This window comes from Lycium ferocissimum, chromosome 9 (genome assembly GCF_029784015.1).
Source record: "Lycium ferocissimum isolate CSIRO_LF1 chromosome 9, AGI_CSIRO_Lferr_CH_V1, whole genome shotgun sequence".
NCBI lineage: Eukaryota > Viridiplantae > Streptophyta > Magnoliopsida > Solanales > Solanaceae > Lycium > Lycium ferocissimum.
Genome location: NC_081350.1, coordinates 46,467,315 through 46,539,403, shown reverse-complemented (window position 1 = coordinate 46,539,403; position 72,089 = coordinate 46,467,315). Strand labels below are relative to the sequence as shown.

Sequence of the window (72,089 nt, the reverse complement as noted above, 5' to 3'; positions counted from 1 at the left end):
TTTCAATGTTTGATCAGATCAGACTATCCTTCATGTCATCAATTTATCTCAAAACATGTCCACTTTCTGAGCATCTTTCAGATAGATCTTCTTTCTCTCAAACACGCCAATTTCTCGACAGCTCCCAGATAAGTGGCTAAGGATGTGATTGGATTCATATTTAATGTCAGTAGACCATTTGTGTCTAGTGCTATCAAAGGCGAAAAGCGTAGAAAAGCGCCAAGATATGTTTCTTTTAATGCAAAGCATAGTTAAGGTACCTTAAAGCCCATGCTTCAGTGAAGAAAGGCACAAATACAGAGAAAATATGCTTACAAAATATCAGTGCATGCCCAGATTATTTGTGCAGATATATCAGTGGGTTTCGGTCTAGAGCACACTAAATGCATTTAGTCAATTTTTTTCTCCCCTTTAACAATTCTTGACCTTTTTGAAATGCAGCTTAAAACCACAAATGACTCCATTTCCCCGCCAAAATTCAACATTTAACACTGCAGCACAGATACCAAACAACTGAAACTTGCAGGTGCGCATGTGCTAAATCATTTCTTCGTGCTTCCGTCACATGGTCGAGATAACGATTCCGGAATAACCAAAAAAAGGCAACACGCCAAAGCAGTTTATATCTGTACTACGCCCTTTCAACACCATTTACTTTGTCAGCTCAGCTATTTAGATTTCGGTGCCCAACAACCAATAGTTCAATACCAACACTATACTAAACAACTACTACTACTACTATGTTGGCTATATGAATAATCAGCCTCTGTTCCGTTAACGGGCATATTTTCAACCAATACTACATAATTGTGATTGTACTATGCCCTTCAACACCATTTACCATACCAGCTCAGCTATTCAGATTTCAGTCCCCAACAATCAATACCAACAATAAGACTAAACAACAACTACTATTAGTCTGTCATTACCATATTGGCTATATGGATATAATTAATATCCGTTCCGCTTTACTGGGCATATTTTCAACCAATAGTGCAAAATTGTGATTGTACTATGCCCTTCAACACCATTTACTATGCCAGCTCAGCTATTTAGATTTCAGTCCCCAACAATCAATACCAACACTATAGTCTATACTAAACAACAACTACTATTACTACTATGTTGGCTATATGAATCCATTATTTTCTTTGCACCCATAGAGCCCTCAATTGTATAAAGATTGGGTGGAGGTTGTGAAGGAATTACTTTTTGTAGATTTCTTTACCTTTAGTATACCCTTGTATAGCGCCAGTTTTTGGCCATGTTTATGAATGAAAATATGTTTACCTGATCCAAAAGAAAAAAATGAATCCAATTAATATCCGTTCAGCTTTACTGGGCACATTTTCAACCAATACTAAAAAATTGTGATTGTATTATTCCCTTCAACATCATATAATTATTCCCTTCAACATCATATACTTTGTCAGCTCAGGTATTTAGATGTTTAGTACAGCACAGCTACTATGTTAGTAGGGCGCAAAATGGTTAAGAAAAATAAGTAACCATCCAATCCAACCCATTAAATATGGGTTGGATAACTGAAAATTTTAAAAATGGATCAAATATGGATATTATCCGTATTATCCACTAAAATATGGATATCCATATTATCAATACCTATTTGTCTGCTTGTTATTTTTCATGTTCTTGTTTTCTAGGAGTCCGCTTATTTGGCTTTTCGCTTGTGTTCTTTCCTGACTATTCTTGAAACCAAGGGAATCCATATTATTTGTTGGTTAACCCATTTTTATCCGTGTTAGATATGGGTGGGTCGGATATTTTATCCATTTTTATTTAACACGTTTTCGACCTGCCGGTTTGCCACTTCTAGATTGTACTATGCCCTTCAACACCATGTACTTTGTCAGCTCTATTTAGATTTCAGTGCCTAACAATCAATACCAACACTACACTAAACAACAACTATTACTACCATGTTAGCTATGAATTCAGCTTTACTATGCAATTTTTCAATCAATACTACACAAAATTCCATAAATAACTGCTATTAAGAAACAAACATTAAATTAAATAAACCTTGTCAAGAGGAAATTAGGATTAGAGTTGGCTGGTAGTGAGATAATGAGAACAACAGGGAAAATCACTCTTGATATGAAGATGAGTAACTATACACATATAGAAAAAAACTATGTCCACAAGCTGTTAAAAAAGCATCCCTTATGATCTGCATACATATAGGCACAATTATCCCTGTCTAATAGCCATATGAATAATTACTGTCCGTTCCGCTTTACTGGGCACATTTTCAACCAATACTACAAAATTGTGATTTAATACTATGCCCTTTAACACCATGTATTTTGTCAGCTCTGTTATTTAGATTTCGGTGCCCAACAATCAATGCCAGCATTGGGGGTGTTCATGGTTCGGTTTGGATTGGTTTGCCTTTAACAAGAAACCAAACCAATTAAATCGGTTTTTCAAATGTTGGAATTAAACCAAACCAATTAAGTCGGTTACTCATCCCTTCGGTAATTGTCGGTTTTTCAGTTGTTTTGGTTTTGTCGGCTTTTTCTAAATATATGACAATATACTTCCAAGCGCATATTAGATTGACTATATGTCAGCACAAAACTACTACTACTATGTTAGCTATATGATGAATAATTAATATCCATTCAGCTTTGCTGGGCACAGTCGCAATATAATACTACAAAAAGTTCCATAAATAAGTGTAAGAAACAACACTAAATTAAAACAAACCTTATCAAGGAGAAAATTGGGATAGAGTTGGCTAGTAGTGAGATAATGAGAACAACAGGGACAATCACTCTTGTTATGAAGATGAATAACTATACACATATAGCAAAAACTATGCCCACAAGCTGTTAAAGTGCATCCTTTATAATCTGCATACATATGGACACAATAACTCCCCATCCAATTCCCATTCTATCCTTGTCCCAACAGCCTCTTCTTCATCCTTTACTACACTACTCATCACTTCACCCTCACTAAGGGCATTACCCCTCCTATCAAATTTTCCACATAGCAAATTGGATATTTTGTGGAATCAACTACGCGTCCATTCCATTGTGTGTAACGACTGATTTGGTGTGATCGCTTCGTTACCTTTTCTTTTTCCTTCTCATTTTGTCTTTACTTATTATCTAATAATCCTATTTTATCCTCTATCCTATCTTTTTATAGTAGTTCTACTCCGTACCTTACTTTTCTTGTAAATTTATCCTTCAAATTGTTGATGTGTGACAGTATGTAACAAACGAGAAACCGTACAATTTATACAAAGTAGTATTCATCAAAACAATACGATGCATTTACAATACAACACAATACAATATAAATACGATACATTATGAAACAATATGTAACAACCATCCAAACAGAGTATAAATTAAACAAACCTTGTCAAGGAGAAATTGGGATAGAGTTGGCTGGTAGTGAGATAATGAGAACAACATGGGCAATCACTCTTGTTATGAATATGAGTAACTATACAGCAAAAACTATGCCCACAAGCTGTGCATCCTTTATAATCTGCATACATATAGGACACAATAATTCCTATCCAATTCCCATTCTATCCTTGTCCCAACAGCTTCTTCATCATCCCTTACACTACTCATCACTTCACCCTTCACTAAGGGCACTACCCACCAATTGAACTTTCCACCATAGCAAATTGGGTATTTTACGGAATCAACTACGCCTCCATCCCATTGTGTGCAATGACCGATTTGGATCGCGTCGTTACCTTTTTCTTTTTTTCCTTCTCGTTTTGTCTTTACTTATTATCTAATAATCCTATTTATCCTTTATCCGATCTTTTTATAGTAATTCTACTCCTTACCCTACTTTTCTTGTAAATTACCCTACTTTTCTTGTAAATTTCTCCCTGCTGATGTTCGACATTATGAAACGACAAGAAACAGTACAATCTATCCAAACATTGTATTAATCAAAACAATACATTACGATACAATACAATATAATACGATACATTATGAAACAATATGTAACAACCATCCAAACAAAGTGCAAGAAACAACATTAAATGAAAACAAACCTTGTCAAGGAGGAAATTGGGATAGAGCTGACTAGTAGTGAGATAATGAGAACAACAGGGACAATCACTCTTGTTATGAAGATGAGTAACAATACACATATAGCAAAAACTATGTCCACAAGCTGTTAAAAATGCATCCTTTATAATCTGCATACATATAGGACACAATAATTCCCTGTCCAATTCCCATTCTATCCTTGTCCCAACACCTTCTTCTTCATCCCTTACTACACCACTACTCATCCCTTCACCCTTCACCAAAGGCACCACCCCTCCAATTGAACTTTCCACCATAGCAAATTCAGTGGAAAATTCAAGAACTGAAATGGGGTTTTGTTCTTCTTTTTTTTTTTTGATTTTGGGATTTTCCAAACAAGTTCTTGTTATTTTCTTGCTAGTCAATGAAGTATGACTAGGATCTTGAACTAGTAGTGGAAATGGAAGTTTAAATCAGTTAATTGAATAGAAAATTCAAGAACTGAAATGGGGTTTTGTTCTTCTTTTTTTTTTTTTTTTCTTTTCTTGATTTTGGGATTTGTGGTGTAAGAGGAGCAAATTGGATATATTTAGCAAATTGGGTATTTTGGAAAATCAACTATGCCTCAAAGTCCAAACAGATTGCCAAAGGAACAAGTGAAGCAGTCTCAACGAAAAATGAACTGCTTGATAAATTTTCTTTCTAGTTAATGAATTGTGACTTTGATGTTAAACTAGCAGTGGAAGTGGAACTTTTAATTCAAGAACTGAAATGGGGTTTTTTTTTTTTTTTTTTTTTTTTTATTTTTAAATAATTTTTGGGATTTTTGTGGTGGAGGAAGAGCAAAGGGGAAAAGGGGTTAAGGTCCCCCCACAAAAGGAAAGATTTTGTTTTGGAGAAGATAAGGTAACCACGTTTTCTGCTCTCTTTATTAATTTGTTGTTGTTGTGTTTCATAAACTGTTTTGAGGAAATTTAGATTGTGTATTTGTTGACTGCTAGGAGTGTTCCTAACTGCCAGTGAGCAATACTTTGTTTGATGATGATGAGATTTAAATATAGAACATTCAAGCTCTGTATTTATCTTAAGAAATTTATTAAATGTGTATAAATTGTTAATTTAAATTTCATTAACGTAAAAGGACAAGAATCCCGAATGGCTAAATTTTAAATACTAGTTTCGCCTCTACAAGTAGCTTATAAAGTAACATGTAAGAGGGTATTTACCTAAGCTTATAAGTTGGGCAAACTGGATTGTACATACTTTTTAGTTTATGTACACGTTTAGTAAATATGCAAAATACTCATAAATCAAGTGCTTATAAAGGACTTGTGGTTTGGCCAATTTTTTTTTTTTTTTCTAATTCTCACAGTACCTTTCACAAAATAAAATATTCAAATTGTTATTAATATGAATTGTGGATATCGATTTATTATTTTAGTAGTTTCTTTAAAAAAAATTATAAGTAGCTTACAAATAATTCGCAAGTAGCTTTGTGATCACCTTTAAGAAGCTTACAAGTTGCTTTACAAGCAACTCTCTAAATTAGCTACAAGTAGCTTAGCATGTACGAAGATGTTTAACTAAGTTTATAAACCGATGAAATGAACTTATAAGACTTTTTAACTTATCTACGATTCAAAATGCTTATAAGCCAAGTTACTTTTGATTTTATGTACTTTTAATTTGATTATTTTTTTTTGCAAAAGTTATAGATGGGCCTGAACTCACGATTTTCATTTAGATCCCTTAACCGAAACGTTGACCATCTAGACCTCGAACATAAGATAAAATGTGTGTTTAACCCTCGTGCCGCTAGGCACACGCGTACGAATCCACTTAGCGTGACATGGAAAAATAGACCAAAGGACATGGAATGTATCCGACCAATAAAAATAAATCGTGTCAACAAAAAAAAATTAATTTAAGAAAAATTAATTTTAAAATCTATTTAAATAATTTTAAAAAATACGAAAAAACCCATCCTCTCGGAGTAGCCCACTTCACCGCCACGCCGTTTTCCTCCACCGCCCCCACCGCCGCCGCCGCTTCAAAATCTATTTAAATAATTAAAAAAATGGTGCCGTTTTTTTTGTTGGAAATTTGTTTAAATAGATTTTGAAGGGGGGGGGGCTACGGTGGTATAAAGCCGGGCAATGGCAGCGTGAAGTGAGCTATCATATCGTGAGGATGGGTTGGGTTTTTTAATTTTTTTTTTTAAATTATTTAAATATATTTTAAAATAGAGTTTTTGTTAAAATTAATTTTTAATGATTAAAAATTTTTAAAAAAGAAAAAATTTGGTAACTCACGCTCTGTTTAAAGCAGTGCAGTTCACGCGTGTGCCCAGCTGGCACGAGGGGTTCAAATGACATATTTTATCTTATGTTCGAGGTCAGTATGGTCAACGTTTCGCCATGGTCTAAATGAAAAATCGGGACAAGTTCGAGGGTCCATCTATGATTTCGCCTCTTTTTTTTACTATTTTATTCTTGATATTTTTTTCCAAGTCACAAAACAAAACTCCTAACTTCTTTGCACATTGTATCTATCATTCATACCTAGGTTAATAAAATGTGAGAAGAGTGATGACATTGTATTAAAATATTCAACAAGAGTTAATAAAATCAGTTGAAATAAATATTGTTAATTAATAAGCCATAAAAAAATGGCCATAATCTAAAAATACTAAGTCATGTTAAAATAAGTACGGCTAATAAGTATTAATTACATGACAAGAAAAAAAACTTAAGTTATGTATTTTCACTCTCTAAACCAATTATGCAAAACTAAAGAATATATATTCAACATTATTGTCATTCCTAGTAATAAATTGAAATTCTTTTGTTAGTATTAGCATTGAGTTGGTTTTGGCTTGGACTTTATATGAGCTACTAATATCCATAGGATATAAAACTTATTAACATTTAAAATCCTAAGTTCAAGCTTAAATAATATGATAATAGATAAAAAACTACGAAAAAATTTAAGAAATATTTATAACTTATATTACAAATAAATATTTTTATGTATAAAAAATTTTAAAATTGAATACATGTAATGTCCGGTTGGTTTGGTTCGATTTGACTTTTTTTAGCTAAACCAAACCAAACCAAACCAATTATGGTCGGGTTTTTTTTTTCAACACCAAACCAAATCAAACCAAACCACTAGTCGGGTTTTTTTTTCTCGATTTGACTCGGTTTAACGGTTTGGTGCGGTTTGTCGATTTACTTTACACCCCTACTCCCTAAACTTGCTTAAAATGAGGGGAATTCGTTATACTTTGCTAAACGGAAAGGGCCAAATATACCCTTATACTATGAGAAAAGGTTTAAATATACCCTTCGTTATACTTTGAATCTAAATATACCCCTAGCGTTATGTTATAGGTTCAAACATACCCTCCTCCGTTAAAGTTGTCCAAGGTGGACATTCAGTCCTATGTGCACTAACATTTGGTGAGGTGGATCCCACGTGGCATGCTACCTCAACACACCTAACCCATCTTACCCCTTCTCTCTATTTGTTCTTCCACTACTAAAATTTGCTTCACCTCCACCACTAAATCCAATTTGAGTACCTCTGCGGATAAGACCTCTACCGTAAAACTGAAGAGACTTCAGCAAGTGATTGAGTTAGATAGTTCCTCATATAAAATTATTGACTCTAGAGCTAGCAATCGTCGATATACTCATATTGGTGACGTTATTGTTGCTGTGATCAAAGAAGCGGTACCAAATATGCCCCTAGAAAGATCAGAAATAGTCAGAGCTATAATTGTGCGAGGTTGAACATTTTTTTAATCCGGTCTTGAATGCAAAGGGCGAAGAAAAAAAAAAGAAATATTTTTGTCCAAAAAAAAAAAAAGAAACATGTGGTTTTGTTTCAACAGGCATCTAATATACTGAATTTACCTGATAGTCCCCATTTTGGGAATGTCCAAAGTACCAAAGTCATTGAATGGGTAAGTCGCCAATCCCTGAACTATGTAATGTACTTTCACTTCGATATTTCGGTTAAAGCCGATTTTTGGAATATATAAGTCGTTTTGTGTTTCACTTCGATTTGAAGTTTTTAAGAATTTTAAAATCATTTCGTGTTTCACTTTGATCTAAATGGGTGACAGTAATAATTTTGTGTTTTACTTCGATTTGAATCTGGTTATAGCTTTTTTTTTTCTTTTTGGAATTTATAGATCGTTAGGTGTTTCACTTTGATTTGAATCTGGTTTCATTTTTTCTTTTCCTTTTTTAGGAATTTATAGACCGTGATTAATATTTTTGAGCTCCGAGTTAAATTAATTGAAGTGCTTAAAGATGGCTTCATCATTGATAAATTTGACCTACTGTAGGTTTCCGAAAACTTCAACGCAATTGATGTTTGGTCCCTCATAAGCTTATATTCCGTTATGCTGGTCTTTTTAGTTTCATTCTTGGTACACAATTAAATAAACTGAAAAAGTGGTGGTAATTGCGGTGAAAGGGAAGGAAATTTTAGTGGTGGAAGAATAAATATAGGGAAGGGGTAAGATGGGTCAGGTGTGCTGAGATGGCATACCACGTGGCATCCACCTCACCAAATGTCAGTGCCACATAGGACTGGATGTCCACCTTGGACAACTTTAGCGGAGGAGGGGTATATTTAGACCCAAAATATGACGAAGGGTATATTTAAACCTTTTCTCATTGTACAAGAGTATGTTTGGCCCTTTTCCATTTGCTAAAACTAGGTATGGTGCATTGCATGTGACCTGTAAATCGCATATCAGGAATTCGATTAACAGTAAAGAAAGGCATTCTATTGAAAATTGAAATCCAGCCTATTAAAAATGTTGGAGGTACAAACACCGTATTTGTCTGCCGTATAAATGGAAAAAGGATAAGAACACAATCCACTTCTGGGTGTATTTGGTTTTCCGGAAAATGTTTTCCTATTTTTCTCTTATTTGGTTGCACTTAAATTTTGAAAAATATTTTCCAGAACAAATATTATCCGGATTAATAAAAACACATTAATACACTTCCCAACCCCCGCACCCCACCCCACGGTATGCCCCACCCCCACTCCCAACTCCACCCTAAACCACCCATACCCCCACCGTACTACAAAATTTTTTAATTTAGTTTATTTAAAAGGTTTTTTGGTTTTTTATACCCCACGCAGCCTACCTCACCTCTCAACCGTACTCCCCACCACCAAAAGTTGCACTCCTAATTCAAAAACTCCATAGTTGTTTTGGATTGAGTAAAATGACATTTTCCAATTTACGTACCAAACACTGAAAAATGAGTAGGAAAATCACTTACTTTCGGAGAAAAATATTTTTTCGTGAAAAACATTTTCCGTCATACCAAACACACCGATAGTGCATAAAAGAAAAAACAAGATGACAAGTAATCTTCTTTCTTAACGAGTAGATCTTCAGTACTGGAAATTTTTGGCATTTAAAACCTCCTTTGCTAGGGAGCTCTTTGTCTCTCAATATAGGACTTTCCGACGCGAATCTGAATTTAGTTGAGCCTCAATATAAAGACCGAACACCGAGTGAGAAACGAAAAAAATCAAAAGAATAAGAACGAGAGAGAAGTGATACCCGGGAAATGAAGTCTCATTTAATATGGAGCATTAAAATCTTCATAATGAACTTTTTATGATAGGAATCTGAATTAATCTGGTTAAAAGGAAACACCCTTGAAGAGAAGGGCAAGACGAAGAGGCATAAAGAAGAAGAAGTACTTCATATGAACTTATGAGTTTCTTTTTGAGGCAATGAACTGTCCTCTTGTACACCATATATATTTACATAGAAGAAAACCTGGTGGCGATTCTCTAGCTAGCTACGAGAAAAACTATGCTTCACATGGAATAGTTGAATTAGATATTAATTTTGAAATTACACTTCTTTAAATGTTTTTTTTTTTTTTTAATTCGCAAAGACACAATTGTCGAACTAAATCACCACGATTAACCCCTTTGTGTATTGAACCACCTTAATTTCCTGTTTTTTAATTGCTTAGCATTAGAAGAAAAAAGAAAAAAAGGAAAAGAACACTTGAGCATCAGAACAGACTAAAATCAGATCATAGCAAGGAACTCGTTGGAGATTCTGACCTCAAACCACCATTGCAAAATCAATGTGCTTGATCAGCGCACATCCAAATCGCATTCTAAGATCATCTTAGGCCAATGCACTACAAAAGAAACGAAATGTGCAGCAACTATTGTTACATCAGCGCCAACCATCTTTTTCTATTAAGAAAAACTCACTTGGTGTTAAATATCAGCTTTGGGACCTGACTAATCCTGATTCACAAGGGGAAGTCCCACTTGGAAGTAAAACACTCTCTATCAAATGCGACTCCATTTCCAAAACTCGAACTCCGAGACCCTAATAAGGCTTACGAGGGTACTTAACGCTCAACCACAACCTTCAGGGCCTCCGGGCCAACCTTCAAGACAAGTGAGTCCAGCATGGGACACGGAAGACCAGAAAAGAGCAACAATGCCACCATTGCTTGCCTCACATTAAGAAGTAAGAATAGTGACAAATATATTAAGTTTCGCTTGTTGCAACTAAATGAACACATGAAGATGTGTAGAATCACAAAACTGCATATATCTTTAAGGAACTCATCGGGAGCCTCCTGAGGTGGACAAGATCTTTCACTTAGGCACTTAAACTTAGAGGTGTTCCTATGAACCACTTAGACTACCTGAATTTTATTTCAATTAGGCACTTTTTGCTGACATGATAAGGTTTGTGTGATTCACTTAGAAAAAGAGCGTAAAAGGCTTAAATTTTGCAAGTTTTTATTTTTTACTTATTCTTCTTCCTTTCTCTCCTTGCAAGACTTCCTCCACCATCCTGCCACCGCAACGCCACCGCCATATCTTCAATCTTCTCCTCTCCTATTAATTTTTATCGTGGCAAATCAAATCAATTAAGAATTTATGTATCACCAAAAAAGTAAAGAAAGGACATGGGCTATTTAATAAAAAATTTATATATCGCAAGGTCGGAACTTGGGTTAATTCTCCCGCCACAAATGGCGCCGATTCCACATCCACAGTCATGATTCATGAGATCTCAAAACAATTGGCCAGTCTAATGTCTTATTATGGTTCTGTTCATTCCTTTTCAGGGTATTTCTTTACACCAATTCTGATGCAAGACATGGGTTATCCAAAATAATTTTGTGTGTAAGATTATTGCTTGTAGCAAAAGAGGCCGTGTATTTTTTTAAGCTTTCAGCAAAACACTAAACTTTCAACAAATCAAATCTTACTAAGCACATGGGTATTCAAATGTTTGCTTGAAATAGGACTTGTCATGGGGTATAACAATTTTTTTAAAACCTATAAAAAGGATACGTGATAATAAAATGTTACATGGTGGTAGAGGTCAAATTCGATGAAGAGGCGAGGAGGATGTCTTTGCCGGTGTTATGGTGACGGCGAAACCGAAGAATGAGGCGCCGCGGTGGTTGGATTTGCGTGTACAGAAGATCGCTGTGGTCGTCGAAGGAGGAGGATTTGAAGAAGAAGATCAGAGGAGGAAGAGCCAACGGGATAGTTGTTGCAAATTTTTTTCCGTTTCTATTTTTTAATTAACTAAATAGTTTTTTTACTCACAATATATTATTTAATAATTATTTTGGAATATATGGCACATGTCTTCATTTTATTTGCCACTTTGACACATCATCAGCTAGTGTGTTTCACACACCTCACATATTTAGCAGATTGTACAAAAAATGCCTAATTGGAACAAAATTCCATTAGTCTAAGTAAGGCTGGGCATAAATACCGAAAACCGAACCGAACCAAACTGAAGTAGTTTAGTTCAGTGTTTGGTGTCCACCTTCAAAAAATCGAAACTGAAATAGCCGAACCGAAGTTTGATAAAACCGAACCGAACGCCCACCGAAATTTAATACATTACCCAAAAAAATTAAAATAGTCCAGGCCCATTAAGTTTAAGCCCAAAAAAAACCCAATTGTAACAAGCCCTCTTTTGCTTTTGTATCCCTAATTTTCCACTTCAGTTGAGAAAATCAAATATCCTTAACAAAGGAAGGTGACTAGGATGTGTCTTTAGATTAATGTATGTCCTTTTATGTTTTCTTAATTATTCTTACTTCGTATGTATATAACACCTAGTAATCCTATATCATGGTTACGGCTTTCTCTGTTTCATAGATCCTGTTTGCTTGATTTTGATTTCAATTTATCAGTTTTATGTTTTATTACTTTTGAGAATATGAATTAGTGTAAATGGAATCACTTCTAATATCATATCAAAAAAACCGAATTGAAAAAATCGAAACCAAACCGAACCGAACTGTCACGACCCGAGCTACGGGCCATGACAAGTATGTAAGGCAGGAATGAAATAAACATAGTAGGAATATCATAAGTCATGAGATGAGGATACCACCTGTGTGCTCTTTTAGGTATAGGTACATGTCACATATATATATTCATCACACGTAGGCATATCATGTGCATTATCATAACGTGTACCTTATCATATCACATATACATCATCATACCATACATGCATCGTCGTATCAATCATACATCATTGTGTCGTTAACCGCGTCCGGTAACCATCATATGCCGCCCCACTAGTGGTGTCATGTACTCGGCCCTCTAGGCTCGGTGAAATCATAGCCGCCCCGCGTTAAATGACATGCTCATACCATTTAGGCGTGGTGGAATCATGTTATCGTCATACACATCATGCATTTGTTATCATTCGTATCACATCCTTTACCATTATTATTCATTTCATAGACATATCATAACTTAACATCATCATACACATATCATCAAGCATACATCGGAACTTGAAATCGCCTATGGCTATATCGAGGTGACATAAGGTCGTGAACCCCCGATTACTTTATGGAGTAACTATAGTCGTCGTATCTCACCTTGGAGGGAATACATTTTAAGGTGAGTATTCGTGAGGAAGACATCAAGGAATGGTAATCAACATCATTAGTTTCATAGGTACATCCTATCGTAATCTCTAGAATCTTTAGGCCTCAACTTATCATTATCACTATCGTGTTCATAGCGTGTTTCTTATCTCGTATGCCTATTCATGGACCTAGGCTCTTATTCTTTCGAAACATAGGAAAGTTCATGAAGGAGGAAGAAAATCATGCATAGGGTTCATGCCTTAGGAAGAAAGGTTGAGCCTCACATACCTTTGTCGCTTAACTACTCTATCGCCTGTTCGTTCTCCTCTAATGCTTGCGCCTTTACCTTCAAGAGAGTTCGTATTGTCATTAGCTTCGTAATTACAAGAACGTGCTTCTTAAGGCTAAAGAAAATTGGGCAGCGTTTCCTTTGTTTATACTACTTTCCGCCATATTCCATATCAGCTCGCAACGTTCATAACAACCATCACAATATCACCAACAACAATCGTCATTCATTTACATGATTCGCATTTCACAATTCCTCTTCAATCCTCCATATTCATGACTAAAGTCTATTATCGCGTACTTTCACATATGATATTCATTCCATGTTCTAAATGTCATTTATAACGCATTTATAATCTCAACGTATCCAATTTCATGATTCACTCCAACTACTATTCCACAATGACATTATTCACCCATTTAAGACCCATTTTCTATACTCTTCTACTATCCATGTGTTTCCACTTATTAATACTTCAAACAACATAGAAAGATCATAAAACTTACCTTAAATGATAGAGGAATAAGCCTTGAATAATAATACACCTTTTCCACCAAAACCCTATTTTACCTTTCTTGAGATTTCTGGTCAATGACTTTAATGAGGTTTCCTTCCTTGATTCACTTGATTTCTTGTTGTTGATCTTTGATTCCCTTTGTTTTCTTATGGATGAAGTATAGAGAAGGTTCTAGAGGTTTTGAGAGATGAAGGAGGTTGATGGAAATGAAATAAGAAATGAAGTGATTACATTTAAAGACTTGGAACAATTTCGGTCGGCGGGGCTTCACGGATCGTTCCACGGTCCGTGGAACCTAGTGTTGGTTGTGGTTACCGGTCGCGGTTCACGACCAGCCAGCCATCTTCTCTGCCGGTTGTTCCACGGACACATCCACATGATCGATGATCATGATGTTGTCCGTGGAACATGGTCGTGGAACTCACAATTCCACGGAATGGTTCCCGCCGTTTACGTTGATCTCCAATCCGCATGAACCTTCTTAGCACTTGTTTATCACTTCATTATTAATCTAGGGGACGTTATAACTCTTCCAAAACATCCGTAAGGCATCATCAACTCAATACTCATAATTTTTGCCCTAAGACACTAACTTACACTGCTTTCCTTAACAACTTTCTCAATCCGAATGTCTCTCGAAAATCTTAATTAGGACTATCAATTACTATTTCGCTTATCCAAACCTCGTATTCATCATGCCCTTCGTTAGTCCATTCAATATATGTTAAGGGGAAATTTTCGAGGTGTAACACGAACCAAACTTTAAAAAATCGAAACCGAATTAGTTTGGTTCGGTATTCAGTGTCAACCTTCAAAAATTCGAAATCGAAATAGGCGAACCGAAGAACCGAACGCCCACCTCTAAGTCTAAGTGCTCAATAGGAACACCCCTAAATTTAGGTGCCTCAGTGAAAGATGTTGTTCACCTCAGGAGGCTCTGGATAGGTTCAACCTATCTTTAAAATGCCATTAAATTAGCCACAGAGCAATGACTAGCAATCACAAAGCACAACTACCCACCACCACCAACAATACCACCCCCACCCTATCCCACACCATCCACCTACCTTACTCCCAACCACCACCCACCAAACCCACCCCGCCACCACCACCCAACCCTCTCTCTCCCGCCCTCCACCCCCTAAAAACCCCATAACCCACCACCGCTACAAACATTTCCATCATTACTTGACAAACATATATGTTTCATTTTTTTTTATCAAATAGTATTTTTATTTTATTAAATTTGTATTAATTTTCTAATATTTAGTTACTTTCTTATTTGAATTGTATATTTATTATTTTTAAATAAATGCATTACGCATTACGTGTATGTTGAAAAAAACAAGTCTTAATCATTCGTTGTTCGTATCTAGACAACATCTAATTATTCGTACGTATTCGTACGTGTTAATCTTAATGAAAATAAATGCAGGTCTTACTTTCTCTCGCGAAATCTTTCTGAAGCCTCCACTGCTCACCCTTCTTTCCATGCAAGACATATCCTCATTTGAATCAGTATTATCAAAGGCATATGTGTAATCCATGACTAATAATTATATGTGTAGTCCATGACTAATAATTATAAGCATAAAGCAAACGGCAGAGTAGTATTCTTGAAAAACGAATCACAATTATCATCCACCACAGACGACGACGAAGAATCATAATCACTCTGGCACAAAACCCGAGGAATTTCAACATCAATATGTTGTTGCATTACGCGGGGCCCACTAGAAGATGATTTCAACGTACTACTCAAATCGATATATACTATTAACCATGTGTTTGAATATAGTGTTTATTATAGAACCATTATTTATTTAATTTTTAATAAAGCATAATCAGATGATACTAAATGTGTGTCCTTTACCTATATAGTGTATGATTTAGTGTATAGAGTTTAAAGATATACACGAAAGATTAAATCACTCTAAGCCTATAAGTAAGTTTATGTTCACAATCTAAGATGGAAATTGGACAAAGTCATCGGTATGATTGTAGGACAAGATCCAATATAATGTTTGTAGCACAAGATTTCAATACAATGTATCTTCATTATGGGAACAGATAGTCATTTTCGTGCTAAGACATTTAGTATGTATTAAACGACCGAGAGATAAGTGCTTTTGTATTGAATATATAAAATAAATTTTAACAAATTTTCTAGTTCATTAAATGTACTTATACTCTTAATCTTGATATAATTATGGATCCGTTACACAAATAGCAAACTAGTAGTAGGTAATTATATTTAGTAGCTATAGTTTAGATTAATTACATCCTATAGCTAAAAGTAATATGTTAAATACAATTAATAGCTACATATATATTTAAAGTAGAATACCCATCATCACAATTATTCACTGCCAACCAAAACCTCCTATCTCTATCTCTCTCCCCTCTTCCCCCCACTGCTCCGGCGAGGAGCTCTAGCTCCGGTGAACCGGAGCAGCCGTGCCCCTTCACCACCACACCACCACCACTGCCAGCCCCTTCCCTTTTTCCCTTTCTTCTCCGGCTTCTGTCACGACCTCCGCCACAGAAGCTAACATCCCCTGCCGCCGAAGAAGCTTAGCTAGCGTCCTCTGCCGTAGGTCATCCTTCTCCGCAAGGGCGGATGTAGCACAGGGGTTCAAATCGAACCCCTTCGGCGAAATATTACCTTGTAATTACAATGTTAAAACTATTTTTTATGCATATATATAGTACATATTGAACCCCCTTGACTTCTTCATTTGTTAACTAATTTATATTTTTGAACCCCCTTAGTGTGGATTCTCGCCGCCAGCATCGCTCTCCTATTTCGTATATGACCGAAAATGCACAGACCGACCGACGTTACGCTGAACCGATTGATTTATACAGACGAATTGAAATTTTTCGCATCCGACCCAAGCGTGTTTTTCCGTATCCGTGTATACATATTGTATACATCTAGTGTATACATATAATATACAATATTCTTCACGTATTTCGAAGAAGATGTTTTTGTATACAAATGAATACAGTGAATTTGAAGTGTATACAAATGAATACAAGAATTTTATTTCTTGTATTCAATATTTAAGTGTATTCGTTAATTTTTTATGTGTAAATTTCAGTGTTTGGGGATGTATTTTGAAGGATTTTTTTTTATGCAACCAATTTTAAATGTAATAAAGTGAATAAAGTGTAAAAGTAACTACAATGAATGCAGTTGAATTGAATACATTTGACTTAAATACAACTTAGTTGAATACATCAGACTTGAATACAACGAAGCCTGACTTGAATGCAACGAAAGTTCTAACTCAATACAAACGACATCCGACTCTACCCAATTTTGAATACAATTGTTACACCTCGCACCTTGAGCATGAGCACACCACGTATTTCACCTTATTAATGTAGTATCGGAGACGTCTCAAATAAGTTTTTTGAAAGGTGCATGGAAGTACGTAATAACGAAGAAAGGATGAATTACAATCTCGTAAGTCGTAGCCAGAAGGACAACCTTGGAACCAAAGGACATGACTATTATCAAGTATGATTAACGATAAACATCATTTATGGAGAGTTTCGGAAGATTCCGGGACCAAACAAATCGAAGAAAATAAGTTTGTCAAAAATTTAAAAAAAAGTTCAAAAATTTGAAAAAAAGTTGGCAGAATTTTGGAGCGTAAATTTTTGATCAATTTAGAGGAGTATATCTCCTAGTATATCGTGAATTTTAAGTAAAACAAAAAGCCTAAATTAAAGTTCAGAAGTCTTAATTTCCAACGCAATAAACCATTCGTCAAAACGACATCGGATAAGTGAGCGCGGGCATTTCAAGATAAGCCTCCAAGTCGCTAAACGGCTCCCCCGCAGCCCCATTTGGAAAGTCGGTGGAACCGAATCTCAAGGGGTATAAATACCCTATTATTCCACTTTTTTCATCATTTACACTTCTTGGGAGTTCTAGACACATCCATACACTTCTCTTAAACATCTATAACCCCTTAAATCAAGAATTCAACAAGATTACACCAAACTAGTTCATGAAAAGTGATTGTGATTATTTCTACTTGATGTTGTGGCATGAATTGTTCTTGTTTCGACTTGATGTCAAAGTGAGCTGAGCCTCGGAAGAAAGTTGGCGCGCAAATTTCTTCAAGTATAAGGTATGTTCTTCATCCTATCTCTTATGTTGGAGTTGATTCGGGCGTTTGTAAGTCTTAAAAGCGAAAATAGTTGAAAGGAAAGGTCATAAAGTGTCCAGGTTGTAAAGGAGTTTACGGACTGCTTTCGAGTCACGTTTTCGGCCGTGTTGTTGGGCTAATTTCCGTATATGGATGGTATCGAATGTTGTTGGTGTGTCGAGATTATGCTCTCGATCGGGAAGAAAGGAAGTGTATATTGTTATTGTGGTGTTGATAAACATAGCGATGTTTTATGGAATATTTTGTATTGAATACGACGATGTTGTCAAAAGTTACGTTATCGTCGTGTCGTTGTTGGTATCGATTTCGGGCTAGGAATATAAACAGGGAAGATGCTACCCGAATTTCGACAGATTTTAAGGGGATTTAATTTGAGTGTTTAACACAAGCATATGACGATAAGCCTAACAATAGTATGACTGGTTTTACATGTAGATTACGAGATCACAAATGATCTTATGTAGATTGCAAGACGGGAAGTAAGTTGGAAAGTCGAGAAATAAGACCAGCTATGTTAAGGCTATCCTTTCTTTCATTTTGGAATGATCCTATGATATGAACGAACAAACGAGTAAGCGAGCATCCATATTACTCTACTCTTAGGTGCTCTAGAGTACTTTCAAAGATTTTGATGTTCTCGTAGCCCTTTTATGATTGTTCCTTGACTTCTTAAGTCCCGGGGCATCCATAGGTCGTATGTTTCCATAATGGTGTCTAAATCCCGAAGGGACATTCATGAGGTTTCTTTATTCATATGCATTTCATATTTGATTTTTAAGTCTCAAGAAGACAAAATGAAAAAGTGTTAAGTTCCCATTTTGAACTAAAAGTTGCTCCGAAGGGAGTCTTTTGATGATTTACAAAAATTATCGTGCATTTGCACACTTATATATATATATAATATATATATATATATATATATATATATATGACATGATTTTACGGGGAAGGAAAAGCGATATGGCGTTATACGCGCGAACCACCCGATGAATTAGTCGGTATACTATGATTACGACGCCGACGGGGCGAAGCTCGGGGAGCGAATCGGTAAAGGTGCATATATATATGTATGTTTTCAAAAGTACATTATGCATATTCATGATCCTTAGTGACAGTCACATGTACAAGTTGACTCTTACATTCTTCTTATCATTTGAGTATTGATATGTTATTTCATTTCTGTCTTACATACTCGGTACATTATTCGCACTGACGTCTCTTTGCCTGGGGGCGCTGCGTTTCATGCCACACAAGTGTATACGGATGAGTAGAGGACTCTTGCTGTAGGATGTTCCCGGGCTATTAGCTGGATTGGTGAACTCCATTTCTATTCGGAGTATCGTCGAGTCAGAGTACATATGTTTATATGTATGTGTCATATGCATTATGGGTACGTCGGGGCCCTGTCCCGACTTATATTATGGTATCTTGGTCTATGTTAGAGACTTTGCAGATAATGTCTTGTGTATAGTGTGTCGAAATGTCAACGGTGTCTATAGCGGTCATATAGATCTGCATATTCACGTATTTTCTCTACGAAGAATTTTGCTGAGTTTTATGATAAGTCGATAGCGAGTAAGAATAAATGGTTTATGGGCTCACATAAGGGTAATGGAAAAAGAATGAATAGCATGGTGATGCTCGGTCAGGCAGGGCATCGGGTGTCGGTCGCGGCCCTTCGGTTTGGGTCGTGACAACAATACACTGTAGCGCGTGAATACACTCTACTGTAGCTATGAAATGTAATTAGCTAAAATGTAGCTATGCTACATGTTTTACCCTCAAAAGTTTGCTATTTATGTAACTTTCCCTATAATTGTTACGATCAATGTGATTTGTTCATTATGTTGATTTATTAAAAGGTACGACTCAATTGCGGGTCTATATATTCCTAGTAAATTGGATAATGGCAAATACATTTGTGAAATAATAATTAGTTGATAGAATACATGTCTCGACTTTGAGATTGATGATACCCCTTTATGAATACTTATAAGTCTCATGTGAAAATCCTGCAGGTGGATTTTATATTTGTCACATGATATAAGTTAAGCAGAAATATAAAGAATTTGATTAGTCAATGAATTAAATTGTCAGTAATTTAATTTAATTGGTTGGTATCTGTAATCTTAACATGGGGAGTTAAATAAGATTTAATGAAATATTTCGAAATTAAACTGAGGAGTGCAATTACAGTTTTTTAGTGGAATAAATTGTAATTTATTGTGGTAGGATTAATTCATTCATGTTCCAAGGATTAATTCATTCATGTTCCAAATTAATACCACAATTGAAAGTCTCGTTATTAAATATGTGGTCCCTGCTATGCCTAATTACTCTTGGACTTGGAAAATAATATTCTTTGGGGAAAAGCAATCCCACACGTTTTGGACTAGGGTTTGCAGCCTAAAACGTGGTTATATATAATATGCTTTTCAGCCCTAAGAGGGATGATTTTTTTTTTCCTGAGCCGTAATACTTGATCACACAAGTATTCACAGTCCAAAGGCTAGGTAGATTACATAGCAGAAGACTGCAGACCGTGGAACTGGAGGATAATCTCGTAGATGGTTTTTGCTTGTGATTGAAGGTTTGATTCGCGGCCGCGGTCACGCTTCAAGAGATAAGTAATGATTTTATGTTTGATTAAAATTTGTGATAATGTGTTGTTTATATTACCTGCAAGTTCGATTCTGATTATTTGCTTCCGCTGTTTATGTCTGTATTCCATTAATTGGCACCAACAGCCTGCTTGCATCTAAATAAATAACCTAGAATATGCATATGTCCGATAATGTATATGATTTAATTTTTTTTTTTTTTTTGGTTCATTTCAACGTATAAAAAATGATTAAATATTTTTCTTTCTCTGCTGGGGCGGAAACCATTGTTTGCTTCCAAGGGGGGTCTTTTACGTTCTGTGGCTTGAATTTGTTTTCATTGTTCCGGTGGACGCGGTGACCTTGGATGAATTAGTGCTTTTTAACTTTTGATTCAAGTACTAAGGGTGGCGGCAGTGTGTGTTATTCCCCTTGATGATTGGAGGAAAGATCATATGCCTATGGTTAAATTGGATAAAATTTGATTGAAAAAGTGTTAAATAGAAATATGCTTGTTTGTGGTTTTTGGACAAATGGCAGCTCTTCAGGGTAAAAGTCTTGCATATAGGCTATGTGCTGTCTTAGCCAATTTGCTAGATTCTGTAGTCAATCCCGTTTTAATTTCAATTAGCAATTGGAATGTATTGTAACTGCGTGATTAGAAACCAAATGATCTCTGTTTAAGCAAGCCTTTGGGACGTAGTTTCATAGATATCCGCAATTGGCAATTGGCCCGGAAAGATTCCATTATATGGGCACTGTATTTGTTTTTTAACCAAACTATGCTATCAATTGAAAATTTTGTGATTAATAAATAGTTATCATTAAAATGGTTTATTTATGTGGAATCATTGAAACATTCTTAAAGCGTATACATGGACTGAGAGTTATGTTTAATAAATAGGACCCACCATAATGGTCTATTTGTTTGAATCGTTGAAACATTCTCTATGTATTGTGAAAATGGTCCTTGAATAAGTGTATACTAGTGGTGGTATTTTATCTACGGATAGAAAATTTATCTTTAATTACTAAGTAACACTTAATTAATTCATGAGTAAGAGATATCGAGGTTTTCACCCGAAAGAGAAAGATAATATCTTTGATTCTCGGGTATTAATCGAGATGAATTTGTTATAATTAGGTGTTCTGTGTCTTAGCCAGAAGAAGGGATACAAAGCATGCCTTGAGCTCGTGGGATAATTATAAAGGAGAATTAAAGTATGGATCATATTTATTTAATTCTAAATATACCTAAAACGGCTATCTTCCGAATTTGGTCATAGCTTTGGAGATAAAGTAAATGTTAATTTAGTTCTAGATTTACATGTATCTGTTCTTGCTTGGTAAAAGCTGCATTTGCAATGATTGATGTCATTTTTTGGCATTCTGAGATTGTCTAGATGAGTTTTAGGTACTTTGTCGGATTAAAATTTGTTTTAAGTAAGAGAACGATATTCTTTATATCGGTTTTATTTATGTTAAATCTGAAACATGATTACACATGATGATACAACATGAAATTGATATATGATAAGGATATAGATCAGATTTTTTTTTCCTTGATCACCTAAAATAGTTATTTTCCTAATTTGATCATAGATTTAGAGATCTGGAATATTACGAACTCTGATTGATCTGAAATTCGGTAGGTTCATCCGAAACGACCCAGTAAGAAATACTCACTGCTATGCAGTGAATCATGTCATTTTTCGGCGATTTGCGATTGTTTAGATGGTGTTTTGGGCATTTTTTTCGTTTTATGAAAATGAATTTTTAGAAAAAATAACTTGCCTATGAACTAGTGGTGATAGAGATTGTTTTTATGATTTTTATGACTAAATACTAGTGAAATAATAAATTTATGTGTTGGCTTTAGGTCTTCCTCCATATCAAATAGGTTTATTATGGGTTTTCACTAGGTATAATCACTAGTTACTGATAACTGGTATTAACTCTCTATCTAAGTTATATGTTGGATCAATGGAACTAGGGATAATGATATTCACTTGGCTTAAATTAAAAGTATAGTCTCCATCTGAGCTAGCTCTGGTTTCAAATTCATTGGAGTGAATACCTAGCATCACATATATATGTTGCATGAATTGTTCTTTTATATTGAAATTTGTTCTTAATAGACAATTAACACTTATAACCTATTTGGTCAAGTTTCTAGAAAGTAAAAAATGCTTCTTCTTTTTTTCTCTTCAAAAGGTACTTATTTTGTCCAAAATATTGCTCAAATATTGGCAACTGTTCCAAATTGAGTATCCAAACACATATTATTAATCTCCGAAAGTCCTTTTTCAAAAAGCAATTCAAAAATTTGAGTTCCAGCTTGAAAATATAATGGTCTTTATGCTTTAGTAGAAAGTTCTTTGCCTCAAATAAACTTTCGGATGTAATTTTAAACTAATCGAGTTTCAAACATATACCAAGTGAGAAACTCAAAAAAAATAAAAATATATGATCGTCTTTGACTAGACACAGAATTTAGAAAAAATACATATATTATCCTCAAAAAAATTGTACTAAAATGGCAGTTAGACGTTCTAACTTTAAGAAAGACCTTTATTTCTTACTCTTGATTAGAGAGTTAACTTGACAAAAGATGTGTTACATTAACTAACTACAAGCATGTGGAGAATTTTAGTAGCTCAGCTGGTTAACTACCTGAACTTTCACCTTATTGGCGAGGGTTTGATTCCCCATCTTGTAATCTCCTCCCCCATTTCTGCTTTCCCTACCCCCAATAAAAACTACAAGCGTGTGAAAAACAAAAATAATACTAAAATTGGGCGAAGACTAAACATGTCCTATCTTAACATAATGATTTATAAAAATATTTTTCTTACTTCAAAATATTTGGGGTTCGGAATTCATTATTCTGATTAATTCCAACTCGTATCATAAAAAACTTAATATGGAGGATCTCAGTGCCCCTATCGATCAAAGATGACTCTATTTTCTGGGCTCGAAACTGAAATCTCAATCTAAGATGAAAGAACCTTTACGATTCCACCAAACCCTTGATTATATATTATAAGAGAAGTTAATGGAATTAGTTTAAGCACCATTTCATGTCGCAACGGGAACTAGTGGCAAATTAGAGACCATTAAACATTTCTGTTATGCATGGATGTAAATAGAATAATTGGGTCTTATTTCAATGGTTGCAAATGTCAATCCTTAATTTCCTCAAAGTCAGTTACAACTTTCTCCTTTTAAATTCCAGCATCTTCCAATTTTGCTAATCACCAAACACAAAGTAAATCAATCAAACTCCTTCTCCTAGCAAACAAAAATTTTAACAAAAAATGGACAGAAGATCAATTCTTGCATTTTCTGTCCTTACACTTATTGTTTGTTCTTCTCTCCTTGTTGAAGCCCAAGACCAAAAGCCCAATGTAATGGCAGGCCAAGATCCAACACAAGCCCAATTACCTCAACCATCAAAAGTGGAACCAGGGCCCAAGAAAGATGCAGGAGAAATAAACCATGAAGATGATGATGCTGGGGTTGATTCTCTAGACAGAAATTTCTATGAGAATGAAGAGTTTGGTCCAGAGGTCTTTGTTGCTGGTCATTAATTGATTGATTTAGTTTTAAAAAGTCACTGGCGAAATCAAGAATTTCGCTCAGGGTGTTCAAGATTTAATATATTTTATTTATAAATAGTAAATCTTGAGCAATATTTTTCTTTTCTGTATAGTATAATTCTCCGATAAAGGGTGTTTGACTATCCAACCCTCAATCCATGTAGCTACGCTGCTGCAGTTAATCATCCCCTTTTCTTTTTTCTTTTCATTTTATTTCTTTTTTAGCTGAATTATAGGAGAACCTATGGGTCTTTTTTGAATGGTAATGATGCTTGCCATTCTGTTTATGGTATCCTTGTATTCATATTATATCCTGGAAAGGAAAAAAAAAAAAGACAGAATATACGTTAGAATTTTTTTAGTTCTGAGCCCAACAGAAAACAATGTTTTCTTAAGAAATTTAATCCCCTCACAATTGTCCAAGGTTTGGATGAATTCTTTCTATAATAGAACAGAACACTATTCTGCAATATTGATAATCGAAATTGCAGAACTTCAGTGAACTCAACAAACGCTAGTAAATTACACGACACTTACTTTTTTTTTTTTGTTTGAAAAATGATGCACAAAAGAGGGGAAGAAGATGAATTTTCAGAGTATATTTCAGTGTCTGAAATTAGGCGAAGCCTTTAAAATTTTATAGCCAACTAACAAGTGCTATATTATATGTTCGTAAAGAAGATGTCTATTTATTTGGTCATGAATTTCCACTTTAAATTCAGACATGACCCTTTGAAAAAATTCTGCGAATTTAAATTAAAATTCCATGTGAAGTCTGAACGCAATCAAATCATTTGACCAAATCTGAATGCAAATCTGAATCCGAGTGATGACGACAAAGCGAGGGGAGACTCTTTTCTCAACTCTTTAAGAGTTAGAAAAAGTGCTTCTATATATAAGCACATGAATCTACCTTTTCATTTCCAATGTTGTTTAAATTTTATTTCTCACAATTTCCCATTTCCTACTACACCTCATCTTTAAAGTCCATCTTTAAAGAGGTCTTTAAAGCCCAACAACGCCCCACATGAATGGGGAATGACTATATTATGAAAACATGCGTGAAACAGTGTGATTTACAAGTAATGATTAATCGCATCTGGGTAAGTAGGTTTTTCTTTGAACTTTCCGTAGGGAACATATATCGGGTATACTTGGTCAACCTGTAGACTTGATTTTTTTGAACCGTCGAGCTTTGATATATATATATAGACAACATATGTCACATGATTAACTCTTAACCATTCATAGTTCTCATTGTTACGTTCGTTTCAGTCATGAACATCATCTGGTGTCATAAGTGGGTAGAGAACTGGGCTTACACTAATTCTCCTTAAAGCGGTTTACACTTCACACTCACATAGGTGATTCCTCAACGTGTAACTCTTATATATAATGTTTACTCATATCATGTCAAACTTAGAAATCATTAAAAAGTCGTAGCGCTTTATCCTTATTCTTAAACATTATCTTATCATAAGAATGGGTTGGGTTTAACGACGATGTTGAACCGTCATTCATGACTTCATTTGATCTCCTTGAATCTAGCTCTTGGATATCCAATCGGCTAGTTAGAGTTACCATCGTGAGGACTTGTTCTCGGCCATAATCTCATTCCCTTTGATGATTTATCAACCAACTCTCAAGTTAGACCTTTTGTAAGTGAATTCGACACATTATCTTTTGACTTTACGTAATCAATTATGGTAATTCCATTAGAGAGTAATTTTCTAAACGTATTACGTCTTCATATTGCTGCTTAACTATCAAAATGTATGCATATAGGTGCCACTAGTTTAGGCCAAAATAAAATATATTCCAAGAAATTCTGTAGCCATTCTACTTCTTCACCGGCTTTATCTAAAGCAATAAACTCACATTCCATTGCAGAGGGAGCGATGCATATTTATTCAGATGGTTTTCGAGATGCTACTCCTCCACCAATGATGAAAACGTATGCACTGGCGAATTTAACTTCAGATGATTCGGTGATCCAATTTGCATCATTGTATCCTTCAAGTACTGCGGGAAATTTATTGTAATGCAAAGCATAGTGCTGGCTGCATTTTAAATACCCGAAAACTCATTTCATTGCCATCTAATGAGTTTGTTTGGAATTACTTGTGTAAAAACTCAATTTGCTTATTACACAAGCTATATCTGACCGTGTACAATTCATTATATACATCAAACTTTTTAACACTTGAGTTCTTCAAGTACCATTTTAACATAATAAGTAAGATAATGGTAGACCTTGAGGTGTCCTATGAATTTTAATTCCTAAAATTAAATCCGCAACTCCTAAATCTTTCATCTTAAACTTGTTATCAAGCATACGTTTAGTAGTGTTTATGTCGGCAATGTCTTCATTCATCATCAACATATCATCAACATATAAACAAACAATGATTGTAATTTGGAGCGTTCTTAATGTAACCACATTGATCACACTCATTAATCTTAAACCCGTCTGCAAACATCGTTTGATCAAATTTCGCATGCCATTGTTTGGGTGCTTCTTTTAGTCCATAAAGTGACTTAACAAGTCAACACACCTTCTTTTCTTTTCCGGAAAGTACGAACCCTTCGATTTAATCCATGTGCATTTCTTCCACCAAATCTCCATTTAAGAAGACTATTTTCACATCCATTTGATGAATTTGAAGACCGTACACGACAGCCAACGATATTAACACTCAAATGGATGTAATCCTCGTTACCGATGAGTAAGTGTCAAAACAATCAAAATCTTCTCATTGTCTGGATCCCTTAACGACAAGTCTTACCTTATATTTGTCAACAGTGCCATCATCTTTCATTTTCCTCTTGAAAAATCCATTTGAAACCTAAAAGTTTATTTCTCAATTCCCAGAGTACAATCACAGCTACGCAAAGTATATCTAAAGAAGATTCTAGACTAAAGAAATTTAGGGTATATCAAAAATTGGTTGCCGTAATTGTGTTAGATTTTACAAAATATGCACTACTTTTGAAATATACAAGACACACCGCGCGGCATTTTTGACGAGCACAATCGACATAAGACTAATAACAGCATGTGAACAAGCTAACTAGAGAATCACCTCAACTTGCATTAAAAGTGCCTTGTAATCTTATCAAACACAATTATTTGTATTGAACGTCCTATAAGTAAGAATGTATATACAAGGAAAAGGAAGATATCAGAATGTGGTATACAACATGGAAAACATTCCCAAATGCCTCTCACCATAAAGAATGTCTTCAGTTTGATTTTGTCACAAACAAATGCATCAATTTTACATATGGTACGAGTCCCCTAGGCAATGGAGGTTTCAAGGGAAGATTTGGCAAGCCACAATAATCCTGGATCATTCCTTTTGATGACCAAATAAGTTTCCGTTCTACCAGTGTTATCGCTAACAGAGTCCTCACTAAATCCGATCACAGAGAGGATCTCCATTGCAGCTGCAACCACAAAAGCAAAATGATTATTTACAGCTAAAGATGCTCAGCAAGCAGAAAAATACACGAAGATGCGAATGGAAAGAAAATAAACACCTAATGATCAGAGAAGAATACAATTATGGCGAGTACGAGTAATTTCACATCAAAAGATAAACCATGTGGGATAAATGATGTTGATACAACTCCTTTATGTTGCATGGCCATGGGATCACCAAATATGTTTTGAATCTCCGCGCATAACAAGTACCATCACACAACAATTTCACCTAAATAGAATTTCAAATTGATAGCAAACCTAGCCTTGGTCAATTAAACTAGCTTGTATATCAACTTGAACCTTGACTAATTCTCCAAAGATCTTTTACGAAAATGTTAGGCACATGGAAAGACAATTGCAGTTCATCCCCTTAAACAGTAGGGATTGAGTGAAAATTCATGCTTCAGTAATTAACCTAGTAGTACATTGTTTTGCAAAATTGGTTGCTATCAGTAAATTTGGCGAACTGAAAGCGCCCAAAATTTCATGAAGTGTGATTTACAAGCGCCAACTGACAAAGAGTAGAAACTTTATTTAAGATGGAGTTCACAGATGTATATATCCAAGGAAGTTGGACCAAGGGAATCTCAGATGAAGAAAAAATTTACCGTGCTGGATTAGTAGCAATGTTGAATGCTATCTGAAGGCGACACAAAAGTCAGGGAATGGGGAAAGAGAACTGTTAAGGAATGAATTTTGCAGAAAGGAAATAAATTGCAACAGATCGAGTGGAAGATCAAGTACCTGGATAACTAACCACATCCCTCTGAATTAGAGGATTAGCCTGCAACATCCACCAAAAAATTGTGATGAACAAATTAAGATGAAATCTAGACAAAACTAAATCACCTAAGATCAATATATAAATCAGAGACCTTCCGCAGCTTCCTGAATTTCACTTCATCTGGGTGTTCAATTGCATTCCTATGAACAGTAGCATTGCCAACTTAGATCCAAAGCTCATGAATGATAAAAAATTCCAAATTTAAATTGCAGATTGAAGTTCAACTAACCTTATAATTTTCAATATAGTTTGCATAACTCTAGAGGCCTCCAATGGATTGGCTTGAGATCTCAACACGTCTATTGCTTTCTGCAGTCGACTGCAAATAATGGCAACAGGATCTTGTATCCTCTGTAATTCCTGATCATCTGGATCAGGCTCATCAATCACTGTACTAGAGACTCCATCTGGTATTATATCCTTATCACTATTATATGGCTCAACCAGCTTGTTTCCTTCAGGAAAATCATCTCCATTGGTCTGTGTAAAAGATCCAGTCTCTTCCTCATTTACGTGGCCATTTTGACCGGCTGTTACTTTCTTTTCGATCCCCATAGCATGTTCATCCGGATCAGGTTCTGAAAAAACAGGACTTCCTGTATTGTGTTTTTCTGCGGAGCTATCATCTGGATCAGGTTCTTCACTTAAATTAGCTTCTAAAGGAGGGGAACGGCTTCTCATCTTATAATCATCAGAATTGAGCTCTATATGAGGCTTATGTTCCATGGGAGAGCCAGCCTCATAATCATCAGGATCAGGTTCAGATTTTCTTTGATTACCAGATGGGACATCAGCACTAAATACACCATTTTGTTGCTCCGAAGACTCTACTTTCACATCATTCAGTTGCTTTTCCAGTGAGTCACCAGCATTAGATGCCTGATGCATTTCAATTTCTTCTGAGTTGTTGGTGGATGCCTGTGCTAAACGGTTGTAGGCAGCCGCCACTGAAGATGCTCGAGCATTGAAAACTGAAGTTTGTCCTCCAAGCTTGTGTGATAATCCAATGTGATTATCATTGTCTTCTTCGTCTTCATAGTGTTGCAAATTGTGACCACTCAAGGTATGGCCTGTTGATTTAGTCCAATCCAACTTAGCAGCTTCTTCAGTAAGCTGCAAGAAATATCTATCTTAATATCTTCAGCACATTCAACAAGAACATGCAGAGATAAGCAGGACTAATCTAGTTACGGGGCTCAATAAAAGACCATCCCAGTCTTTTGCTTAAACATTTGTTGAACTCCTTGCCACTGAGGAAGCAAAGAGGAAAAAAGAAGACTACTAACTTTTTACCTGCTTAAGTAGACCATAGAAGTTGACATCATGTTCAGAATGTACCATGTGTGCCTGAAAATGGAAATAAATATAAGTTAGGGAACATGTGAATTTCTCCTGATGAAATTCACAGCACTAATTTAGCTTTTCAAATATTGTTTAATTGGACAATACAGGGTGAGACAGGACCACCCACAAGTTCATGTAAGAGAGTCTTCTTGATGCTATCGTACTTCCTGAAACCCTTGAGGTCATCTGTACGAAGACGTAGTGATATCTCCTCTCCATGATTCTGAATGTGAAAAAAAGAATATATATCATCTTAGAAAATCAATAGCTAACAGCAAAAGTGAAGGAACTACGATGATAAAGCATGAAATTCATGGGTTCAATATTAAGAACATGATTCTGTTCTGTATCTACTACTTTGGGGAAGAAAGAACTAGGGATTGCTCACCTTATTGAAACCAAGAATGCATTGAGGAGAAACACCAACATAGCCTTCTGGCGCCATCTCTGTCATGATACCCACACGCCAGCGGTGCTTTAAGAAGCCCAATGAAGTATAGTTTATAGCACAACTGATAGCACATATCAACACAGAATCCATACGTAATTAAGCTGAGATATGAAAATCTTGCTAGGCTTACCTTATTCATGATTGCAACAATTCCTGGATCAGCAGCAAGCTTGTGCATTAGTTTTAAAGCTTTTGAAGCAGGAGGATTCAACTGCTACCAAGTGAAAACTACATAAATCAGTTGTCAAATAAACGTATCACTTCTTCCCCAGTCCCAGGGCCCAAAAGACGGGATATGTCAATATAGTTTTGCAAGTAATCAACATATGTTAGAAACATAATTTACTCATTGGTCAGACTGCATTTTTAAGCTTCCAACTGTAGAGAAAGATAGTGGTTACATTTTCCCAGAGTGAGATATACCTCTATACCAGGAAGGTGGAGTGTCCGAAAATCACAAAAGACATAAGGCCCTTGTGGAAGTTTTAGTGAACTTTGAAGCCCATTTGAGTTTCTTTGTCTCAATCGCTTTTCCTCTTCATCAAAACCCACAATCCTGAGGTCTGCCTTTGCACTCTGTAGAATGTCATCTACTTCATCTTTGGGCACTCCCAACATCCTAATAGACTTCCCCTAAAACAGAAAACCATCAGGCGATTCCCATTTAAGCCAAAAAGAATTGCCTGGAAGGTTCAGCTTAACGAGTCACAGCCAAGTATGCTAAACAAGTTATTTAGGCTATTCAATGTTTGCAAATGCACGAACACCTAATACACTGTGCAAAAAAGTTAAAATAAAAAACACATTCACTCCCAGCAGTTGATTATGTCCACAAGCACAAGAATTATGGTATGCATTTTTCTGTCTGAGGTTTAATGCAACAGACATTCAAAGCCATAAGTATGACATCTCGGCATATAGTCGTACAACATTATATAGCATGATAAAGATTTCAAAAGAATTGATGTTTGAAATCACTGCAGCTTCAAACACACAGACATAACCTTTTACCCAAAAAAAAAAAAAAAAAAAAAAGTTAGTCATTCAGAACCATGCCTTCATTCTTGCAATATTTCATAAAGAACTATGCACAAACTCATATTGGCACAAACGAAATTAGGAATATAAAAGAAAGCATGTAATCACCACTCAGCTGTATAATGCAGTCCATTTTGTACAAAAGATTTATATCAAACAAGGAAACACTGACCACCAAACAGAATCCAATTTCATAAATTTTAGTTATCCGCTGAATATATTAGCTTTAACAAAGAAGTAAATGGAAGTATGCATTTCAGAATGCAAACACACTCAAAACTTTTAAAGCTGCTAAAGTATATGTTTCCTACGATGTGCCTTCGGAAAACTAACTTAAAGCTAGCAACTATTTCAAGTCAGATTTTGAAGGTGAATCCTAGTTCCAAGAGTGGGAAATGTTACATGATTTTTTTCAATATTCATCAAGCAAACTCTCTAAAAATGAAGTGTCATGTTGAGATGTTTTAGCAGAACAGCAATAGCGTATAGATTTAAAAGGGGAAACAAATCTGTCAAATAAAGAGCTCAAGAATAAACTTTCAAAAGACCTATTCAGAATTCAAGCAGATAGGCAGTTCAACAGAAATTTAGAATAATTCACGAACTAGAGCAGAAACTAATAAAAGAACCTCAAGAATGGATGCTGCTTCCAATTTTAGGCAGGAATGCTCTTCGGAGAAAGGATACAAAAGCCTTGAACTTTTATTAGTAGGCACAATGAGCCGCATTGTATCGTCTCTAACACTGGTGAGATTCAGCAATTCATCCCCCAGTGATTTGAGAGTAGCAGTTGGATCCATCTCGAGAGTAAACTTCTTCCCTCTCCATATAACAGATAATTGACATGACTCCTGTTGCTGCATGGATTTCCTTATCTAATAATAGCATACAAGTAAAGGCATCATCAAACACACAAAGTTTAGCTAGTCTTAAATAAGAGAACCACAAGTATCAACCAATTAGTTGGTCTTTTAAACTATTTTCTCTATTGATAAATTGCATTCTGAGCCCTCTTGCACAAACAGTTTTCAAAATCCTATCGATAGAAGCTAGAAGAAGGGTCCATTTCTTTTGGCATGTAAACTAAAGTCTAGTCAGCTAAGGATAATCCTGAGGATTTTTTTTTTGTCTTGTTAAGCAAGCCATCTCTTTTGAGCCGAGGGTCTATCGGAAGCAGCCTTTCTACCCCACAAAGGTAGAGGTAAAGATCTGCATACATCCTACACTCCCCAGACTCCACTTGTAGGATTACACTGGGTATGTTGTTGTTGTTGTAAACAAGCTATATCTCTTTCAAACATCCATACACTACTATTCCTTTTGCCAATCCCATTAGCAAGCACCCTGAACACCAAATTGCTTTTTTTTTCTTTTTTTTTTTTTTTTCTCTATCTCTACTCTAGGAATTAGCCAATTGTTCTAGATATTCCTTCTTTAAACTTTATATATCAAAGATACCTAAAAGATAACAGTATAGTTATTAATCATCATTAACTACAGCTCAATTTCAAACTAGTACTAGTTGAATCAGCTTATATTGAATCATCTGTATCCATTCCACTTTATTTTCAGTATACATATGATTCATCATAATCTAATATCCAATATTTTTATATTCCTCGTCAAGCTAGCACAATTATCAAAACTCACATAGCCATAGTTATCTACCAGAAAATAACTGGATAACTATGTACCCTCTATTCACTTTTACTTGTCACACTTTCCCAAAGTCAAATTATATGCACTTTGACCAACGTTTCAAGATATGTTTTTTCATCATATTATTATAGTTTTCGAACATCTCTTAAAAGCGAAACATGACAAGTAAAAGTGAGCTGAGAGAGTATTTTGCATCGAAAAAATGAGGAATTAATCGGGATAAATCTCCAAAGTCACAAAAAATAGAGCAACTTTATTCCTAAAAATTACTTCAATAATTACAAACAGAAAATTTAAATAGAGAATTGAGAGAATTCTAACCTTTTTTTTTTTTTTTTGTCTAGAGAGAGTGATGATGATCGGTGTGATCTAGGAGAATTATTAATTGCAAAATTCGCAAATTGGGGAAATTAAATGGAAGGGTGCGAAGAATAAGGGGGCGGTACAATTTAGAAATTTATGCAGAATGGATTTTAACGTGAGCGGTGGGTGTTCGACTTGCTACGCAAGTGCTGGCGTAAATTCACGCGCGAAAGTTCTAGAAGTTACTGCTTTGGCAGAGCTGCCGAAACAAATAGCGTTGACCCCGATTCACCATGCAGATTTTTTAAGAAAAAAAAAAAAAATACATACGAATTATAAGTCCCTCCGTCGTAAAATAAGTGTCGTTTTAGCTTCTTTTTTTATGCTCGTTAAGAAAAATAATATGTACAAAGTATATTTACTAAGTTGCCTTTTTTATTAGTTTTTCTTTTTTAAGAAATAGTAAGCGAAAATAATTCTACTATAAGGGTATAGATGGAAACAATTGCTATCTCTGTCTCAATTTATGTGATACCGTTTGACTTGAGAAAAAGTTTAACATTTGAAATTTGTGGTCTAAACAAACCTTACACATTTGTTGGTTATAAATAATTTATTAAGGATAAAAGAAATTTTTTAAAATTAAATTGTTTCTAATTATAGAATAGTGTTTCTTGGGATAGATTAAAAAGTAAATGTCTTGCCATAAATCGGGATAGAGAGAATAATATTTTTGTTATAAAATAATAAAGTTACAAGAAGAATATTGCAGAGAAAAGAGATAATAGAGGTGATATCTTTATTTCTCTTGTTAGGGATGATCTTTACAATGAAGGAGAACCTCCATAAAAAGAGAAATCGATACAAGATTTCTTCCATTGTTATCCAGTTCATATTGTTGGCGGTGGCTAGGAAAAAGTGGGAGAGAGAGCGCAGAGTGAAATTTTAGATTTTAGTTGGAGTATTTTGGCCTAAGAGTTATTTCGGGTCATTTATTTAAAAAAATTGGACCTTTACTTTTTATTAGAGATAACTGCTCATAATTTTTCAACTTTGTCCTTTCTACCAGGGACGAGTTAGTCCACATGGGCAATTAGCGGCCCAGTTCCAATGTCCAATAGTCTAAAGTCTAAACTCTAGACATTTCATTGGTAAAATATTCCAACTTTTATTACTCTTTTTTCTTTTCTAAGCAAGGCCTCATGCTTAGTCTAAACATATAAAGTTAATTGTAACGACATGTGCATATTACACTGCACTTACTATTTTGATTGAGACAATCATGTGATGTCACAAATAGCCAAAGAAAAGTTACTTTACTGGCGTGGGCGAAGGAGTTAGATACCTCAAGGGATTCGAATGAACCCTTTCGTCAAAAAATTACATTATATATACAAGGTTAAAATTATTATTATATATATATATATATATATCCCCTTTGGCTTCTTTATATTTTTACTTCTTAATATTTTGAATTCCCTTAATAAAAATCCTGTCTCCGCTACTACCGAATTATTGGTATGCATGATCTTTTTCAGCTACATGTATACCTGCATTTTATCTCAATCTTGATGTATTATCTCATATGCTAAATTTCCTGAGAGATGCTGACATTTGATGTATGACCTTGAATAAGAGAGGATGCAGAATTTTTTTGAAGTTCTATTGTTCTTGCAACCACAACTGTTATTAACTGGAACATTGAGTCTATCAATGTGAAGTACTATGATTATTTAGATGCAATCATATGAAATTGGTCTACATTGAATTAGTTTATGCAACTATCTAATTTTCCTTCATTTAAATATATCCAATTGGTTAATACAGTGGTTATATAATTTTTGAAGGATATAAATATCCATCAATATTATTAGAACATTTTGATTACATCAACGGGAAATCTAAAAATTCTCAGGACACGGTTTTTGAGCGCACATATGTTACCAGTTCATGAACATATTAAGAACATCGGAATGTAATTCCTAATATATGATCTTTGAAATTGAATGAGTGACCTAAAACATGAGTTCTTAGCACATGATCTCCAAGGTTGAAATAAATAATGTAAAACTAGATATCTAAGACAACCTATTGAGATTATATAAGGATAAGAAGAAAACCAAATCACACTATATAGAAAATCATATAATTGGGGGACAAGGTGTCTCCCATACATTAATAACATCTTCCTCGTGAAGAGCGAAAAGTCGATCACCACCAATTGATATATCACAAATTCTATCACTGCGACTCTGTTGAAGCTTCGATGTCATGTTCCAATCAAAACCAGAATAAACTGAAATTATATCGTGCCTTGATGAGAACAATTGCCCTCCGTGAAATGCCAATTTGGGATAAGGATAATTACCATGTAAGGCCCCTCCTTTCCATTCTACAATTCTACTAGTACTCCTCAAATCAATAAAACCCAAAGACTCAGCTGCATCAACAACACAAATGGAACTACTCTCCTCAAATCAACAATTGAACTATCATTTTTTCGAGAGTTTCACTCCCTAACAATCCGTCGTTCTCTTTTCCTACCTAACCTATCACCATCTATGTATTAAAACATATCTCAACTGTTACTTGTTCCTTTTTCCTACCTAAACTATCACCATCTATGTATAACGACCAGTTGTTCCCTTTTCCTATCTGAAATATCACTATCGTTCATGTAGGAAAAGGGAATAATTGATAGTTGAGATGTGTTTTAATACATAGATGGTGATAGTTCTGGTAGGAAAATGAAACAATTAATAGTTGAGGTGTGAAACTCACGAAAAAACGATAGTTCAGGTGTGTTTTGACCATTAACTCAAATATAAAAAAAGGTTCAAATAACCTAAATTGATTACACTGAAGGATGTGATGCAACGGATGGGACCGCCCCTTCCTTACCTAGTGTCTTAGGTTCAAGTGTCTTTTGACCATTAATTCAAAAATAAAAAAGGGTATAGATAACCCAAATCGATTACCACCTAAGGATGTAGCGCAGTGGATGGGGCTGCCCCTCCTTTACCTAGAGGTCTCGAGTTTGAGTCTTGGTATGGAAAAATCCTTAGTAGGGACCGTTTTCCCAGAATGGGCTCTACGCGGTGCGAATTCGGATATAATCGGGCTCTAATGCAGGTACTGAGCACAAGGTTTGGAAACCAAAAAAAAAAAAAAACCAAATACTCCCTCCGTCTCAAATTATGTGTCACTTTTTTATTTTACACGACCTTTAAGAAATACTCCTCTGGTTCAAAAAGAGGTCCACTTAGCTATTTTCACACCCCTTAAGAAAATACTAACTCATACGCAAAAATAGGTAGTTTGACTAAACTATCCCTAATTAAATAGGTATTGAGATTTGATCACTTAACACTTGATAAGGGCAAATCTGAAAAAATAAAGTTAATTCTTTCTTGATTTGGTAAGTGGACACTCTTTTTGAACAACAAAATAAACGCTAAGTGAACACTCTTTTTGAACCGGAGGGAGTATTAATTAGAATAAGTATTTGACGAACTTTATCCCTATTTATGTTTAAGTTATAATTTCTCTCCATTAAATATTTACTTTACTTATGTGTAGGACAAAATTTTACTAAGGGTAAAATTATAAAAAATAAATTAATTATGTCTTGAACTCTTAAAATGATAAACTATTTGAGACAACAATTTTTATTAACCACATAAATTAACATAGATAATTTAGACGGAGGGAGTAACATGTACAAGTACAAGGTTTCTTTCTATCGAGTAATATATCTATTGGATCTCCCCCTCAAAATCCACAATTATTACTTCTACCGGTATCTATAAATTGCAACCTATAGATCCAATTTCTAAAAGACTACGCTTCACTCACAAACACACTGGAGAAAGATCTCTCTACTTTTCACCCCTAAAAATAAAGTTAATTCTTTTTTGATTTGGTAAGTGGACACTCTTTTTGAATAATAAAATATATGCTAAGTAAACACTCTTTTTGAACCAGAGGAAGTATTAATTAGAATAAGTATGTGACTAACTTTACCCCTATTTGTGTATCAGTTGTAATCACTCTCTATTAAATGTTTACTTTACTTATGTGTAGGACAAAATTTAACTAAGAGTAAAATGATAAAAAAATAATTAATTACGTCTTAAACTCTTAAAATAATAAACTATTTGAGATAATTATTTTTATTAATCACGATAGATAATTTATGCCGGAGGGAGTAACATGAACAAGTACAAGGTTTTCTATCTATATCTATCGAGTAAATACCTATTGGCTCTACCCTCCAAAATCCTCAATTATTACTTCTACCGGTATCTATAAATGGCAACCTATAGATCCAGTTTAGCCTAAAAGACAACGCTTCACTCACAAACACACCGGAGAAAGATCTCTCTACTTTCACCCCTAAAAATAAAATTAATTTTTTCTTGATTCGGTAGTTTTTAACATTTTTTTTGACCAACAAGACAAACGCTAAGTGAACACTCCTTTAGAATCCAAGGGAGTATTAATTAGAATAAGTATTTGACTAACTTTACTCCTATTTATGTTTAAGTTATAATCTCTGTCTATTAAATGTTTACTTTACTTATGTGTAAGATAAAATTTTACTAAGGGTAAAATGATAAAAAAATAATTAGATATATTTTAAACTGTTAAAACGATAAATTATTTGAGATAACTATTTTTATTAATCACGATAGATAATTTATGACGGAGAGAGTAACATGTACAACATACAAGGTTTCTATCTATATCCATATGTAATACCTATTGGTCTACCCCATCCAAAATCCTCAATTATTACTTCTACCGGTATCTATAAATAGCAACCTATAGCAGTCAATTTACCCAATTTAGCCTTAAAAAAAAAAAAAAAAACCATTGACAACGCTTCATTCACAAACACACAGGACAAATAAAAAACCACAAACCCAATTCAAATCTACAAATTTTCTCTTTTGAGTCATTCTTGATTTTGCAATATAATCAAATAAAACCACAACCCCACTTTAAATCTACAAATTTACTCTTTTGGGTGATTCTTGTTTTTGCAATTTTAATCAAAAAAAAAAATATGAGGAAAAGAGAAAGAGAAAATCCATGTGGTGTTTGTGGTCATTATCACAAATATGAAGAAGGTGAAGTTTGTGGGATTTGTGGACATAGAATGCCTGATGTAACTGAAAAAGGTTCTTCAATTCAAGTCAGTGCTTTCCCTTCTGAGATCTTGCCAGAGTTTCTATTTTTGGGTAGTTATGATAATGCTTCTCGTGCTGAGCTTCTTAAGACTCTTGGGATTTCAAGGATTCTCAATGTTAGTATTTCTTTTTTTAACTAATTTGTTTGTTTTGTTGTTGATGTTTTGAGTTTTTGGGGTTTCTTGATTCTTGTGAATAGTTGCTTTGAAGAAATAGAAAAATATATTCGAGGTGCGTTTTGATAAATAGTTTGTGATAGCTCAAATTTACTGTTTATGTAAAAAATCATCATTACATTTTAATAAAAATGATACTTTTGTGTGTTATGATAATGCTTCATTCGTGCTGATTTTGTTACTTTTGGCCAATTTTCCTGCCATGCTACAAAGAACAAAGTTGGGTCATTAATGTTGATTGGTAGTCAACTAGCTAGCTTTTATATTATCTCTTTTTTCCTAATGTTTTCTTACCCAAATTCAATAAAAATAATTATATAAAATCTATTTTACCTTAAAGAAATTAAAATGTTTCTTTTTTGTTTTTTTGTTAAAAGATGCTATATCTTTCTATTTGTTTATTTTAATATAGTTATTACTGTTTTTTTGTTTGGGGAATGAATTTTGTTAAATTGCATTGATTTTTTAATTCTTGTGTAAAACTTTGATAAAAAAAAAAAAAAAAAAAGTAATAGTTCTTTCTATTTTTTTTCCTCAAGGTTTTAAAAAAATCGATAGTTTAAAATAAGTCTATTTTGAGATTACATTATTAACAAAAAAAAAGGGTGAAAACGTAAACATTCGTAATTGAACCCGCTTGTAAAATCCGGGTCCGCCACTGTTCGTGTAGACAACACAAACAAGCTGATAGTTCGTAGTAAACTCGCAAAAAAAATGATACTTTATGTGTGTTATGATATTGCTTCTCGAGTTTTTGTTGAGTTATAAATAGTCTCAGAAAACGTAAACATTTGATAGACTCTTGTGTGATTAATCAAGTTACTCAAGACTCTTGATTCTTCAATGTTAGAGTTTCTTTTTTGACTAATCTTTCTGTTTGTTATTACTGTTTTTTGTTTGGGGTTTCTTGATTCTTAGTGTGTTTTGATAAATAGTTAGTGATAGTTCAGGTAGAAAACACAAATAGTTAATAGTTCAGGTAGTAAACTCGCAAAAAAATGATACTTTATGTGTGTTATGATAATGCTTCTCGTGCTGAGCTACTCAAGACTCTTGGGATTTCAAGGATTCTCAATGTTAGTATTTCTTTTTTTTTTTTTTTTTAAAACTAATTTGTTTGTTTTGTTGTTGCTGTTTTGAGTTTTTGGGTTTCTTGATTCTCAGTGTGTTTTGATAAATAGTTGGTGATAGTTCAGGTAGAAAACGCGAACACTTGATAGTTCAGGTAGAAAATGCAAACACTTGATAGTTCAGGTAGTAAACTCGTGAAAAAATGATACTTTATGTGTGTTATGATAATGCTTCTCGTGCTGAGCTACTCAAGACTCTTGGTATTTCAAGGATTCTCAATGTTAGTATTTCTTTTTGAACTAATTTGTTTGTTTTGTTGTTGCTGTTTTGAGTTTGGGGTTTCTTGATTCTTGTGAATAGTTGCTTTTGGAAAGAAATAGAACTAAAGGATTAATCTAACGACCCTAACTAATTTGGTTTTGAGGAATAGTCCATTAATTGAGTTGCTAATGGACCTAAATAGAGCTTAATGAATGAAGGTTCATATAAAAGGCCCCATCTAATCTGAGGCTGAGCCTTCGGGTGTGTTTGGTATGAAGGAAAATGTTTTTTTAGAAAATAAGTGATTTTTTACTTCTTTTCTTGTGTTTGTGCGTAAGCAGAAAATATAGTCCCAAAAGCATGTGTGTATAATTAGGGGATTAATCTAAATAGAGCAGAATGGGTCTAGAGGATTAATCTAGTCTTCTCTAAGTAACTTGGTTTTGAGGCATAGTCAATTACTTCTGTTAGTTCTTATCTGACTGCTTTGAAATGCCTTTTCTTGAGCCGAGGGTTTATCGGAACAACCTCTCTACCTACCAAGGTAGGGGCAAGTTCTGCGCATACTCTACCCTCCCAGACCCCAATTTGTGGGCATATATTGGGTATGTTATTGTTGTTGTTGTTGTAGTTGTTTTTGAAGTGAAATGGACCTAAATTGAGCCGAATGAATGAAAAAGATTCATATAAAAGCCACCACTATTGCTTTTGGAAAGAAATAGAACTAAATAGAGCGGAATGGGTCAAGAGGATTAATTTAGTCGACTCTAACTAACTTGGTTTTGAGGCTTAATCGATTTGTTTATTGATTGATTGATTGGGTTGCATTTGGAGTGAAATGGACCTAAATAGAGCTGAATGAATGAAGAAGATTCATAGAAAGACCCTAACTATTGTTTTTAGAAAGAAATAGAACTAAATAGAGTGGAATGGGTCAAGAGGATTAATCTGGTTGACTCTAACTAGCTTGGTTTTGAGGCATAGTGGATTGATTGAGTTGCATTTGGAGTGAAATAGACCTCAGTAGAGCTGAATGAATGAAGAAGGTTCATATAAAAGGCCCCAACTAATCTGAGGGTTGAGCCTTAGGGTGTGTTTGATATGAAAGAAAATGTTTCCCTAGAAATAAGTGGTTTTTTGGGGTAGCTATTTTTTTTTTTTTTGAATGACAATGCTTCTCGTGCTGAGCTTCTCAAGACTCTTGGGATTTCTCGGATTCTCGATGTTAGTACTTTTTCTTTTAACTAATCTGTATGTTACTGTTTTCTCGTTTTTGTTTTTTCTGGATTCTTGTGAATAGTTGCTTTTGGAAAGAAATAGAACTAAATATTAATCTAACGGACCCTATCTAATTTGGTTTTGAGGTGTAGTCGATTGATTGAGTTGTTTTTGGAGTGAAATGGATTGAGTTGTTTTTGGAGTGAAATGGACCGAAATAGAGCCGAATGAATGAAGATGATTCATATAAAAGACCCCAACTATTGCTTTTGTTAAGAAATAGAACTAAATAAGTGGAACGGGTCGAGAGGATTAATCTAGTCGACTCTAACTAACTTGGTTTTGAGGCATAGTCGATTGGTTTATTGATTGATTGAGTTGTTTTCGGAGTGAAATGGACCCAAGTAGAGCTGAATGAATGAAGAAGGGTCATGTAAAACACCCTAACTAATCTAGGGTTGAGGCTTAGTCTGTTGATTGAATGATTGATAATCTTTTTGGCCAAGCTTTTGGAAGCCAAAAGTGCCTATTTTTTGTTAAGAAGTGCTTATTTTTAAAAGCTGAGGTGTTTAGCCAAGCTTTCAGGGAAAAAATAAGTGCTTTTGAATAGTAGCAAACACAATTTTTCAGAAGCTAGAAAAAGTAGTTTTTCTCCCAGAAGCACTTTCGAATATTGGCCAAGCACAAAGGCATTTCAAATATTTGCAAAAGTGATTTTCAAGTTGATTAACCAAACACAAATTGCTACTCTCCAAAAATACTTTTTTCTAAAAGCACTTCTGCAAAAAGTACTTTTCAAAATAAGCAGATTTTGGAAGTTTGGTCAAACAAGCTATAAATTGCTTTTGGAGCAAAAGTTGAAAGATATAACGGCTTGTTGGATGAAGTAGTAATTTAAACTCGTTCTGCTCAGGTGTTTTGTCTGTGATCAAGAGCATGTGGTTGTGGTTGAGGGATTTGGAGATCTAGTTAGTATTTCCTTTTGAAGAATGAAATCATTCAAGTTGATGGATTTGTTACTTAATACTTTGTCTAGAGGGAGGTAAGATATAGGGGTTGATTTAGGATTTAAAGACAGTGTGTGCATTGTTACATAGTAAACTTTGGTTAAACTTTTTGTATACATATATAGTCCAAGTACAAGGCACCTGGTTGCACATGAACCGTTCTGCATATGCGCTGGATTACTGGATCTGCCTCTGGTAGGATAGGGGAATACCCAAATTTCTTGTTCATTTAGTACCCTTTGTCATCTCTCTTTTGATTTTACAAAAAGAGATAGCTCTGTCGTATCTTATATTAACCAAGAAGAAAGCATCATTTACACCTTCCTCGAGTCACTCACTCAGGGTCTAGTGATGCGATGGGAGAGAGACTAGGAATTGAGTTTATCACTTTTGTCTTCAATATTTACCAATTCATTTGCTTGGAAGATGTAAGAAATATTCCTTACAGGTTAATACTCATCTGGCTAATCATTCACAAGTTTCCAGGCCTAGCTTTGCCATAGGTACTTTGAAGTAATAGGGAAATTGGGGTAGTGATCTTAACTTTAAAGATGACCTTTCCTGCTTATGAGGATAGTTCGTGGAAGAGTTGAAAGTAGGAATGTTGCAGGTACGGAAAAAATTAGTATCTCAGAAGGGCCGTGTTGGGTGTTACCAGTCTCAAAATAAAATAAAATAAAAATAAAATAAGGGTTGTGTTAGGGTAAATAAACATGCTGTATTAGGTGCAGAAGAGAAGCAAATGGGTTCTCTCTAACATGAGCATCAAGTTTCTTTTTGTTCTTAGCTTTGGGCAGTTGCAAATGTAATCTCATCTTAAATGAGGTACCAAGTAGTTTTTATTGTCAATAAAAATTGTTCCTGGTCTACTTCATTATCAGTCTGTAACCCATTGAAGAAAATGCTAACATTGCAGAAATTAATCAGGCATTTATCTGTTTAACCACGTAATACATTTTGAATACTGGTCTTTTCTCTAGGAAAGGAAAGACAGATATATCTCTTTGCAATCTTATACTCCCCCGTTTCAATTTATGTGAACCCATTTGACTGGGCATGACATTTAAGAAAGAGTGAAGACTTTTGAAACTTGTGGTTCAAAATAAGTCTTGAATATTTGTGTGGCTGTAAATCATTTCATAAAGTGAATTTGTTTCCAAATTAGGAAAGAGGTCATTCATTTTGGCATGGACTAAAAACGAAATAGGTTCACATAAATTGAAACAGAGGGAGTATTGTTTTACCGCTTATAAAAGAACGGAAAAGTTATAGTATTTGCCACTTAGTCAGAAAAGGAAAGATGCAAATGTGAGACAGTGACATGGAAGCAACTTATGATACTTATCCGGAAAAGAATAACAAGAAATAAAGTAAGCAACCAACTTATGGCTACATTTGATATCCTGGACAAGTGATTGGTGTTTGGAATTTAACTTCATGCATTTCCCCTATAACACAAAAGCACCAGGATAATGTCACTTTTACAATTTAATATGCCTTGGCTAAGTCAGTGTTTGGGAAATTTCTTTGTAGGTTTTATGCTTCTTTGTGTGCTTTTGGTGGCTTGGTCGATTTGTAATTTATAGGTAATAATTCCTCAAATACTTGCTCACGAGTTATGATTGGTGAAAAACATCTTTAATAGTCAATATTTGATGAGAAGAAGTCTAAGGGAACAATGCTTCTTAATTGGATTAGATCTTCTTCAGTTCGAGTATAAGCACATGGATGAGAAAACTTCAATCATTAGTGTGCTGATATGGAATTTTATGCTTGACCATTTTCTAATGCATTATTTGTCTGGAGGCAAAAGGTCACGAGTCAATGCACCCAAGGGTGTGGCCTAATGCTTAGTGAAGTGGGTTAAGAGCCATGAGGTTTTAGGTTCAAATTCTAGTGGAGGCAAAACAGTAGGTGAGTCTGTCCCAGCTTTGATTGATAGAGTTACCTGTTACATGTGTTGGTGGGAGGTAGCAGGTACCCCATGGAATTAGTCGAGGCGCGCACAACTTGACCCAAACACCACAATCGTATTGAAAAAAGGTCATGAATCAATAATGGGCCAAACAGACTAAGGGCTCGTTTGGTATGAGGGATAAAGGATAATTAATCCCGAGAATATATCTGAGATGAGTTTATCCCACGTTTGGTTGGGATAAAATCGAGGTATAACTAATCTCGGGATTAGTTATCCTGGGATTCTAGTGTTACCTTTATCCTCGTGGGAGTGGGTACAATCCCGGGATAACTTGTTCCCCAACCAAACGACCCCTAAGGGTATAGAAGTCGTCGAGATAGTATGAACCTGCAAGTTGACTTACAAGTTGTCTGTGTAACTTCAGCATTGATTGCGACGACCGTCACAAGTGAACATGCTTGTACTTATGGTGACAGAATTAAGGTACAATCATGTTAGAGTGAAATTGTTGTTAATTCTAAATCGCCCAAAAAGGAAGGGAAATTAAAATCACCTCATAGTATATAAATATTAGCTTGGATTTTCTTTCTGCTGCACCTTCATTGTTTTTCTGCCTTGAACAAGAATTCACTTACTAAAAATTGGAGCAAAGAAAAATGAAGAAGAGAAAACATCTTTCTGTTTAGATAGGGTGCTAGACTAGCTGTACTGTATCCTGTGCTAATCTATCTGTTTGTCATTGATTGGGAACATTTTTCTTTTCTATTTTTTTATTTATTTGATATGATAAACACAACACCAAATTCCCTACCAACAATGGCTTTTTCCCACTTTGTTCTCTTGGTGACTCCAACCCCAAATATCGTAATTGAATGGCCCCTATCACTAGGCGATCTCTCCCTTGTCATTATTGGTTAGGGATCTTGATTATCTATCATGCATTACTAGTTAATAAAGGAGATGGTGACATTTGCAGTTCCATCTTTTTTATACATATAATGGGTTTTCCAAGCCAATTTGTGCGTACCTCGATTATTCCACTAGGTACTTGCGTAGTATAAATACTGGGTAACTATACCCACCAAGGCTTAGCATATGCGAAGGAATCTATCAGCTTTTTCATCCAAATCCTGTTCAAACCCTTGGGTGTGAAGTTCACAATTCTTTAGGGGAAACTTAGCAGTGGAATAATTATATCAAATCACAACCAGAGCCTAATCATGCCCCGCCTTTGCATCTATCATTTGATCGATGTGAGGTAGGGGCAATGAGTCTTTCGGGCATGCTTTGTTTAAGTCCTTGAAATCAATGCACATTCTGAACTTATTATGCTTCTTAGGCACTAGTACGACATTATCTAGCCAATCCGTGTAATCTACTTCCCCGATTGATCCTATTTTAAGCAGTTTAGTTACCTCCTCTTTGACAAATTTATTGCTGTGAAAAGGGCTTTTTGTCGCCAAATTTTGTCATTCTTTGGGATAGACCTGAGGGATTAGGGGGTGGTGTTTGAATATGTAGCTAAATGATAAAACTTTACCTTATTAAAAAACGTATGTAGCTAAATGATACTCTACTTCTGTGGAAATCTTGTATAGTGAGGGTTTTGCCCCTATAAATTGATATTTTCTTTTAAATGACTGTATAAGATGAAAGGAACAAAGAATAATAACTAATAAGACTAGAAGAGGAAGCACAGTAGAGAGAGAGGGAGTGCTGTGCAGTAAGAGCATTTTAACTTTTTTTTTTTAACAAGATAAATGAGAGTGGTTGCAATAACAATATGCATTTCTTTCTTTCTTTCTTTCTATTTCTATGGTATTTTGCCTCTTTCATATGGACTTGGATAAACGAACTAGACATAGGAGAGGCAAGAGAAGCCTAAGGGCATGGAGTGTTGCCCCCCTTAGCAATTATGTGGGTCATATGGAAAGAGAGAAATAGGAGAGCTTTTGAAGGGGTGGAACAAGAGATTGTAAAGCTGCAACGTAGTGTTTTGTCTCTAGTTTCTTTTGTCTCTTGTTTCGTTTTGGTGTACTTATGAGGTCCGTATTTGTATAGAGGATTGGATCTCTTCGTTGAGAACCATATTTTGTTGTAGGTTCTCTTCTTTTGGTATACGGCTTGTATACGGGATTCCCCATTTGTTAATAAAATTACGTACCTTATCAAAAAAAAATAAAAAAAAATGAACTAGCAATATGTATTTTTGGCTCCATATAATCATAGTGGAAACTGCATATTTTTCTCTTGAATCGTATTGGGTGATACTTTTTTCATTCTGGTACTTCATAAATTATTCAATCATAAGACTTTCACGTGTTCTTTGTGGCCCATGTTCTTGATTGTTGATACTGGATTGTTTTTTCTATGTGCAGACAGTACCTGCTTGTCAGAATCTTTATAAAAATTCCTTTACTTATCACTGTCTTCAAGATGACCAAAATCTGGCATTTGATGATGCTATCCAATTTTTAGGTGAGTAGCATTCTCTGTACTTTGTTTAACCTTTCTATTTGTATAGTTCTTTAGTGTGGTCAACTGGAAGGGGAGCTTTGGCGTAACTATTAAAGTTGCTGCCATGTGACCAGGAGGTCACGGGTTCGAGCCGTGGAAACAGCCTCTTGCAGAAATGCAAGGTAAGGCTGCGTACAATAGACCCTTGTGGTCCGGCCCTTCCCCGGACCCCGCGCATAGCGGGAGCTTAGTGCACCGGGCTGCCTTTAGTGTGGTCAACTATTTGCTGCTGCAATGCTTTGAAGGTACCTAGTAGATTGAAAAATATATAGTGAGGATTGAATTATGTGAATAAACTAATAATCTATGAAACAATTACGCCTCAATCTCAATCAAGTTGGGTTCGGTCTTGTGTTTTCATCCACTGCTTTGCCACTTTAGTTCAACTTCCATCTGCCTCTGAAGGTACAAATTGTTGAAGACATTATTAAGTAATTAGAAGTATTCTTTTTCTAACAACTTAAGCTTTTTGATGAGATGGTCGCACAACTTAAACATGGCAAGGTCCTGAGTTCAAGTCTCCCCGGCACCAATTATGACAAAGAATTTCCATGTGCTTTGGCCCATGAAAAAGAATTAAGCCCGCACATGAGGAGCATGTTGAAAACATAATTAAGTAATTAAAAGTGTTCTCTTTAATAACTTAAGCTTTTAGATGAGATGGTTGCTCAACTTCAACATAAGTATTGTAGAGAGTTAAACTTTTAAAACTATATTAGGTGGAATTAGAGGCGGATCTAGGATTTCCATAGCATGGGTGCACCACTAAAAAAAGGAGAAAAAAGGCTGTAATAAGTGGGAATTGATCCCTGTTCCTCTAGGTAAATAACTCAGCATTCAACCAAGTGCACCAATTAGCCGCTATGGGTGCCAGCAGATTATATTAAGATCAGTTCTAGGAAATCTATACATAAATACCTAGTTTGGTGGAGAGACCATGTGTTCACGTGCACCATAAATTGGGCTAGAAATCCGCCGCTGGTGGAATTAACTACCTGGACTGTTGTCATTCTTTGTTGGACATTCAATGGTAGCTTTCTGTAGTCGAATGTTGAGCCATCTAATGGTTGATTATTACAGATTTGTTTCCAACAGGTTCACCTGGAAAGACAATCTTTTTTTTCTTGTTTTCAACCATTGTAGTAAGTTTTTCTTTATACATGTATTGATACATGTCAACATTTCATATTTTTCAACTCAAGACTCCATTTACATGTCTCTAGCTGTTGCGAAGGAAAGTCATTTCTAAAGAAGATACCATCGGGCATCGGCCTTGACTGCTACATTTGAAATCATGCTTATGACCTCAAGCTTGTTCTCTAGGGATCATTCATGGTTTGTGGGAGGTGTTATGCTGGCTAATCTGAGAATATTTCTTTTATGCAGAACAATGTGAAAAGGACAGGGCTCGTGTTCTCGTCCACTGCATGTTAGGTAAAAACAGGTAAGGAGAATGATTATCAATTTTGCACTTAAACCTTTTTAAAGTTTCCCTTTTTCTTTCTTTCACTTCTTTATCCTTTTCTCCTGCATTTTCTTTGTTCTTCCCAAGTGTTTCCCTCATTCGATTACCCCGTTAAATCAAGAAATTAGATTAATTAAAATGAGTGATCAAATACATCTCAATTTCTACTTTTAATTCGATTACATTGCAATAGATTTTCAAAACTGGTTACAATTGAAATGTTTAATTGATTTCTGCATTGATTTTGGTTATGCAGATGTGAACCTTGTGCCCTTTTTCTTCCAGCTTCCTCTGAGAAACCTCACGACTTTTAGTGCTGTAATGCATGATATTTCCTGATAATGATAAATACAGTAAACTATGACACCAGTTTTCTGGAGTGCCTTTCAATCGATTGCACTTGCAGAAATCACCATTTTGGTTTACGTAAGGTTTTTCTATGTAGAACTCATAGACTTATGCTTTTTTGATAGGTCGGCAGCAATTGTAATTGCTTATTTGATGAAAAGTAAAGGATGGAACCTTGCACAGAGCCTTCAGTGGACAAAAGAGCGAAGACCTTCTGTTGACCTAAATCAAGGTCTACCCACACTGCTATCTTTATAAGGATTTCTTCTTTAACTTTTTTCAACTGAAAAGCTATAATATTAAGCCAGTAATTCTATACTTACTGAGAAATGCAAATATTTAAGATGACAGACCGTAGTATGCATATAGTTAAAGTCGGATAGTTAATCATGATTTTGGATGCTACTGTCATACTTGAATTGTAAATTGAAAAAATAGTGATGGGAGAAAATACAGCACAAAATTGCTGCGTCATTGGCAGAATAAACTGTAACCAAGCTATAATAGAGACTTCAAGAATTTGAAGCTCGGAGCCCGTTAACCTTTGGGTGGGTGAGTTGCAAGTTTGGCATAATCGCCGCTTTGTAATTTTTTTTTTTTTGATCAAGAAAAATTTTTTTTTTTACAAAGTGAAGAATATTCGTCACTTTGTAATAAATGTTTTTTGCTTCCTTTTCCTTGAATGCCAGTCAGATTCTTAGTTATCTTGATTACTGGAGCTGCTACATTGAGTCACAAAACCTGTCTCTCTGTGCTTGGGTTGTGACTGCTCTTTGAAACTGATCTTGGTGAAGAAGTTGTCGTAGCTTTGCGTCTGTCTGAGACTCCTTTTCTTTATATTTACAGAGGTCTACCAGCAGCTACAGGAGTTCGAGCAAAAGATCTTCGGATCACTTCAAAACCAGCCCAGCCCCGTCATGCCAGCCTTTGCGTCTCCTGTGACATCCTTCAACTTTGGCTTCCCAAAGCCCAGTGATCCGGTTCCTGCTCCAGCCTTCAACAATTCTAGTGCTCCTTCACTTTTTTCCCGTCCTGTTTTTGACGTTCCTCCACAGGGATTCACTTTTGGAGCTAACAACGCCTCAGAAAGCCCTTTGAATGGCAATCAAAATCCAAATGGTAACGACGTTGCCATGGACGGGTCATGAATCTACATGCCTTTTGCCTTGTGAAAAGTCCTCAACTTCAACGAGTATTAAGAAGGTTATGCCAGTTGCTGATGTCAATCTACCAAGTTTTTCATAAGTTCGGATGTAAAGTGGGAGAAAGTGCTTATAGAAATCACACTGTGTAGAGTTTGACATGACCATATCTTACGGTGCCATCAAGATGGATTCATTATTCAGGAGATCCAAGTAACTATTGCCTACTCTGTATCCGATACTAATTGCTGTTTTCACTTGATCTCTTACAACTAGATTTTGTGTAGCAACTGACTGTTATACTATGGCAAGGTGGATGAAGTTTTTGACGAGAAATGGTTTTCGCTCATACCCGAGTTAAACAGTTGCTTTGTGTGTTTTTATTCAAGTATAGTTAAGACTTACAACTTACTCATCTAGAACATTGTGAATGCTAATGATCATTGCTAGTGGCTTTCCAAAAACCATTAGTTAAACCCAGCCCCCGAGTCTACGTACATAAAGGACTTTGCTCCCAACTTTTGCTCTTCAATTGCAAGATGCAATAAATGCACAAAGGCGTTATCAAGATTTGAACTTTATGAGTTCACATTTGGGATTTTACCACAATCCGTTTGATTTACTAGGTTTAAAATTTATTACTTTACTATTTAGTGAGTCTTTTAACACATGCAGATCGTGTAAGCCAAAAGTATTAATGAACTAGTAACGTATACACTGCATCCGCCCCTGTATAATATGCAGAGCGACGAACCTAAAAAGGAGGTTGAAGATGAAGGATATACTTCAAAAGTTGGAAAAGATTTTCTTTAGGCTCCTGTTAAAAAGACTAGGGTGTACTGGCATCTGTTTTTACGATCACACAGTTGGCAAATACAAGAAAGGAATTGCTTTATTGAGGGCCCATATTTTTGTCAAAGGGAAATTCTACCATTCAGTTTGGAGTATGCATAGGATATCAACAAGAAAAAGCAGAAGTCGGGAGAACCACACATGCATTCATCCAGAAAAAAGCAAAATACCTTCTCAAGTTTAAACACTAATGAAACAATCAAGTGGTACTACGATTATCAAGAGTTTTGGTGGGATGAATAAGATCCCTCCACTGATAAGATCGGGCTCGAGCCGTGGGAATGGAAAAATTCATGAGTGGAAGCGCTTGTTCCTTTAATAAACTTTACACGGCGCAAAGTCAGGACCCGAAGCGAGTACCTTACACCAGGTGAAAAACAAACCAAAAAAAAAAAATGTTACTACAAGAAATAGTGTGTGAACCACACATGCTATTCCTCTTTATCACGATCAGTTGTCCCCTTTAGAATAGTTTGATTTTGATTTAGGTTTTTGGTTCTTTTTGGCATTGCAAACATATATCTTCGAAGAATATTTTAGATCCAATTAATTATGTAGAACCCGTTTTATATACTTCTTTGTACTTGATACAGGATTTATCAGCCAAGTGTATACCTTAGCATGTACCTATATAATTTGGTGTGTTGCAGAATTTGCATGGTTAATTAGGTATTTACATTATATTATGTTATATATAGGTGGTAGTTATATTAATAGTTATTAAAGTATAAAATAAGAGAGGTTATGGTATATACTTAGTGTATATTATTGGATTAATTATATATTATCATCAACTTGATGAATAAGATAAAAGATTCATAAGACTAATTACTTTAACATGTTAGCTTCATTAATTAAAAAAAGGGCAACCCAATGCACAAAGCAGGGTGATTAGTGGCCGCTTCCACAGCTTGAACTCGTGACCTATAAGTCACAGGGAGACAATTTTACCGTTGCTCCAAGACTCCTCTTCATGTTAGCTTCATTAATAAACTCACTAAATAAGACCATTAAACACTCCCTATCGAAAGGTTCTCTACAAATTCCAAAAGTTGACTTAGTCATGGATTGGATATCTACAATTAACAGCTGGTTAATTAGTTTAATCTTCATATCTTAATCAGATATTCACAAAGATGCTTAGCACGTTCAAGTTCTTGGATTTTTCACTTTCTTCTTGTTTTTTTCCTTTCTTTTCTTTTGGTATTTACCTCATATACTTCTATACGTGTATGGATGGGAGTGCTGATTATCTTAGTGTTGTTCACGTCTTTACACTGTAAAATAAAATGTTAGGCTGAGAGAAATTCAAGGAGACTCTCTCATTCTTCACAACACAAAGTAAACTTTGCAATAACCAAATCAATTCAGAGAGAAAGAAAAAAGAAAGAATTTTTCCAACTAACTTCTCTCTCTCTCCCTTCAACCAAAAACTTCATCAATCTTGAATTTAAAGAGCATTTCAAGATTTCAAGAAGTTAACAATCAAGATATTTCTTGTGTTTTTTTCTGTTTGCTGATGATGATAATCGCCTTTTTGTAATTGCGAATGTGATCAGGTTGGTTATATATGTCCTGTATCTGAATAAAGAAAACCCCGCGTTGAATTGAAGGTTTTTGAGGCACAAGAAAAGAGAAATATGCCAAGCAAGTTAAAGAAGGCAATTGGTGCAGTAAAAGATCAAACAAGCATTAGCCTTGCAAAAGTTGCAAGCAACACTTCCTCAACACTTGAAGTCTCTGTCCTAAAAGCCACAACACATGATGATGTACCTATCGATGATCGATACGTTCAAGAAGTCATCAAACTCGTCTCCTCCAACAAAGCCTACGCGGCTGCATGTGCTCGTGCCATTGGCAAACGCATTGGTAGAACGAGGAATTGGATCGTTGCCCTAAAATCACTAATGCTTGTCCTAAGAATTTTCCAAGATGGTGATCCTTATTTCCCTCGAGAAGTCCTTCATGCTATGAAACGCGGAGCCAAGATTCTCAACCTTTCTAGCTTTCGCGATGATTCAAATTCTAGTCCTTGGGATTTCACAGCATTCGTTCGTACGTTTGCTCTCTATCTTGACGAGCGTTTGGATTGTTTTCTTACTGGAAAGCTTCAAAGAAGATACAATAATCGCGAACGAGAAAATTCTAGCAGCCATTATAGGGCTACTAGTTATAGTAGTCGAAGAAGGGGTGATGAGCCCGTTCGTGACATGAAACCAGTAATGCTGCTTGACAAGATCTCGTATTGGCAACGATTGATTGAAAGAGCAATTGCTACAAGGCCAACAGGGGCAGCTAAGACGAATCGTCTTGTACAAATCGCTTTGTATGCTGTTGTCACAGAGAGTTTTGATCTTTACAAGGATATCTCAGACGGGCTCGCGCTTGTTCTTGATAGTTTCTTCCATTTACCGTATCAATCGTGTGTAAACGCCTTCCAAACATGTGTCAAAGCTGCTAAACAGTTCGAGGAGATTAGCGCTTTTTACTCCGTTTGTAAAAGCATAGGAGTAGGCAGGACATCGGAATATCCAAGCGTGCAAACTATCTCAGAGGAGTTGATCGAAACATTGCAAGAATTTCTCAAGGATCAATCTTCATTTCCAGCACATACACAGAACAAACAGCATTTGCTTCTTCCGGGTCCCGGTGGTGGTTCCACAAGGACCACGAGCAGCAAACGCAACAGTTATGGTGGACAATCCGAATTTTCTATGGCCACAGAAACGACAGAGCCATACTCGGAAATGAGTACTAATTCTCGTGTAGAATCGCGTTGCACGTCATTAGAAGATCTAATAAGTGCAACCGAGATATGGAAAAGTCCAGCCAATATTTCGATTGATTTGGAGGCCTATTCGGATATTCAATTCGAGAAGCAGTTGGACGATACGGGGTCCACTCATTCATTGCCTGTTTCGAATTCCATGGCTGATCTTGTATCCTTACCGGATTGGCAAGGATACGATGAAGACGACGAGAAAAAACAAGAAGAAGAAAAAAACAAGAAGAAGAAAAGCAACAAAAACAGGAATTACCGAAAGACAAAGAAGCTGAACTTGAACAGCAACAACAACATAAACAGAATCCATCAATAGATTCTACTAGTTCAGCCAAAGGATGGGAACTCGTGTTAACCGAGGCGATCCCTTCAACGTCTTTCAATGCGTTCCCTGAGCAACCAAAACCGAATCTCCTGCCATCAGCATCTTTCAATGCGTTTCCAGAACAAGGACAAGAAAATGTGCAAACAAATGAATCATCAGAAGAGGTTTCTTCAAGCAATGGATGGGAATTGGTACTGTTCGAAAACATGCCACAAGCACAATCGACACAACCCGTGCCTAGTACCACCGCGAACAACAACGTTAGCAGCTTTAGTTTCCCCAATTTGGACGAACTGTATAACCAGAATCAAATGCCATTTTATCCGAATAATGGCGTAAATTCACAATTCACCCCTAGTACAAACAACTTTTTGTATGATCAAAATATGTCCATGAACTTGCCACCTCCAAATAATGAGCTAAATGCATTGCCAGCACCTCAACACTACAATCCATTTTTGCAAGACACATCAATGGAGCTAGCCATGGTACCCGTCACGGGTCCCACCACGTACCCGACTATGACCACGAGTTCTTTGTTTACATTTCCGACGTCTGCTGACACGTTCTCGTCATCAGCACCAGCACCTACATTTCAAGCAACTCCAACTTTTAGTGCTCAGAATAACACTACGGGGGCAGGGCAAAGTACTAATGTGGACGACCCATTCACGACGTTTTCAAGTAGTGATCAGATGTTTACTAATGGCATCACGAATGAACAGAATTTGTTTCAAGAACAACAGTTATGGTTGCAGAACCAAAACAAAATCATAGCAAAACATAGGGCTTGATTTATTATATACGTGTGTAAAATGAATAAATCTTGTTGTTGTGTTTACAAAATTGGTTGTGTTAATTCTTCTTTCCCTTCCAGTATGACTACATTAATTGCATGATTTTTCGATCAGCTTTCTCTGTGTTTCCTCGTATAAATCTCATGGTAGACTCCAGGTGGATATAGCACCATTCATCTTCATTATTTAGTAAAATTAGACCACAAATTCGATAAATGAAACTCTACTGACGGAGTTTGTCTTTAGACAACGTTCTTGACGGGAAAAAATGTGAATGAAAGTTATGACTGAATTGAATTGGTTCCATGGTTAGAACTCTTGATCTCTATATGTCTCTCAATTCGAGAATTTAGGATTTTAATCGATTTCCTCTCATTTATTCCTCGTAAATTGAATTGATTTATTCTAAAAATTTCATTTCAATTGGAATTTAGATTCTAATTTCTTGTATCAGGAAGTTTGCATGACAAAAAGCTAAAAGCAATCAGTAAAAAAAATCATTCAATGGATATGTTAGTATTCATTATAATAGTGAACGCTTACCTAGTTTCATCAACTCCTGTATACTCATTTCATCAAGTGAAAATATGTTCTATGCTAGTGTTCATTTTATGCAGGTAGATGGTGGAATAAAATACATACATAACAATCTAAGGATTAAACTATTTAAAGGCAAAATATCATTTTAAAACAATTAATTTATGTATAATAATCTTTTCATTTTATGACAACAAACTAATCCCTTCTTTACTAGTCACCGAACAATTCATATATTATAATCTGGAATGAGTTTAAGTTATATATTCTTTCGGTGTAAAGGATTCTTTATAATATTAGATTACTCAAAGCATGATATCTATATGTAAGATTCACTAAATGTGAAATTTGTAATTTTGAGATTTGACAGAGTACTTGTCATTGCAGTTGATCGCCTTATGATGTATTTTTTCACACTAATATAACTTAAAACTCTCCGGAGCAACTAGTATGTGGATTCAAAGGCGGAATCAGGATTGAGGTTTGGGGGTTCGGAATTTTAAGAGAATTAAAAGACAATCTTGCTTATATAGCCCCTAAAAAAAAAAAAATCACTTCGAACCCACATTTCATGAAAAGAGAGAACTTACTAGCCTCTATTTTACCAGTAAACCATCCGATTACTTGTGCATGTGAGTTCACAAGTGAATAATATCTATCTTTACTGAATTTTTCTAATATAAATACAAAGTCTATGCAAAAGTTACTGGGTTCGCCCGAATCAACACTATAGCTCCTCCCCTGTGTAAACCAAATGACAAGTGAATTAACTCTGTCAAGCTTCAATAAGTGATTGGCTCAAAATTGCTCATTTGATCTAATCGAAAGTTAAATCTCACTACTAGAAATAGAGGTTTTTCCCATCGACATTTAGAAATTTGCATGATTTTCCACCTCATTCCCATTGAAAATGGCTGGCGGCATAGAAACAGATTCCCATTGAAATGCTGGAAATCTTTTTAATTTTTCCCTGTCAAAACACTATACTTTTTAATTTTTCCCACTAACATTCAGTGAAATAGCCACTGATCATTTTTAGTGAGAAATTTAGTGGGAAATTTTCTAGTAATATTCGTTAAGTATTAAAACAACGAAATGCATATTTAACTAAGTTTATAAGTTGGTCAAATACTCAAATTGAGTGCTTATAAGATAAAAGCCAAGTACTTAATTACTAAGCAAAAAATTAGTTGGGCACCTCCCAACGAATCATTTTTCAGTTTATAACCAATAGTATGGCTTACTAGTATATTTTTATTAAATACATCAATTGTATATTATTAGTTTTAACACTTATATTTAAATACGTATAACGGCAGGGGTATATTTGGACCCAAAATATAATAACAGCGGTACATTTGTCCCAACCCTAGTGAGATTAAAGTTGTCCAAGGCAGAAATCCAATCTTACGTGACACTCATGTTTGATGAGGTGGATGGCACCTCAGCACCCCTAACCCATTTTATCCCTCCCTCTATTTGTTCTTCCACCAATAAAGGGGAGTGGTAAATGAGTTAGGGGTGCTAAGATGACATTTCGCGTGGCATCCACTTTATCAAATGTCAATGTCACGTAAGATTGGATGTCCACTTTGAATAGCTTTAACAGAGGAGGGGTATATTTGGATCCAAAATATAACAGCAGGGATATATTTAATCTAATAGTATAACAACAAGAGTATATTTGGATCCAAAATATAACAAGGGGTATATTTGGCCCTTTTTCGATAGTGTAGGGGCATAATTGGCCCTTTTCCGTTTCTAAATCTAGAAATATGTCATTCTTTGTGATAGATTAAAAAGAAAAATATATCATATAAATTGGGACAAAGAGAGCATTTTTTTGAGAAAATTACAATGTATGTACATTGGGGCAACAATGCTACCTTTTTACAAAAATGACCAAAACTTTTCTCTCTCTCACTCTCTCGCTCTCTCTATCTCTGCCTTTGTATATATGTTTGTATATGTTGATATAAGTATTTGTATATATTTATATATTTTGAGCTATTTTTTGTAATATAAGCTTAAATGGACTTATTTTTTTTCTATTTTTTGGGATAAAGAGCCCGTTTGGATTGGCTTATAAGTTGCCTATAAGTTGCCTATAAGTTATTTTCAGTTTTTTTGAGTGTTTAGTTGGCCAACTTTTATTTTGTGCTTAAAATAAGCCCAAAAAATTAATTTTTTTTTTTTTTTTTAAAAAAAAGCGATAAAATTTAAGTGTTATAAGCCAAAAAAAAAAATGGAGTTGAATTTCACCAACTTTTTACCAGCTTATAAGCTCGCTTTTTTACATCCAAACCGAAAGAAAAGTGTTCGACATAAAGTATATGTTTCACATTTTATTTGTGTAAAGTACGAACTTAAAACTTAATGGACTATTTTGGACATTTTCTCCCATCCTCACCAACTATATAAAGATAGAAACCAGACCATCCAAGTCCAAGTTACACAAATTTCATTTTCTCCATTATTGACACAAACAAGAAAAGAAAAAGAAAAAAAATGTCAGGAGCAGCAACAGGTGAGGAAGACAAGAAGCCCACAGGCGACCAATCTGGTCATATCAACCTCAAAGTCAAAGGCCAGGTTATTATTATTATTATTATGTCATTAGTGTTTTATTTCCATCACATATGATTTCATTTAGGGTTTTACAGAGTAATATAAAAGAATAATCATATAAATCCTTTCAACTTTGAGAATTTTTGGGTCCAAAATGGAGTGAAAGAGATGCATATAATTGACCCTAATAGCTTTTGGATTGAGGGTTAGTTGATTGATTGATTTAAATGATTGGTTGTCGTGGCGAAGTCAGAATTTTTACTAAGGGGATTCAAAATATAAAAAAATAAATAGGGCTGTATATTCTTATGATTTCATTAGGGTTTTGGCAATAATTTTTTAAAAATATACAGCCCTAACATAAAGTACAATATTATACAAAATTATATCTTGGGGAAAGCATTATACATAATGTATCATGCTTATGACCAAAGTGTATAATAGTGTATAAAAGGTGTTTATACACAAATATGGGCTAAATCGGGTAACAAACTCAAAATATGGGCTACGTGGCGTAAATATTTTCTCCCAGTAGACATAGAGTGTAATTTTTATTCTACGAGTGTTAGGAGTCGGTTTTACAGAGTAGCATAAGAATAATCATATGAATCCTTTCATCATTGAAATTTTTTGGGTCCAAATAGAGTGGAATAGATGTGTACAGTGGCGGAGCCCGGATATTTACTAAGGGGGTTCAAAATATAAAAAAGTAAACATACGAAGAAGCCAAAGGGGTTCAACATTTACTATATACACATAAAAAATAATTTTAACCATGTATAAACAGTATTTTTTTTCCGTCGAAGGAGGTTTGGATGAACCCCCTCGGCCCTATGCGGCTCCGCCCCTGGATGTGTATAATAGACACAACTAGCTTTTGGGTTGAGGGGTAGTTGATTAAATGGCTGATTAGGCTTCTTAACACTGCATTAAGGTTTTAATTACTTTTAATTCTAAGACGTGTGTGGCTACAAGTAGAAAAAAAGTCTTCAATATGCCATAAACATTACGTGAAGCCTAGCGGCGATCAGTCGGGTCACATCAATCTCAAAGTCAAAGGCCAGGTTATTCTTATTATCTCATTAGTTTTTCCCATCGTGTATGATTTCTATCTCATTAGTTCTATTAGTTCAATTCCCAGCGGAAGCGAAAACACTAGGTGATTTCTTCTTATCTGTCCAAGTCTTGGTGGATAGAGTTAAGTTAATTGGTGCCTGCCCTGGTGGGAGGTTGCAGGTGCCCTGTGAAATTGGCCCGGACACTACGGTTATAAAAAATTATAATTGAGCCAACTAGCTTTTTGGTTGAGGGAGAGTTGATTGATTGGTTTGAATGAATGGTTGATTAGGCTTTTTAATTCTGCATTAGGGTTTTGATTACTTTTATTCTATGATTTATGTGGTTACATTGTTTAATGACTTTCAAACACTCATTTAAGTAGCATCAACTCTTTTCTTGAGGAGGGTGGTGTGGTGCTTGGGCTAGCTTGTGCACACATCGACTATTCCACCGGGCACGTGCTACCTCTCACCAGCACAGACTATTCTGCCTACCAAGGGTTAGTCAGATGGGTAGAAATCACCCCGTGTTCTATGATTTGCGTTTAAGTAGCATCGACTTAACTTGATTCAAGTACAAATTAGAAATTTGGAAAAAAGAAAGAGAAAAAAAAAACTTTACTCCATCTCTAACTGGTTATCTTCGATTCTTCCCTGATTACCTTGTTGTTCTATGTTATATTAGTTTAGTAATTGTTCCTATTTTGTTTGTAGACACAATAGCCCATGGACAAAATTGTCTCAAAAGTCACGTCTGTTATCCTTCATTAGAATTCCGTCACCACTTATTTCCTAAATCATTTTGCTTGACCTATTGTAATTAGTCTAGGCCATTGGAGCTCCGAATGCTAATGTACAATGAATTAAATACTACAACAACAACAACATACCCAGTGCCCACAGTGTGGGGTTTGGGGAGGGTAAAATATACGCAGACCTTACCCCTATCTCGGAAGATAGAGAGGCTGTTTCCAGAAAATACTAGTAACACTTAATTTCTTCGATTTTATTATGTGGTTAAAAAAACTAAAACCAAAAAGTAAAAAGGAGCCTCAGAAGCAGAAAATAGATTGGTATATAGAAGAAAAAGCATAGCAATAAGTAATCCTGAGGTGGGACTATCAAGGTTGTTGAATTTGTGCTAATGCTCTATGAGTTGCCTGTGAGAAAATTTAATTGTACATATTTAGTCTATCGTTCCATTACAGTCCTCTAAGATCAGAGAAAGCCCCTGTAATTGTCATGTTGTATCGAGGTATATTATCTTTTCTCGATATTTAGATACCGATTTTTTCATCAATGCTAAAGCAGGATATCTTTTGGTCTAGCTTAACGAAATGCTGCAAAATACTATGTCAATTGAGGGCTTAGTTTGTTAGTCTCCGATGGTAGACTTTGGTAATGCTTATGTTAGTTATCTGTCCTTAGTTGAAGTTGTTACCGAATAGTGATTAGTTGAAGCTGTTACCGAATAGTGATCTGCTGCTTGTCCTCAGAAAGTCAACTTTAGAAGCGGGAGTGTTCATGTGATTATGTAGATTTGATGATAGGGGATTGTAATTACCTATAGTGATTTACATTTGGCCTTTTTTTCTTCATGATACGACAATAACTTGGGCTGTTACTTCTTGAACCTTGAAATTTACTTTCTATTGCTAGTCCATACAATGTTTTGTTTTGGCTATACACATTTCATTTGGCTATACAACCCAATTTCTTATGCAGTTGTCTTGATTCTGAAATGTAGCTGATGAAGTCATGAAACAATTAGCAGCAGACCTTTTTCTTTCTTGTCCCATCTTTTATTTCCTTTCCTTGCTGTTATTAATATGATGGGCTGCTCACTAAAATTTTCCAGAAATTGGCCTTTTGCACATATTAATGAGGAGGAACATGGCAAGAGAATTGTGTGTTTGACTAGTTTTCTGGTTGCAGGATGGGAATGAAGTATTCTTTAGGATCAAAAGGAGCACTCAACTGAAGAAGCTGATGAATGCTTATTGTGACCGACAGTCGGTGGACTTCAATTCAATTGCCTTCCTGTTTGATGGTCGCCGTCTTAGAGCAGAACAGACTCCAGATGAGGTTTCTCTCTCTCTCAAACGTGCACACAAATACAAACAAACAAAGAATAAAAGAAACACCAAAAAAAAAAAAAAAAAAAAAAGGGGCCCCTGATCTGCTTTATTTTGTGCTTAACAATTGTGATTAATCTCTTTTTCCCTTACAATTATCCTACCTTTTGCAGCTGGAGATGGAAGATGGTGATGAGATTGATGCAATGTTGCATCAGACCGGAGGCACAGCTCTTTGAGTCTTGTTCTCTTCTGTTTCTGTGGACGTAAGACTTTATACGTGTTTCAAGATGGTATGGACTTGATGAAAGTAGCTTGTGCAACTTTAGGATCTGTAGAGTGTAATGAACGGGATTGTGTTTGTTTGCTTTATGTTGACCCGCTCGGTTGAACTTAATCGCTACTGTAACTTGACGTGAAAGTCATTACTTGCTTCACTTTTCGTAAGATGACATGAATTTAGATCTTGGTTTGTTGTAAATAACCCGCTTTCGCAACCATCAGAAAAGATCGGAAGCTCGGGGACAAGGAAAAACTCCAGTAGAGTTTGCTTTGCACCTCACATGTGATCACAGTTTGGACCATAATCTCTTGTTTATATCCTGTGAATGGTTTCTATCTTGCTAGTAGTTTGTTTCAGAATTAGCCCTTAATGCTTTTGTCAAGTGCTAAAAGTTCAACATGTGACCTATGAATTAGGTGCATGTTGTGAGTTCTAATCTTGCTGCAAACAAAAAACCTGGTATTTAAGGGGTAGAAGAGTAGATAGATGGACCAGTTATCATCGAGTATCGAATTGTGTGCCCACGACCCTGTGGGAATTCTCGATTTTTTGAAAAAGGTTTGTTTTAGAACTTCTCTTCACGTTCTTTGATTCGTAGGAACTGCGCTGGGTTGGTTGGGGTAATAGTCCTTGGTCGTATAGTCAAATTTTTATATTGCCTTGATTTGATATGTTGAAAATAGCTCGGACTACATTGCATGAGTTTGAATCTCAGTAGTTTCACATTACCTTGTCCAATCTAAACTATGATCAAGAAAGATTTAAAGAGAATAACAAAAGTAGTCGGTGTCTTTCCCATCCCTCAGAAAAGATCAGAACTTTGGTGATAAGAGAAAGCTCCAGTAGAGTCTGCATTGCACCTCGTATGTGATCACTGTTTGGTCCATTATCTCTGGTTTAACACCTGTGTATGGTTTCTATCTTACTGGTAATTTGTTTTTTTGAACTAATCCCCAAGGCTTTATCAAGTGGTAAAAATGCTGCGCGTTATCTGTAGGTTAGGTACATATTATCACTGAGTATTGAATTGTGCACCATGACCCTTGGGGGATTTTTTGGTTTGTTTTTGAACTTTTATTCGCGTTTTTTGATTCATTGGAGCTACGCTGTGGTTGGGGTGACGGTCCTCTCTTTAGTCATTTTCAGCTGTGTTTAGATTGTTAAGTTGCTTATTTCTTTTTGCTAAGCACTTGGGGCAATCAAGAGAATAGCATAGACAAGATCATTAGTTAAGATTGCTGCTTGTCGTAGCGCATCATCATGCGACCTTCTTGCCAAATATTTAATTCAACCATTATATGCAAGCATGTTGCTTTACAAGCAGCAAAACATGGAAGCAATAGTGGTAAACTTTCAAACTGCATTGGTCCATGTAACACAGAACCACGCAGAGCACTGAAAATAGAAGGATGTGTTCCCTTAATAGTCACTCTCTAAGGTCTTAAGGAAACCTTCATACTGCCAAGAGATCATAATTCGAACTAAACTATGAACAAGAAAGAAGAACAAAAATGATTAGTGTCTTTCAAGGACAAGATTCTCTCTTTTCTTTTATTTTCTTTTTAAATAGTTTTTTGGCTCAAGCATTCCTTTTGCATTTGATGGATTGAGATAGGAGTATCATTTTTGGGACATTTCCACAAATTTCCTTCTTTTGAGGCCATATTTAAAGCTGTCCTCGTTAAGCCAATGAGATGAACTTGATTGCGACTTATCAACTAGGTGTAATTAAAACCCATTTCTCGTGAACTAATTGGGACGTAATTAGTAATGATTTGTTTGGGGGAAACACCAAATCAGTACCTAAAATGCGGAATTAAAGGATAACAAAAAATTGGGATGAGAATTGAAGAAAAGGGGATGCGAAAAGAGGGATAGAAATTAGACCCCAATGAATCTATGGACAAACCTAGATCTATCAAACCTAGACCCTTCCAATTGGATTCAATCAAAAGGACCTAAACTATTTGAATTCAAGGCAAGAGAAATTCAATTGAATCCACAAATGAACAGCTCTTCATGAAATCAATGGAAATGAGGTTCAAAACCAACAATGAAATCCACCATTATCTATCACTAAATGAAGCTAATCCTAGCTAAACAATCTATCACTCAACAAAAGTATTCATCTTATCATAATGCATAAGCTAAGGAAGAAATGAAAGACTGCTAAGGAAGAAATGAAAGATTAAGTGTCTTGTTTATACTAAATGCTCTTACAACAAAGGCCCTAAAGTGACTCTTTGCGAAAATAACCCAACATGGGATCTTCATCTTCCAAACACCAATTGTCTTGCAATTGTAGCTCAAATTACATCCCTAGCCTTGAATTTGGAATCTTGGCCACGATTTGCACCTTATGGCAACGATTTGCACTTTTAACCCTTTGTGCTTTTAGCCACTTGGTGTAGAAGCCTCTACAATCTCTTTCCATGCTACCATCCAAGCGTCCTACATCCTTCTAAGCATCCTTGTGCTATTCGTGCCCTAGGGATCATATCACACACGGATTCGTCCTCGAATCAACCTAGCAAAATCCAAGGGAAGACATACGGAGACATATTCCTGAACGCATGAGGGTTAGCACAAAAGGCAATAATCATATTCTCATCCCAACGAGGGATAAACTTGTGGTGAAACCACACATCAACCACTACCAAACACAAAATTTCCTCATATGAGACATCAAGAAGTTGATTCCGCCAAGGTAGTGTTAAGACTAAATCACACACGGTATCACCGGGATCAAAAGGGAAGAGTATATACATATCTCGATTAAGAGCATAATCATCTAACCCATAAAGACCCCTTTGAACATCAGATGCTCCCCTAACACACACAAGAGCGTCATTATATGCAAATAAGTAATAAGGAAAGGTGTCACGCAAAACAACTTCTTCACCTATGTCATCCTCTAATGTAGGCTCACTAGGTTCAAGAACAATATCATGCGTTGGGCTACTAAGATTTTGAACATGCAATAAAGAATTAACAATTTGTAGGCAAACATCACCTTCTTTTTCGACACTCCCTTTCTTTGAAGGGCGCCCATCACTTTCGGAGGTTTTTTTTCAAATTCGACATTGGCCCATCAACTAGGTCACAAATCCTCAAGAAGGACTCTTTGTCATCAGGGATGGTGTCACAGATTTTACCCACCCCATGCTTGTCATCAAGACTAAGCTCATCATCATCCCATAGTGAGTTACAAAACACATTATAGCCTCCAAAGGAAACTAAATGCTCAACATTACCATACATCCCACTAGGTACATCATTTCCACAAGTCATGTCAACATCGAATAAGACATTAACTTTAAAGAGAGAAGAATCAATGAACAATGAAGAGTCTAAGCATGCAATCCCATTCTCAAAAAGACAAATGTCACCTTTCAACGTATTTTCATTTACATGACTATCCACAAGACCAATTACATCAACATCATCATTAATTTGAGGGTCATTAAGCACATCACAAATTTCCCTAATTAGTGGATTACCATAGCAAACAAATTGATGATCACAAGTAGCCACACTAGTTGGACGCAAATCGACCTTGCTAGAAGAATCAATTCGGTCATCGCTAGGATCAACTTGTGTGTGAACTATCATATCACACGACAATGTACTAACATACAAATCACAAGTGTCAACACTAGGTGGACACAAATTGATCTCACAAGAAGAATCAATTTGGTCATCAATAAGATCAACTAGTGTTGGATCACCCATTTTAACGACATTGTCAACAATCTTTAAAGAATTAAGCTCATCACATGGTAAAGAATCATTAAGCTCAATTAAGGACAAGCTATGATTCACACTCACTTTAACAACATGGTCACTCACATCATTTGGAGTGTTAAGATTAGCTATTTTACCTTGAAGTGCGCACACATCATCCTCTTTACCGGGGTTTTCAATTTTGGAGCCCATTTGCTCCTTCGGGAAGCGTTCAACTACCTCATGAACTTTCAAAGTTTGAGGTTCATCATTCGATTTGCTTCCAAGAGTACCTGCACCATTATCAAAACAACTAGAGAAGAAAGAAAAGTTACATGACTTAGAATGGGATTGTGACAACTCCCCCACATCACTCCTCACAACCTCTTCTTTTTCCACTCTAGAGTTGTCACTTTTCACTCTTTTACTCCTCTCAATCTTTTCTCTCTCAATTTCATAGGAGTTGGGACAACTGCCAAGTACTTCTTTAGAAGGATTAGGGAAACCCTCCACTTCAATCTTCTCTTTCGCTTCACAAGGACTAGACTTCTTCACCTTCATTCTTGTTCTTTGCGTAAGCGTTCCATCGTTAGGTGAATCTCTTCTAAATTCTTCTTCGCCCATTGTGGGATTTTGGGACCGCTCTCCATAGGACGACGTTCACTTGTAATTGCTTCATCTTTAGGAAATACGGGGGGGAAAGAGAGTTCGCCATTGTTTGCCCACTACATACTTGTACCATTCTTGCCCATATGAAACCTTATGTTCTTGGAACCAAGGATTCCCCAAACACAAGTGACAATTGTCTAGTGGAAGTACATCACACCAAACCTTCTCTTGGTATTTGCCATGGGTAAAGAACACCCTTGCGCTCCTATCAACGAAGTACCCTCTTTGATCATAGTAAGGGTCTCGTTTCATCACACATTTTATACCTAATGTCTCAACCACTTGAGCGGCAAGGTAGTTGCCGTAGCTACAATTATCCAACACACGGACATATCCCGCACTACTAAAAAGAATTACTTTCGTCTCAAGAATTCGCCTCTTCGGGTCACTTCTTACTTGAGACCTTACATTCCCTCTACTTCCATAACCTATCAACACTTCCCTCCTCCTACCTTGAACATCACAACCATATTGAGAACATGGTATCTTCGTATTAAGATAAGATGTTTGATTTATTGTATTTCTTGAAGTAGGAAATGTATACCCTCTACTCTTTTTAGGACGACTCCTACTTGGTCCAACCCACACATTTATACCACTTCGCTTGGAATAGGAAGTATTACAATTCAACGTACGTGAATAGACACTAGAAGATTCTTCACAATTATCATGTTCAACATTACTATCTTCATAGACATAGTCACCACAAAGCGCATAACCATAAGGTTCATATTTATCACAACTTCTTAATTCATGCAAGTCTTCACCAATTGGTTCATAACGTATGTGTGAGGAAGGAATATACCTCAAGTCTCCTCCATGTCCATAGTGTGTAAGGTGAGACTCTTCATAGCTCTCATTTTCACCATAGGACCCTTCGGAGTAGTACTCTTCGCCCTCATATGGGTCATGATCATATTGACCATTTTCATTACAGGGCCCATGAGCACCATCATCTTCATAATCATTGTAAGAATAGTGATGCTCAATATCATCGTCATACGTCGTACCATCTCCCCCATAGCCTCCATCACTATCATAGTCACACCCTCCATTACTAGAGGCATAAATCTCCAAATCATCACCATAAGATTTCGAAGCTATGGATAACATCCTTATACCTTCTCCTCCTTATGACTTCCCTCCTTGTACCTACAAAACAAGTAAACAAGATTAGTAGTAAAGTTCCTCACGTCACTCGTATTTGCACTCAAACTTACCTCTCAACCTAAAGCTTCTTCCAAAGATGGTCAAGAACCCTTATCAATTGACAAGGTTGCTAATCTTTGTGAAAGAGTAAATTCTTGCTAATTGAAAGACGGACGACTCGATTAAACTAAAGGACTTGAGCCAAAGAAGTTTCAACGAGAAAAGCTTGAAAAAGAGTTAGCACAAAAATAAATGGGACTTAAGAACTAATCAACAACTAAGTAAGGTCAATTACAAGTGTTAATTATTTTGGAAGATCAAGTAAGGATGAACAAATACCTAACGAAACTTAGAACTGAAAATGAAGTGAAACCGGGTTGAAGAACAAACTTGCAATGTAATTTTGGGTAAATGCACCCACATCTAGAGGTCGTGGCTTTACATATGGGTTGCTAATGGCCTGTAATGTGACCCTGAAAAGGGCCGTTGTGGGCCCACAAGTGGAATAATAAAATGCATTTGAGGGAGTGCACTTTATGGTGCGTATTTTGTGACCGTAAATCAGCAACAATAGACAAGTTCTTGGGGTCAAGATTGACGAATCGTCTTTGATCTACAGCCCTTAAAATGGGACCGTACAAGCAGAAACATAAAATGCATTTGAGAAGTGCATTTTATGGTCCATATTTTATAACCGTAAAATCGTAATAGTGAGCTCAAATTTTCAAACCAATTCACGGCTCAATTTACGGTTCGTAAATTGCCTCCGTAAAAATTCTTGAGTGATGACGTATTGTATTTCGTATCTCGATCTTTGGGCTGGATTTTTTCTGAATATTCATTGTATTTGAGGTACCTTGGGCCCACTATATCATATGTTTTGCTAAATTTGTCCAACAAACATTTTTCACTTGTTGTACTTGAAAGTTGGGATCAAAAGGCTTCTTTGGGTGTCTTCTTCCTTATAAATTTATGAAAATGCTCAAGAACACTAAGAACACCCAAAATTCAATGTACTCCAATTTCAACTCGGATTGGCTTCCAATTTCAGATCTAACCTCTGATGTGTCGTGAAATTATGGCACATTCAATGCTTTTTGGCTATAAGTTTTACGTGTTTTTGAGCAAGTCTTGGTCTTTTTGATGTGTTTGTGACATGTTGCAGATGTTTAACGTATTTCGGGAGCAAGTCGTGGAAATGGAGTAAAAAGATGTTCAAAGAAAGAAAATTAACTGAAGCCTGATTTATACGGAGGAACACACGGAACGTATAATATTCACGGTCCGTAAATGCCATCGTGGATGCTTAACAGAAAGGGCTCAGACATGAAGTGGAAGTCCAGGCAGAAGTACGGACCGTATAATATTTACGGTCCGTAAATCTCACCGTAGGTTGGTTCCAGAAGAGTCTTAAAGAGGAGGATTTACGGGCAGGTTATACGGACCGTATAATATTTACGGTCCGTAAAAGTGGATCGTACATCTGACAACTGGAGAAGATTTTACGGAGATCTGTCACTGATTCTACGGACCGTATAAAATGTACGATCCGTACAATGGTCCATCGGGGGCAATTTTGTCAATCTTATTTTGCACGACTTTGACTCTTATAAATACCTTATTTAGGTTTCTTGTAAAGGGAATTACTACAGAACTCAGTTTTATTTTCCTTAGCATTTGGTACTCATAGTTTTGAAGTCTTTTGGGGAGATTACAAACAATTGCAATTAATTTCTCTTCAATTCCAAGCAATCAATTGTAAGCATTATGATCCCCATTATTTCTTATTGTTCTTCTTCCTCTATGAGTAGCTAATTTCCTTTACTAGGGGTGTGAACCCAATTGATGGGTGTTTTGTGATTGGGTTTGTGATTGATATACACATAATGGATTATTAGTGTTTATTTATTCGTCATTCTTCATTCATAATTAATGGTTGCAAACATTGATTAAAGCCATAAACCTTGATTTATTTGGGAAAATAATTAGGGTTGGTAAGAATGAAATAACAAAGACTCAAAGCTTTAAACTTTGTTTAATAAATTCACTTAGGAATAAGAAGAATTTACTTGGCATGATTAATCGTTCTTCACAGTTACTTTCTTATATTTGGGAAAATCATAGAAAGAGATAATCTTTATTTATTGGGAAATACGTAGATTCATATAGAGATTAAGTGCATTCATATAATGATCCATTAGAAGTATATCAAGATCAATACCCATGATCATACACTCTATCTAATCGGGGACACAACCTTAGTTTCTTTTCAATAAATTTCCACCAAAGCAAGTAGATAGCAATTAGTCATAGAAAAACCAACTATTACCAAAATCATCGGATTAAGACATTAGACCTAAACTTAGCATTCTACGACTTTAGTAACCTTTTCACACCATATTCCGGGTGGATTCGACCCCCGACCTTGTTGGGTTACTATATTGGACAACGTCCGCGTTATACCATTAATAGGTGTAATTTTGAGCGTATCAACCTCCTCTCGGCTAGAGAACAAAGTCCCTCCAAATTGAACTTGATGTTCGTCTAATCAACCAAGCCACTTTATTGTTCTTGAGTTTGAAGGTCCTTCAATAGTGATTTCTTCAAACACCTCCAAACACTCTCAAATTCGAAATCTAGCTGAATTTGATATCAAAGAACTCAAATCTAATCTCAAATCAACACAAAACACAACACAACAACAATTTTTTTTTGAATTTAAAAAATTTTGATTTTTTTTTTCAAATATGAAGAACCTCGGATTGAGGATTGTAGAAATAACACTACCTTTAGCTCTGATACCAAATGATAAGGATTCAATTTGGGGGAAACACCAAATCAGTACCTAAAATGCGAAATTAAAGGATAATAAGAAATTGGGATAAGAATTGAAGAAAAGGGAATGAGAAAAGATGGATAGAAGCTAGACCCTGATGAATCTATAGACAAACCTAGATTTATCAAACCTAAACCCTTCCAATTGGATTCAATCAAAAGAACACGAACTGTTGAATTCAAGGCAAGAGAAATTCAATTGAATCCACAAACGAACAACTCTTCAGCTTAAATCAATAGAAATGAGGTTCAAAACCAACAATGGAATTCCACTATTATCTATCACTAACTAAAGCTAATCCTGACTACACAATCTATCACTCAACAAGAGTATTCATCTCATCATAATGCATATGCTAAGGAAGAAATGAAATTTGTACTAAAAGTTCTCCACAACAAAAGTCTCTTAAAAGTAGCTCTTTTTGCAAAAATATCCAATACGGGATCTTCATCTTCCAAACACCATTGTCTTGCAATTATAGCCCAAATTACATCCCTAGCCTTGAATTTGGAATCTTGGCCACAGTTTTGGCATCTTTATAGCCACGAATTTGCACTTTTAATACTTTGCGCTTTTACTTAGTGTAGAAGTTCTCTCCACTATCTCTTCCACGCTATCATCCAAACGTCCAACGTCTTTCTAAGCATCCTTGTGCTATTTGTGCCATTGAGGATCGTATCAATAATTTAAACAGTGACCTTCATAAGGCCACAGAGAGCAAATTCTAGGATTTGCAAATTATTTAAAGTTTAGCTTGCACTTAAGAAAATGACACTTCCCGCTTCTCTTCTTCTCCTTCCCGCTGCCAGCTTGCCCTCTTCTTATTCTTCTTCCACCAGGATTTTCATCGCGCGGCGGGTTTGACCACCCTCATATTATGTAAAGCCCACTTTTATTTCTTACCGAAGTACCAATTGACTCCTTCAAACTTAAGGACGCAATTTTATTAACATATGCATCATTTTAGCCATCAAAATCTTAAGATTACTACATCAAATTGGTCACTAATGATACCGCTTTGTTCTTATTCTCCCTTTTCTTTCTTCGTCTCCAAATAGCTGGAAGTTGGAACCATAATAATTGAGTTTCAGGACACAAGCTTGAAATTTGAACTACACGGTTCGAATTTTAGAAGTTGTCCACGAAGTTGACTCGTGTAGTTTAAACTTCAGGGTTCCTTAAGTTTGAATTGAAACTGAAAAGACACTAAAACTTAAATCCTAAAGTCTGAATTGAAAAAAAAAAATCAAATTATTTCCTGAAGTTCTTAACTAAAAAACTGAACTTAAGGAGACATTGTCCTAAAGTTTGAGAAAGCGGAGAAGAAGAAGTAGTAATAACTGTCTACCTTTTAAACTATGGCTAAATATTACTTCATCCGCCTATTTTAGATGAGGGTGTTTGGATCGGCCACGGTTAAAAATAGCATATACATAAATGTGTCCTTAAACTTCGCTCAATTTGGAAAGTATACCTCTTCAATTTTGGGTGTCTTGCATAGTGGAAGGCATCCCAAGCTGTATAAAGTTGAACGTGAAAACACAAATCTTTGTGTGACTAATGTGACCCCTCAAAATTTATGTGTCACATTAGTGCCACGTCAGCATTTGTGTTCACATGTTCAATTTTATACATTTTGATGTCTCTTGCGTACACCCAAAGCCAAGAAAGATAGGCATCTTTGATAGGCCAAGTTGAAGGGCTCGTTATCGATTGCACTTAAAAAATAAACGAAACTTTTGAAGCTCTGAAGAGTAAAATCATAGAAATTTGTATGGTTGAGAATCATTTCATTAAGGGTAAAAAGGTAAATTTAAAGTTGAATTGTTACTAAATATAAAAAATTGATATTTTTTTTGGGACTGACTAAAAAGGAAAGTGTCATGTAATGGCATGAGGGAGTACTAATTTTCAATCATTGACTAAAATCTTAACAACTGTCCTAAAAGTGGCAACCTTGTGCCATTTCTAAACAGATTTGACAGTCAGCCCAATCAAATGATAGGCCCAAATTTAAGCCAGCCTAAAAAATTAGCCTTATAAACAGTTAAAACACCATCACCACACATTAAACTCTATTGATTCGCTCTTCCAGTTTCAATATGTCATCTCTATTTTTGCTCTTAGGATTAAGTTTTTCGGATTTTAAGACTGCTGATTTCTAAAATTATTTGCACTGGAAGATGAAAATGTGGTGGATGTGAGGGAATTTTCTTCTTCATTAGATCACTGAAGGTTATAGCTTGTTTGGATGGTTGTTACATATGTGATGGCATTGAAAAGTTCCATTTTATGTAGCGATCGATTTGATGTGATCGCCGTTATTTTTTTTTTTCTTTTCTCATTTTGTCTCACTAATAATATGTATCCGCTTTACCTTACCTTACGATAGCTTCCGCATCATACTTTTGCCTTGTAGGTTTATGGTTCAAATTCTTTGATGTTTGACGTTAACAACTATAAAATGATCAATCTATTCAAACAAATGTATGCACCAAAACAATATCTTTAGTACATTGTCTTAAATAGCTGTTTTTAATTTAATTATGTCTTTTTTATTTACTTTTATTAAGACATTTTATAGTGAAGCCAATGAGGATCAAAATTGAAACAGATCTTGGAGAATTTTATTTTCGATTGGTTTCTTAAGTTTTACTGTTTTAGAATTGCTATTTATTTGGTACAATTATGTTTTACTGAGTTCAATGCCACGTTGCCGGTAACAGAAAATAGCAATGACCGGCGATGCTATGATCCGACCAAAAATCAAGTTTTCCGACAATGTTTGTTTTGATTATTACTTTATTGTATCAGATCGTTGTAAATCATTGTTATGTAGCGATGAAAAGTGTCATTTTATATAACGATCTATTTGGAGTGATCACGTCTTGTCAATTTTATTTTTGT

At 35.5% G+C, this 72,089-nt stretch overlaps 3 protein-coding genes and 2 pseudogenes across 9 annotated transcripts; 3 read left to right on the top strand and 2 right to left on the bottom strand.

Annotated features, from left to right (window-relative positions):
• Positions 1-4,416, bottom strand: part of LOC132031966 (E3 ubiquitin-protein ligase COP1-like) — a 13,252-nt pseudogene extending 8,836 nt beyond the window's left edge.
• Positions 4,417-27,222: 22,806 nt separating this feature from the next.
• On the bottom strand, positions 27,223-33,308 carry LOC132031098 (uncharacterized). 3 transcript variants are annotated; one of them, XM_059420961.1, is made up of 11 exons: positions 33,232-33,308; positions 31,881-32,121; positions 30,637-30,846; positions 30,344-30,427; positions 30,151-30,237; positions 29,890-29,985; positions 29,712-29,765; positions 28,648-29,531; positions 28,510-28,558; positions 28,379-28,418; positions 27,223-27,597 (listed from the first exon to the last, which is right to left on the bottom strand). In XM_059420961.1, the coding sequence occupies exons 2-11, from the start codon at positions 32,112-32,114 to the stop codon at positions 27,449-27,451; spliced, it is 1,887 nt and encodes a 628-aa protein (XP_059276944.1). In that variant the 5' UTR covers positions 32,115-32,121; positions 33,232-33,308; the 3' UTR covers positions 27,223-27,448. The 3 variants fall into 3 exon arrangements, with proteins under 3 accessions (XP_059276944.1, XP_059276943.1, XP_059276945.1); XM_059420960.1 differs by lacking the exon at positions 33,232-33,308 and having other exon boundaries at positions 31,881-32,163; XM_059420962.1 differs by lacking the exon at positions 33,232-33,308 and having other exon boundaries at positions 30,344-30,424; positions 31,881-32,163.
• A 4,715-nt stretch (positions 33,309-38,023) lies between these two features.
• On the top strand, positions 38,024-49,864 carry LOC132031097 (protein-tyrosine-phosphatase IBR5-like). 5 transcript variants are annotated; one of them, XM_059420955.1, is made up of 5 exons: positions 38,053-38,521; positions 46,435-46,534; positions 47,960-48,017; positions 48,512-48,618; positions 49,233-49,864. In XM_059420955.1, the coding sequence occupies exons 1-5, from the start codon at positions 38,282-38,284 to the stop codon at positions 49,532-49,534; spliced, it is 807 nt and encodes a 268-aa protein (XP_059276938.1). In that variant the 5' UTR covers positions 38,053-38,281; the 3' UTR covers positions 49,535-49,864. The 5 variants fall into 5 exon arrangements, with proteins under 5 accessions (XP_059276942.1, XP_059276941.1, XP_059276938.1 ...); XM_059420956.1 differs by lacking the exon at positions 38,053-38,521 and adding an exon at positions 39,565-39,657; XM_059420957.1 differs by lacking the exon at positions 38,053-38,521 and adding an exon at positions 39,840-39,932.
• A 139-nt stretch (positions 49,865-50,003) lies between these two features.
• Positions 50,004-54,394, top strand: LOC132031096 (clathrin coat assembly protein AP180-like; annotated as a pseudogene).
• Positions 54,395-57,249: 2,855 nt separating this feature from the next.
• LOC132031095 (small ubiquitin-related modifier 2-like) lies at positions 57,250-61,006 on the top strand. The gene is made up of 3 exons (XM_059420954.1): positions 57,250-57,413; positions 60,383-60,532; positions 60,696-61,006. Exons 1-3 carry the CDS (start codon positions 57,330-57,332, stop codon positions 60,759-60,761), a joined length of 300 nt encoding a protein of 99 aa, XP_059276937.1. The 5' UTR covers positions 57,250-57,329; the 3' UTR covers positions 60,762-61,006.
• Positions 61,007-72,089: the final 11,083 nt, after the last annotated feature.

Bases quoted from the DNA above. Each gene is read 5' to 3' on its own strand.
- LOC132031098 (XM_059420961.1), bottom strand. From the start codon at position 32,114: ATGCAGCAACAGGAGTCATGTCAATTATCTGTTATATGGAGAGGGAAG. The intron at 30,238-30,343 runs GTAAGCCTAGCA...GGCTTCTTAAAG, and splicing joins TTGTTGCAATCATGAATAAG to CACCGCTGGCGTGTGGGTAT. The intron at 29,532-29,711 runs GTAAAAAGTTAG...TATTTCTTGCAG, and splicing joins TCTATGGTCTACTTAAGCAG to CTTACTGAAGAAGCTGCTAA.
- LOC132031097 (XM_059420955.1), top strand. From the start codon at position 38,282: ATGAGGAAAAGAGAAAGAGAAAATCCATGTGGTGTTTGTGGTCATTAT. The intron at 48,018-48,511 runs GTAAGGAGAATG...CTTTTTTGATAG, and splicing joins TGCATGTTAGGTAAAAACAG to GTCGGCAGCAATTGTAATTG. The intron at 48,619-49,232 runs GTCTACCCACAC...TTATATTTACAG, and splicing joins TTCTGTTGACCTAAATCAAG to AGGTCTACCAGCAGCTACAG.
- LOC132031095 (XM_059420954.1), top strand. From the start codon at position 57,330: ATGTCAGGAGCAGCAACAGGTGAGGAAGACAAGAAGCCCACAGGCGAC. The intron at 57,414-60,382 runs GTTATTATTATT...TTCTGGTTGCAG, and splicing joins ACCTCAAAGTCAAAGGCCAG to GATGGGAATGAAGTATTCTT. The intron at 60,533-60,695 runs GTTTCTCTCTCT...TACCTTTTGCAG, and splicing joins CAGAACAGACTCCAGATGAG to CTGGAGATGGAAGATGGTGA.